This window comes from Parambassis ranga, chromosome 15, assembly GCF_900634625.1.
Source record: "Parambassis ranga chromosome 15, fParRan2.1, whole genome shotgun sequence".
Lineage (NCBI taxonomy): Eukaryota > Metazoa > Chordata > Actinopteri > Ambassidae > Parambassis > Parambassis ranga.
The window spans coordinates 45,575-117,500 of NC_041035.1; the positions used below are offsets into that span (position 1 = coordinate 45,575).

General features: G+C 42.9%; 4 protein-coding genes and 1 pseudogene across 4 annotated transcripts; 3 read left to right on the plus strand and 2 right to left on the minus strand.

Moving 5' to 3' along the window:
- The first annotated feature begins 546 nt into the window (after positions 1 to 546).
- On the plus strand, positions 547 to 5,941 carry LOC114447600 (centrosomal protein of 55 kDa-like; annotated as a pseudogene).
- A 6,011-nt stretch (positions 5,942 to 11,952) lies between these two features.
- fbxo28 (F-box protein 28) lies at positions 11,953 to 33,120 on the plus strand. Its single transcript, XM_028423901.1, has 5 exons — positions 11,953 to 12,143; positions 13,076 to 13,185; positions 26,597 to 26,735; positions 29,713 to 29,908; positions 31,917 to 33,120. The coding sequence occupies exons 1-5, from the start codon at positions 11,964 to 11,966 to the stop codon at positions 32,417 to 32,419; spliced, it is 1,128 nt and encodes a 375-aa protein (XP_028279702.1). The 5' UTR covers positions 11,953 to 11,963; the 3' UTR covers positions 32,420 to 33,120.
- Positions 33,121 to 37,687: 4,567 nt separating this feature from the next.
- On the plus strand, positions 37,688 to 42,335 carry degs1 (delta(4)-desaturase, sphingolipid 1). The gene is made up of 3 exons (XM_028423902.1): positions 37,688 to 38,099; positions 39,896 to 40,638; positions 41,388 to 42,335. Exons 1-3 carry the CDS (start codon positions 38,018 to 38,020, stop codon positions 41,532 to 41,534), a joined length of 972 nt encoding a protein of 323 aa, XP_028279703.1. The 5' UTR covers positions 37,688 to 38,017; the 3' UTR covers positions 41,535 to 42,335.
- A 757-nt stretch (positions 42,336 to 43,092) lies between these two features.
- LOC114447558 (nuclear valosin-containing protein-like) lies at positions 43,093 to 59,476 on the minus strand. The gene is given in 26 exon segments (XM_028423903.1): positions 43,093 to 43,408; positions 44,709 to 44,806; positions 45,342 to 45,430; positions 45,573 to 45,649; positions 46,122 to 46,228; positions 46,667 to 46,766; positions 46,845 to 46,964; positions 47,028 to 47,111; positions 47,453 to 47,557; positions 47,657 to 47,878; positions 49,050 to 49,126; positions 49,129 to 49,319; positions 49,671 to 49,696; positions 49,698 to 49,816; positions 50,055 to 50,173; positions 50,278 to 50,378; positions 52,472 to 52,606; positions 52,992 to 53,068; positions 53,485 to 53,581; positions 54,066 to 54,263; positions 56,281 to 56,341; positions 56,419 to 56,503; positions 57,268 to 57,320; positions 57,714 to 57,784; positions 57,881 to 57,954; positions 59,236 to 59,476. Coding segments are annotated over 25 exon segments (2,514 nt in total). The 5' UTR covers positions 57,938 to 57,954; positions 59,236 to 59,476; the 3' UTR covers positions 43,093 to 43,363.
- Positions 59,477 to 65,963: 6,487 nt separating this feature from the next.
- Positions 65,964 to 66,665, minus strand: LOC114447601 (GRIN2-like protein). Its single transcript, XM_028423993.1, has one exon. It carries the CDS (start codon positions 66,663 to 66,665, stop codon positions 65,964 to 65,966), a length of 702 nt encoding a protein of 233 aa, XP_028279794.1.
- Positions 66,666 to 71,926: the final 5,261 nt, after the last annotated feature.

Genomic DNA, 71,926 nt, shown 5'->3' on the forward strand with positions numbered 1-71,926 from the left:
CTCAAATGATTACTTCCTGCACACCTTATATCTTCACAACACCACGTGCTCCACCTTCTGGTCAAACAGGAAATGGACATATTTTAAACCAGACAGAGGTCAACCACAATGGCTCCAACACCCACCGATGACCTCGGGTAGCCTACCATGACCAGGTTGGAGCTTATATAGACCCCCATCGCCTGCCTTATCACCACGACGACCACGGCCAGGTGTATGTGGACCAAGTGCAGAGCTACTAACCTGCTACAAACATTATAGGCTCAGGTTCTGGTTCTGGAAACATGAGCCTCCAACCAGCCTGCGCTCTTATACCCTCTGTTATCTAGCAGACACAGCTTCTCAGAACACACACACACACATCTTAGAGCAGGCACAAGCATAATCATATTTCACAGTAACATATCATGGATGAGATCATCGGAGTGACATCACATATATGTCCATAGTACGACATATGGACAGACTGTCTCCACAAAGTCCAGCGGGCCATGCTGCTGACACAGGTTATTCCCAGAATTCTTCCAACACAACCTGTGTTCAGAGATGGAAACCAGAGTAAGATTTCTGGTCACCATTATTTATTTAAACATTAAACAATATATCATAAGATTACATGAGGTTTATCCAAAAGAAACCCTTGTGATTCTAGACACAATGTTCATCAGCATCATAAGAGGGAAAGTGATAAATATACTGCAGGAAAAGTCAATGAAAGGAAATGATACAAGATATTAAAAATATCCTCCCCTCTGCAGATCTCCTGGACATGAGTTACTGGCACTGAAATGTATAAACACACAGCTAACACTACACGACCAGTACTAACACAACACAACTGGGGAGATGACGCACACAGGCAGGCTAAGCCTATACGTCTGAAGCTTGAAATTTGCAGGAGATACATTTGGCAGATGACCCTGGTTGAAGGGCTCTCTCATAGACTCCCATGTTAAAAATGACACAGAAACTGCTTAATATGTGAAAAACTATACTCTTTTGAAAAAATAACATTCATTAAGCTTAATGAGGCAGGCAGAGCTGTTACCATATTGGTAACCATATGGCATTTGGCTGCATTTGGCAGCCATATTTGTAGTCTTTATCAGACTTTAAGCATTATATCTGTCATATTGATCATCCTTCAGCTGTATAGTATTCGGCTGCTTCTTTATCAATCGTTACGCATGATATCTGCCATATTCATTGCTATGGAGCTGTTTGCTACATGTCCACATCGCATATACTGTGTTGTAGAGCAACATCTTGTGATTCTGGCTGTGTCCATACTTTTTGTCTGAAGGCTTCGGGTTGGACAAAAGCAGCAGTTGTTTAGAGGGTGTGTTTACATCAGAAATGCATTAGGAGGGGGACAGAGAGAGCTGCAGCTAGGGGCAGTTGAGAAACATTCAGGTTGCCATGGATACAGGCAGGCAGGGCTGTTACCTTGGTGACAGGTGTACCTTTGATGACTCAGAGATCAAAGGCAGACCAAAGGTATATAAGGATACACTTTGTGCAATAAAGGTGTTGGTGGAGAGTTCAAGGGGAGACACAGCAGGAGATTTTGGAGAGTTCGTGGAAACGAAGGAAAATATTTTCAAACTGATTACTGGACTAAACTCGGAGAAGAGAAGGAGCAGTGCAACTTCATGGCGTTTATTCAAAGAGAGAGTGTGTGTGTGTCTGCACTAGGGTTGGGCGGTATCCAAATTCTGACACCGTCAAACGGCCTCCACATTTTACCCCGGTGTGCGTGAATACTGTGCCGTGCACGGCGCGCTGCAGCTACAGCTGCGCTCATAGATCCCACAAGTGCGCAACAATTCGCCATCACTTCTCCCGGCTTGGCTTGAACTTCCATTGAGAGAGAGAGAGAGAGAGAGGGGTGTGTCTGCAGAGCCCCATCAAAACAGCACATATACTCATTGCAAGTTGACACCGCGCACGTCTAACTTGAATTCAGCTGCTGCAGCTACAATGCACGGCAGGTGAAGTGCATTATAAACTGCCTGAACACGACAAGCGATCTTTTTCACTTAATATAGTTTTTATTGAGGCCATTTAAAACGCATATAACGAACGGACTGTGTTTAAATTTCATGCTGGCAGCACACCGCGGTGTTAAACTGGTATGAGCCCGTCCCGATGTGTCTCTGTTTGTTTGTAATCTTTTTGATGGGTTGTTGGCTATAATAACCGATATGAGTCACTATTTGCTGCTTCCAGTCAGAGAACGGGCTGTATGACTTCATGAAATACCAGATTTTTGAAAAGTGGTTGGCATGAAGTGTGCGCTGCCCCTGTGGTTTTATTGAGTTCATTTCAGCAGGTTACTGCAGAGAAACTCATATTCTTTATTGAAACACCTTCTAGTGAATCTGTAGCTGCCTCTTCTCTCACAATTGTAGGATATTATTCATTTAGAGGTAGTACTTTGATGCTTTGATGCGTTGGTTGTTGCCATAGCAACTGGATGTCGTATCAAAGGAATGAACTCCGATCTTTATTTACGGACGCCACAGCAGCATAGGAAACATTACAACAGCAGATATTGAGAGAATTCCACTCGGCCGAGAAACCGCGATATGTTTAGTCATCGTGCTCCTTACGACCAAACTAAGCGCTGGAAGAACGTAACAGGCTGATTTGCACACACACACATTTAAATGTGAAATTGTGGGTTTGTTTGTTAGTTCTTTCTGCTGCTGTTCTACAGTCTGAGTGAAAACATGCTCTAGTGTGGGTTCATTCCACAGACACATTTTTACTTTAATAATCACTGATGGGACTTTTCTGAACTCTTTGTCCTGTTTAATGTTAATGTTGACATGCTGCTCTGTGACCTGAAGATAAGAACATGTGAAGGACAAAGCTACTTAATGTTTGCTTCATTATTATTTTGAAGCAGTGTGCCTCTGGTATCAATACATTTTCAAACATGGCTGGTTGGTGCCTGATCACTACTTTAACCTAATGAAGGGGTTAACTTGACTGATGATCTGTCATCAATGAATGGTCAAATTAATGCTTATCGGCTAAATGCCGAGTCTTTGACTTTGTAAAAGTCTTTGTCTCTGGGTTAATTTGCATGTCAGCTTCTGGGCTGTTTTTGTTTGAATTTTAATGTGCGGTGTCGGTTATTTCAGGTCAGTCTTAACCTTGAGGCGCTGCGAGAGAGGGACAATCAGCAGTTGCTGGTTCAAGAGCAGGAACTGGAAAGTCTGCGACAGCAGCTGTCAGCCAAAGGAGAGGTATGTGCACACATGACAGCTCTCTGCACTAACATAAGGTTACAAAAATCACATATATATTCAACTGTATCCATCAGAAAATGCTCAGTACACACATCCAGTGTTTGGACGCCCTGAGGCAGCACTTGTCTTCTCAGAAACAAATGTTGACACAAACACAATTCAGATTTTAAATATTTTTGTTTCTCCTTTCAGAATGGACAAGAACCTCCTGGAGACTCTGCATCAGTGCAAGAGCAGTTCAGAGATGTAAGCATAATAATTTGATTGATTGTTTATTTAAATAAGTGAAAAAACCTGGACTCAGTTTGTCTTTATTGGCGTGTGTGTCTCACCACCAGGCTCTGGAGAAGAACCAGCAGTTTCTGGTGTATGACCAGCAGAGAGAGGTCCACGTCCAGTCCGTCATTGCCTACGCAGCGGAGCTGGCACAGCAGTTGGCCCAAGCAATGCGGCAACAACCCAAGCAAGGGGCCACTTCAGAGGGTGATACTGCTCTCATATAATTTTCTACAATAATAAAGTACATGGAAAGCTTCTAGGAAAGTGTAGTTAACAAGTACTTAATTTTGTTGGCCATGTAATAGGCTATGAAATATAGTTAGAAAGATTTAGGCATGTAAGTCCTACATACTGGTTGTGCTGTAAAGCTCCTGCATAATATATGTTGGTCAATTGCTTACTAACATTTCTTTTTTTAGCTACTGCAGGTCCAGAAAAGGAACCTCAGCTCAGCTTAGGGGTGCAGAGAGACCTCGAGGGCCAAAACGCTGAGGTTACTAGAACCCAGCAGGAGCTCAGTGCACAGAGGAACCAGGTAAATGCTGCATTATTTCATGTAATTATGAAAGTGAAGTTCTGTTGCCCTTGAATCCATGAATGCATATATTGGCCTCTTCTGCAGCTTTGGTGAGAAAATGTTTACATCTTCACAGATTTAGGGACATTGCCTCTGTTAAAAGATTTTGACCCTGAATCAGAATAGAGCAGCTACAGCTAGAGCACTGAACATGCATATTCTATGGATTCAGTCATCTTTATAACTGACCTGTAGAAGTCTTTTTCAGAACTGAGCTGACAACAAAGAAAACATCATTCTGCAAATTGTGTTTTTTTCGCTCTGCAGACCGTGAAGGCTCAGGCTGAGCTGCAGTCTCAGAAGGAGCAGGTCACCAGGCTCCAGGTGGAGCTGTTAGTGCAACAGAGGAAGTACGAGGACAAGTGCAGCGAGTTGTCATCCTTCCTGAGGAAGTATGAAGAGAAGAGCAAAGAGCTGGAGGAAGCCAAAATGCAGCTCCAGGCAGAGAGACTTGGCAACAGGTAAAGCTGCTGGCTCTGGTTGACGTCGGATCGATAAGGTTTCATGCTGAGCTGCTAACATGTCATCAATCAGCAATTTTACCTCCTCTCATTAATACTAATGCCAAAAACTAATGTTGTACTGACATTTGAATTAACTTGTTAAGGGAAAGTTTAAAGCTGTTAATGAGGGTAACAAAAAAAGCAGAAGTATTATCAATAATTTTGGATTACATATACAAACAATGTGTCCAGGCATGCAGCGGAACTGGAGAGTATGGACGTCAGACTGGAGGAAGAGAGGAAGGGTTGGCTGAACTTCTGCTGCAGGTGAGCATGAATTCACCTGTTTACCTCCACTAACTAAAGTTAATAAGATTAAGAACCCGTTATTTGTCCCACAATGGGGAAATTGCATGTTGCAACAGCGCAGATAGGGTAAATAAAAACTACCTACAAAGACACAATACAGATAGATGGATACAGTTAAGAATGAGAGGAACATATTGCACAGGTGGGTGGAGGTAGGAGTGGTTTGTAGATTAAACCAAAGTCTGCTCAGACTGAATAAAAATACAAATACAGCACTGTAAATGTCAAACAAAATCATCCTTCACTAAATAAAATGAGGATGTCTGCATTTTAGATACAATCTAGTTCCATGTTCTAATATACAGCAGCATTGTAGGCACTATACAAAATTTGCCCTAATATCTGGCCTTCAACAGGTAAATGAACCGAAATGAAGACGAGAGGAGAATCGCTGCCCTGGAACAACAGGTAACACTCTCTTAATTATAGCACACACCTACAAAAAGACCTGTCAAATAGAAGAAGAGGAGATGGCAGCATTCTCTTAAACGTACGCCTGTTCATACTTGTGGTTCTGCCTCTTAAGATCCAGATCTCTGCCAAGGACTTTGCAAATGAAAAAAATGATCGTCAGAGCATGCAGCACCAGTTACATAAAGTGCTGAAGGAGCTTCGCAAGACCCAAGATCAGATTTCTAATCTGGAGTCTGCTGTAAGTGTTATGTGATCTATAGTTTCATCAATATGAAGTCAAACCCTCATGACTCTCATGCCATTTTCTTTGCTTTCTAACAGTAGAGTAGTAGAGTATTCCACTGTCCTCTTGGAATGTGCATATTATGTTGCTCTACAAGTGCATTTGTTTTTTCCTATTTCAGATGCAGCCTAATGCTCGCTCTTCAGAGCCCAGCTCGTACAATAACTTTGAGCGCCTTACTACTGACCCTGGCCCCACATCGCCATGGAAATACGTCAACCTCCTGGAGACGACTTTCTTGGAGTGCCCATATTGTCAGGCCCAGTATCCCGCCAGCCGTCACAGGGAGCTTCTGGATCACATTGACACTGACAAGTGAAAGCATGTTGTTTTCTCACCGGGCGCCTCAGTGCAGATCAGCAGCGCCACCATCACAAACATTTCTTCTATATGTAGCTGTCAGAGTGACTTTATTGAACTTAATTGATAAATGTTAAAAATAAAATTCATATATTTATTAAAAAGCTATTTTCGTTTGTTTTCATTGCACTATAATGTGTTAAAAATAAGAGTCCAAGAGGATCTACCGGTATTTAATTTCCAAACGGACCAACGTTCATTGATAGACAGATTGTTATTACCGATGCACTGAGAATGACACGTGAAAGAAGCGGACCGCCTTAAAACTGATATTTGAAGAAGATGAAGAAATGCTGAGGAATTCTTCACTGTGTTTAGTCAAGACTGTTTTAGAAGATTGGTTGACCTCCCCCAGAGCTACGAGGCCAATGAGGTTCGTAAGTTAGAGGAAAATTCATAATACGTTTGTCACTGTTTGAAGCTACTTAGCATTTGAAGGACAGTAATGTACTCACTCGAATGTGAGGCAGGAGAGCTGCAGTGACTGACTCTGCTGTGTACTACTATGCTCTGCAGCCCACAGTGACAGGAAACAGCTCAACTCTGCACAAAAACCTGTGGAGCAAAGACAACACAATACTCCACAGCGTCCACTAGAGGGACTCACACACTGTCACAGCTCCAGCTGCTTCCTCCTTTGTTCAGTGTGTCCTTCACCTTCTCTCCTCTGTTATATGCAGTCAGTGGAGAACTAAAGACAGACAGTTTTAACACAGTGTGCATTCAAGAAATGAGTTTTAGATACATTCTAGGATCAGTATTTTGAGCAGTAAAACCAACATCATGTCACCAAAACATCCATCCAGAACTTTGAGTCAGAGCTGATCTACACAAAGTGTCCTTGTGTTTCAGTGCAGCCACAGTTGGTCACATCTTTCTTTAAAATCTGATCGGCCTCTGTGGGACTGGACCAGTCTGGTTTCTCTTATATCTGAATCTGAGGGTGTTTTCACACTTGGTCCCCTTCAGCCCTCTAACAAACAGATCCATGACTCAGCATTTTTTCCACATACGTGAATACTCCAACTGTACCCAGGCCCCTTTAAAACAAACCTAAACTACCCAGAATTCAGTGCACTGGGGGTCTGAGAGCTCTAGAGGACCTGGTGTGAACAGAAGGAGGACTGAGGCCCCAACTACCTCGAACTGGACCAGAAGCTGGTCCTCTTTGCAATAAACTCAAAGTGTGAACACAAAAAGAACTGAGACCTGTTTCTGTTGGTCGACTTAAAGAGGATTGAGTTCAGTTCTTTGAAAAGGTACCAGCTGTGAAAAGACAAAAGACATTTCTTTGAGGCCTCAGGAGACCAGGAGTCAGAGTTCACCTGAGGAATCCCACAGGGACCTTTAGTGGGTCCATTTCTCTGTAGACACGTCTCCTGGGGTTCATACTCACACACACATTTCATGGTATGCTGATGATGCACAAATGTACACACCTGAAGAACAAACGTCTTGCATTGGGACACATCTATTGTTGATTCAGAGTAAAAGTAGAAGGGTGTGGATGTGGATTCTCCATCACTGGCTACAAAGACAGGAGCAGAGGTCACCTGGGCCACATGGCATTCCAGGATGGCTCCTCAAAGCACTGACCAGCTCTCAGAGGTCCTCACTGACATCTTCACCCCTCCCTGCTACAGAAGCTGCTCTGCTGCAGACCACAGGTCTCTAACAAGTGCTGAAGACAGTAGAGCACGTCACTGGCTCTCACCTGCCTTCCCTGCAAACCACCTTCATTACTCATCACTCAGGAAAACAAAGAAAACCCTCAGAGACCCCACACACCTCAGCTACACACTCTTTTCACTGCAGGATCTACCAAAGCATCCGCACATGGACTAGACCCAGAAACAGCTTCTTGTCCTCAGCCATCAGACTCTTGAACCAGCAGATCCACCACACACATCTCCCCGTCAGAGGAACACAGAAGCTCACAGAGAACAGGTCCTCCTTCAGTCTGAGCTCCCTGGATGATGATGCTGCAGCATCACTGTCATCTCTACAGCTTCCATCAGCCTGAATGGAAACAGAGCACAGCAAGAGGCGGAGCTACACAGCTGAATATGAAAGTATAACGCACTATGGGGCTAGGGGCCTGACCGCGGCCATAGATGTAATAAAGCAACAAAAGTAGCTTCGGCTATGGAGCCTGAGTGTGTGAATAAGACACCAAACAAAATAATAGAGCTCAAATAAATATATTATTGTTATGTAATAAGCAGATATGCAATAGGACAGTAACAGCAAGTTATGAATGATAATAAATGTATTTGTTACTATGTAATATATATAAACAGGTATTCAGTAATAATATGCACAATAAACAATCCAAACTGTGATGACAGAAGGTCACTCTGCAGTTCTGTCCATATTTCAGTTCATTCAGGAAACAATAGTTCATTCAATGTTCCAAAAAAAAGGTTTTGAGTTCAAGAAAAAAAGGGGGAAACTCAAATAGGTCCGTAGTAGGAGGCCAAAAAAAAAGGTTTTTATAATCCTACAGCGTCACAGGGTGATCGGGCAGCTCGCCATGTTGAACTGGATTCAAGCTAAAGGAAAAACCCTGACCTAAACAAGGTCAAACACACACAATTCAGTATGAATGAAATGATCTTCCATCAAGAAAGTAAATAAATACATCCAAACATAACGATGCATAATGATGAATAAATATACCATTAATGCTATTGGTCATACAGCGTATAACGCTCAGGTTATTTAATGATAACATTATAAATCAATCATTCAACTTTCAGCTTTGGGTAAGGTGAAGCTAATGATGCACTTTACAATACATCAAATTAAATCAGCAATAAGCTAATCACAGGTTCATAACATTTAAATGTTTAGACAAACAAACAATTTGTTTGTGCATGTCGATGGGTCAGTTCAGAAGCCCCATAGGCCGGTTTGGCTTTAACCAGAAAAGCAACAAAAACTATACAAAACGAACAAAACAACCAATAATATAAGAATTCAGTCGATACTTTAACACTATGCCTAACGTTCGGCATAAAAGTAACACAAATAGCACGGTCTATTAAAATAAAGACCGGTATTAACAGCGTAGCTACGCCAGCTTAGCCATTAGCCTAGCGGTTAGCCTATAGGCTTTGTGAATGACCGCGGCACCGCATTCGATTATAAAACAAAGTTCGCAGGGTCAATAAATGACTCGCCGCTGAGTGGATATTTACGGAGATGATGTAGATTCAATCGGCGCGGTTCGTTTGGGTCATGAAGCAGTTTAATCGTTAATTTTGCCAGAATGCTAACCGGAGCACGCCAACCACAGGGACGGCAGCGGCCATGGAGCCAGAGGAAGTGCGGGGTTGTGCCCCGGAAGTTAAAGGGACACACCCCGCCACAATAAAGCGGTTGACCGGAAAGTGAGACGCTGTCTGTGTTATGTGGGTTACAAAAGGCTGCATGATCTCAAGTACACAGGGAGTAGGGAGGACAATGAGACGCAGGTGACACACATTAGGGAGGCAGGTGATCATTGGGAGGAGGGAGCACACAAGGAAGGAGGAAGACAGAATGCTGCTGCACGGCTTTTAACTGGGGCTACGAAATGAGAGCACATTACTCCGATTTTAAAGTCATTGCACTGGCTCTCGATTCCTTTTCGCATTGATTTTAAAATTCTCTTATTTGTTTTTAAATCCCTTCATGGTCTCGCCCCTCAGTACATGTCTGACATGCTCCAGCCCCACTGCCCTGCTCGCTCTCTAAGGTCAGCTGGCCAGTCCTCTCCTGGAGAAAACGCAGGGGGGACCGTTCCTTCTGTCGCAGGTCCGAAACTGTGGAACAAACTGCCTCTGCACTCTGCACCTTAGACAGATGGATTCTTTTATGGTTTTTAAGTCATCACTTAAAACATACCTTTTTACTCTGGCTTTTAACTCTGTTTGAGTTGTTGACTTTTACTTGTTTTATTGTTCTTACCCCTGACTGGTGCTTTTATTGTATGGTTTTATATTCCTATGTTTTATCAAACTTATATGTATTTTATTTCATTTTATTCTATTTTATTAGTCAATTATTCTATGCTTGGTAGGCTGTGTACAGCACTTTGGCTGACCCTGTTGTCTTTTAAAAGGTGCTCTATAAATAAAGATGGATTGGATTGGATTGGAAGACAAGACACCTGAAACGAGCGGAGCGTCAGTGCATACAAAATAAAACCGGAAATGAACGAATTTTCAAAATAAGACCTGGCTCGAAGACGGCCATCATGCACGTACCTCTCTGGTGCACAGAGCAGGAAGAGAGTGACAACCAGCCATACTCCTACAGTTTCCACCCGGAGGACTGGCTGATGTTTTATAGCTTCAGATGATTCATATTCTTCGTTTTAAATCAGAATCAGAATCAGAAATTACTTTATTATCCCTGAGGGGAAATTCTTGTTTGTTACAGACGATAATTGAAGCATGAAATAGAAATATATATAAATATCTAAATACCTAGACAGCATTTAAATCTCTGAGTTGTATCTAAAGAACATATTTACTCTGTATAGAAACCTTTACATAGTAAAGAGCAGGACATGAATGTACAGTGTCTGAGTGACTGTTACAGTTCAGAGTTCAGTAGTTTGACTGAAACGGGCAGGAATGACTTCCTGTGTCTCTCAGTGGTGCATTGTGGGAGTTGGAGTCTGTTGCTGAACGAGCTCCTGAAGCTGGTCAGCACAGTGTGGAGCAGGTGAGATTGACAGTCCAGTATGGTCTTTATTTTGGACCACGTCCTCCTCTGACACACCTCTGTCAGAGAGTCCAGTTCCTCTCCCACAACATGGCCGCCTTCCTGATGGTTCTGTTGAGTCTGTTTGTGACCCTCACCCTCAGACTGCTGCCCCAGCAGACGGCAGCACACATGAAGGCTCCACAGACTCATAGAACATCCTCATCATCGTCCTGCAGATGTTGAAGGACCTCAGCTGCCTCAGAGAGTAGAGGCCACTCTGGCCCTTCCTGTACACAGTGTCCACGTTCTTACTCCAGTCCAGTTTGTGGTTCAAGCACACTCCCAGGTGTTTGTACTCCTCCACCACCTCCACACTGACCCCTTTGATGCTGGTAGGGGTCACTGGAGCCTTGGTCCTCCTCAGATCCACCACTAGTTCCTTTGTCTTTGTCACATTGAGCAGTAGGTGGTTGCTCTCGCTCCAGGTGAAGTTATCCACCACGGACCTCTCATCACCACCAGTGATACATCCAACCACTGCAGTCATCAGAGAGTTTCTGGAGGTGCCAGGTCTCTGTGCGGTAGGTGAAGTCTGTGGTGAAGAGAGTGAAGAGGAAGGGAGAGAGGACGGTCCCCTGTGGAGCCCCGGTGCTGCTGATCAGTCTGTCTGACATACAGCTCTGTAGGCTACATACTGTGGTCTGCCAGTCAGATAGTCCAAAGGGAAACTGCCGAACTAATCGGTTGCTATGGGATTGTAAAGAGAAGTTACACTAATTTAACAAAAAGTGCATCAGAATGAAACCTCCTACCCAACCTTTAAAACAACGTATTAGTGCCAGTCTTTAACCAATATTACAACTTTAGCTATCATTCCAGGTATAAAGTGTTCAACATTTCAGCTTTTTCAGCTTTTAAAAAATGATTTAGCTTACCATGAAAAGCTTCAACTTTTCCAGTTCAACATGTTTCAGCAGATTAAGTTCAGATAGCAGATTCTCCAGCAATTCAGCATTCAATAATGCTTCAGCTGCTGCAATCAAACTTTCGTTTTCTTCAGGAAATGCTTTTGTAGTTATTATTGTTATTATTATTATGTCAACAGTACTACTTTTCATCTCATAATCACCATCGACTCATTAAAAAGCGGTTATTATAGTGACGTACCTGTCTTGTTTACTGTTATTGGCCCTTACTGTTCTGTATGCTTTTAAATGTATTGTAGAGACAAACAGCACGCGCTTCCCAGTGAATCGTCACTTCCGTCTCCTCCTTAGCAAAGCAAGATGGCGACCGTAGTAGAGAGAGTTGATGGATGTGTTGGGTCCTTGGACTCGGACGCGGTGTCACTTAGACAGTCCGCCTCTCCGCCGGACCAGAACAATCCTCTGCTAGGACTGCCCATCGTGGCAATTGAGACTATTCTCAATTTTCTATCTTACGATGAAATCAGCTTGCTGCGGTCGGTAAGAAGAACAAAAACAAGACAGCTACAGGGGGACCGTGATCATGCCAGTCACATACACTGCTCATTGCTATTAAACACTTAGCTCAGTACAATACTGCTAAAAGCGTGTGTTTAAACATCTAATGCATCCTGCATGGCTAACATTATGCTATCAGAATAGAACCTGGAATTCACGATACACCAGAAAGGAGCGATTTGTCTTAATGCAGACTCGGCCCCTCCTGAATGCATATTCTTCATCGTTACATGCTGCCTCTTTATTTCTTGAGGTTACGTAGACAGTTATTAGCATTGTAGTATCCCTTTGTCACCGTTCTGAGTCATTGTTCTGCATTCCGTGACGTTCTTTTTAAACTTTCTTCACTGTTGTAGTCCATGCAGCAAACATTCTGTAGTTTATCCTAGTGATCATTGTACAGGATATTTTTACACACATGAAAACCTGTAACTATGCAACTGGTTCCTAACTTGTTTGGCTGAGGAAAAACTAGACACACAGACTGCACTGTGGCATTATGTAGGGATACAGGCTACAGCTAGCTGGGCAGCATGGGTCATTCAGTAAAGGCTGTGTAACACATACATTACTTGAAGTATGAGTAAAGCTTTGCCAGAGACTCTTGCTGAGCTAGCCACTGGCCACTGCAGAAGTTTTGCCATTGTTTTTTTAAATTTGGCAGTAGAGGATAATGCAATAATAATAATAATTCTTTAGGACCAGGAAACAATTTGTAAAACAACTTCAGTGTTACAATGATGATAGTGCAGACTGGTGCCACTGTCCAATTTATGTGAAAAGAACCAAAGGTAGTGATTTTACAAAAAGATGCTGACAGTAACATACATACTGTCAATTCCCAAAGGAAGTTCTATGTTGGAAGCATAAGTAAAAGACTGTTCTACATGTGTGTGTGTTTCTGTTCTGTTCAGGTGTGCAAGCGCATGGACATGATCTGCCAGCGTGTCCTGAATCAGGGCTTTCTGAAGGTGGAGCGTTACCACAGCCTGTGCCAGAGGCAAGTTAAAGCCCAGCTGCCCAGGTCAGTAACACACTTTCACCTAGTTTGCAGGCAAAATCTGTCAACTGCTGATGTACACATGAAACAACATTATCACACACGGTATCAAACCATTCCAGCTGCCTTCATCTGTTATTGTTTGTGGGTCTTTCTGGCCAGAAAGAGTATGCTAGTGTTTGGTCTTGAAAGACTCCTGGCTAGCTGTGGCTTTATGTTTTGGGTCATCATTCATTTGCAATACGGAGCAGTGTCCTGCAGTGTTTCCCCACAGACCAGTTAGCAATTTTTCACATCGGTCAGTGGAGTCCGTCATCAGGGTTTATACAGATTAAATGTACACCTGTATGCTTATCTAATGACAGTTTTTAAGGCTACAAGAAGCATTTTGAATTAATTCAGTTAAATCTTAATTCTCTCAGTTAGTTCTGAGTGATAAGACAGATAAAGCCCATATGTCAACCTGTTGAAAATGTCTGGTAAAATAAAGGTTAAAATAAATAGTATATTATAACCACATAAATACATTAATAACATAAATACTATAATTAGATAAATGGAACTACTAAAGGTACAACAAGGCAACTAACTCATGTCATTATTCTTTATTTGACTATGGGCATATAACGTATATCTCAACCGTAACCCCGGTTCAGTGTGGTCTATGCTGAATTAGGGTGCGGGATGTTCCATTATCACTAATGTTGAGTGAACTCCAGATATTACCGACGGTCTTCTCTGTGCAAATATCCGCGGATTTAGGTTTTCCTTGAATAGTTTTAGGCATCAGGCATTGCATGGAAAGGATGAGCGGGCGGATCAGCCTCTGTCGGTGTGTGTGCATGCATGTGCGCTTGTGTGTGAACAAGAACGAGAGGGAGAGAGAGACAGAGGGGTGTGTCTGCAGAGCCCCAGCAAAACAGTGCATTTACTCATATCAAGTTGCAGAGACACCACGCACGTTTAATTTTAATTCAGCTGCTGCAGCCTACAATGCACAGCAGGTGAAGTGCATTATAAACTGCCTGACACATGTCAAGTGATCTTTTTCCGTTAATAAAGTTTTTATTGAGGCTTTTTAAAAATGCGAATAGCGAACACACGTTTTTTTAAAATTTCATGCTGGCAGCACACCGCGGTATTAAACTGGTACGAGCCCGTCCCCATGTGTCTCTGTTTGTTTGTAATTTTATCATGTTAAGAGCCTTGTGCAGTATTTATGTTAGAAGTTACGCATGGTAATAAAAACACCACCTGTGTTCACCACAGCCAGTCACATTTTCCGCTGCCAAGTTTCTCTAATGGAAACAATTAGAGTTATAAATGTAGGCTCAGACGGCACCAAACTGTTGGCTTGTGCCTACACCGCTCAGAAACTAAACACCATCTCAGCTCTGGCTCTTCCTCTGAAGCGCAGCAGTGTTCTTCTAAGGGACCCGGTCACAGGTGCGACTATAGCTCTGTCTCTCTCTCTCTTCTCCGTGCTGTCATGTCATGTTCATGAACTTTTTCAAACGTCTATTATACTACTGAAGTAAAACTGCAGATTCAAGCACACAAGGAATCAAGATGCAGAGACATGCAGGAAACTGTATTCCATAACGGACATCACTTGCCAGTGAATGCAGTGTGTGTGTGTGTGTGTGTGTGTGTGTCAGATGCAGACAGAGGCAACAGCTGATGACGTCACCAAAACAATAACAGGCATTTGATGAAGAGGCTCCATGAGGACTCTAGTAAACGGTGGACAGAGCTGGCAGCAGCAGCTCCGTTTGTCCTTAGATATGATTCCCATTAAAGTTTGATCATGTGTTCTAAATCACATTGAACTTTAAGAGTTACTTAAGTCTCAATACTGTATTTATTGTTTAACCGTAGGAGGCACACTTCAGTCTGTTTAAATTCAATTAAGTTTTATTTATATAGCGCATATTACAATCAGACATTGTCTCAAAGCGCTTCACAGGAACCACAGAGAGAGAGAGAGAGGATGAAGGAGAGAGAGAGAGAGGAGAGAGAGAGGATGAAGGAGGAGGAGAGAGAGAGAGAGAGAGGATGAAGGAGAGAGAGAGAGGATGAAGGAGAGAGAGAGAGGATGAAGGAGAGAGAGAGAGGATGAAGGAGAGAGAGAGGATGAAGGAGAGAGAGAGAGAGAGAGAGAGAGGAGAGAGAGAGAGAGAGAGGAGAGAGAGAGAGAGCAAACATGATACAGTACAGAGCAAACATGACAGCAAGATGAAACGGTGATTATATTGTAATAGATATCTATATATATCGTCAGTCCATAAGTAGGAATAGTAATTTGATAGTAATCAAAGCAAAGATGAGCAGCAGGGGCTGATGAAGTCGATGAGCACAGGAGAGATCAGGGGCCAGACTGCAGGTCAGTATGCAGGTCTGAGACCTGCAAAGAGAGAGCGAGAGCGAGGTACAAAACTACGAGGAAGACAGTAAACACAGATTATGAGACGATATTACCCAGTATGATCCAGACTAAGGAGAGTAGAGGAGAGGTCAGAGGGTGCTCAGAGGATCGTGTTTGTGCTCCCCGACAGCGTAGGCATAGAGCAGCATAGCTGTGCTACACACTAGGTCTAAGGCTAACTGTACGCCTTACTAAACAGAAAAGTTTTAAGTCTAGTCTTAAAGGTGGAGGCAGTGTCTCTCGGACCCAGATTGGTAACTGGTTCCATAATAGCGGTGCCTGATAGCTGAAAGCTCGTCCTCCCATTCTACTTTTATGAATCCTAGGAACTACAAGTAAACCTGCACTCAGAGATCTGAGTGTCCTATTAGGAACATATGGTACAATCAGGTCCTGCAGATACAATGGAGCAAGTCCATGAAGAGCCTTGTAGGTTAGAAGAAGGATCTTGAAGTGTATTCTTGAGTCCACTGGGAGCCAGTGAAGAGACGCTAGAACAGGAGAGATGTGATCCCTTTGGCTGCTTCCTGTCAGAACTCTAGCTGCTGCGTTCTGGATCAGCTGCAGACTGTTGATGGAGTAATGTGGACATCCTGACAATAAAGAGTTGCAGTAGTCCAGTCTTGAAGTGACAAAAGCATGGATGAGCTTTTCAGCATCACTCTGAGAGAGGATGCTCCTGATCTTAGTAATATTACGCAGGTGAAAGAAAGCGATCTTGGAGACCTGCTTAATATGAGAGACAAACGACATGTCTTGATCAAAGATGACTCCGAGGTTCCTCACAGTCGTACTGGAGGCCAGAGTAATTCCATCCAGAGAGAAAGTATTATCTGATAAACTAGTTCTGAGATGTTTCGGTCCAAAAACAATGACCTCAGTCTTGTCTGAGTTTAATAGTAAAGAGTTGGAGGACATCCAGTCCTTTATGTCCTTTAGACATGCCTGTAGTCTGACTAGCGGCTCCGTTTCTTCAGGCTTCATGGATAAATACAGCAGGGTATCATCAGCATAACAATGAAAGTTTTATGCCGTGCTTCTGAATGATGTTTCCTAGAGGGAGCATGTAGAGGGTGAACAGGATCGGTCTGAGCACAGAACCCTGCGGAACACCGTGGTTAACCCTTGTACCTGTGGAAGACACATCGTTAGTGTGAACAAAATGAAATCTATCAGATAAATATGATTTAAACCAGCGCAGTGCTGTTCCTGTAATCCTGATCTCATGTTCTAATCTGTGTAGCAGGATGCGATGATCTACTGTGTCGAAGGCAGCACTGAGATCCAGTAGAATGAGTACAGAGACGAGACCCCGGTCCGATGCCATGAGGAGGTCATTGGTGACTTTGAGCAGTGCTGTTTCTGTGCTGTGATGGGCTCTGAATCCAGACTGGAAAGCATCGAACAGACTGTTCCTACGCAGGTGGTCATTTAGCTGACCTACAACAGCTCTTTCGAGTATTTTGGAGATAAAGGTGAGGTTGGAGATCGGTCTGTAGTTTCCTAAGACGTCCGGGTCCAGTGAAGGTTTTTTAAGTATCGGAATGATCACAGCAGTTTTAAAAGCCTGTGGTACATATCCTGTTTCCAGAGGCAAGTTGATCTCTCCTAATATAGACTCTTCGATCAGAGGAATAGGATCCTTGAGGAGCCAAGATGGGATCGGATCCAGAAGACAGGTAGTAGGTTTAGACTTGCTGATGCTGGTGGTCAGCTCCGGGAGGCTGATGGGCACGAAGCAGTCCAGAGTTAGATCAGGATCTATTTCCAGAAGTGGCGGTGTATCCTCAGCGGTCACAGAGAGATTGTGGTTGATTTGTCCTCTAATAGTGGTGATTTTATCGGTGAAAAAGCTCATGAAGTCTTCACTACTAAGAGCTGCAGGAATGCGAGGCTCCACAGAGCTGTGGCTCTTTGTCAGCCTGGCTACAGCGTTAAAGACAAAGCGCGGGTTGTTCTTGTTTTCTTCTATTAGTGATGAATAGTAGGCTGTCCTGGCTTTGCGAAGGGCCTTCTTATACGTCAGCAGACTGTCTCTCCAGGCCCTCTGGGAGTCATCTGATTTAGAGGACTGCCACTTCCTCTCCATCCTTCGGGTAATCCGTTTCAGTGATCGGATATTTGAGTTGTACCACGGAGCTAGCCTCTTCTGATTTGTACCGTACTTTCACGACTATAAGGCGCACCTAAAAGTCTAGGATTTCTCAAAAGTCGGCCCTGTGCCTTATAATACGGTGCGCCTTGTGTATGGGTTGAGTACCAGACACGGGGACATGGTACGTAAACTACGTACGCTGGCAGCAATTCACCAATCAGCTGAACGCTACGGTACTGGCGCAGCAACTTCCAGCGGATTGCAGCTCGCAAGCTGTTTTTGCTGGCAATGTTGCCAACATTGCCAGCAAAAACATCCAGCCCAGCCACATCACCAACATGGATGAAGTCCACCTCACTTTCGACATCCCCGTGAACCAAACTGTGGAGAGAATGGGGACCAGCATGGTATCAATACGGACTGTAGTGGTGGACTGGATGGTAATGGACAGAAACTTCCGCCTATGGAAGAGAAAGACTCTGCCTAAAGAAATGTTTCCAGCAGGAGTCTTCGTTAAGGAGAAATGAGGAGACGAGGAGAAAATGGGAGAGTGGCTCAGGGAAGTTTATGTAAAGAGACCGGATGGTTTTTTTTCACGCATCACCCTCGCTGCTGATCTGTGACTCCGCGTAGGCCCGTCTTACCGCTGGTGTAAAAATACAGTCGAAGCAGATGAATTCAGAGCTTGCCGTAATCCCGGGAGAGTTAACAAAGAACTCCAACCGCTGGACATCGGCGTAAACAGGGCGTTCAAAGTAAAGTTGCGAGCGGCGTGGGAGCGATGGATGGCAGACAGCGAGCACAGCTTTACTGGGAGGGAGCGCCGGGCGAGTTACGTCAGTTATGTGAATGGATCGTGGATGATGCGTGGACTCATGTTTCTGCAGTGACTGTTGCCCGAGCTTTTGTGAAAGCCGGCATCATTTCCGAACAATAATAATAATAATTTCCGAACAGCCAGCCGGCCACGTGTGTGGCTGTGACTCTGACAGCGATGAGAGGGAAGCTGGCAGGTTTGAACTCGCGCAGTTGTTTCCTGTTTATTGTTGTAATAAATATTCTGCAGAGTCAGCCACTGGTAAGGATGAATTAGGAATCACTGTGGTGCAATTTATATCCGAAGATAGTCTTTATTTGTTAATGAAGTGTAAAGATAAAGTTGGAATCACAACAGGCATTCAGCATATGGGCATTCTGCCCATAGAAACACACACGCTGTTTCTCTGTCGCTGCCACCATCGAGAGAGAGGCTGCACCGGCTCCTCACTGATATCCAGCCGGTTTTTACTGAATTTACATACTGGTATGTTTTAGCGTAACCTGCGCCTTATAGTACTGTGCACCTTGTGTATGCGCTGAGGACAGAAATAGACCATGTAACTGACACTGCGCCTTATAATGCGGTGCGCCTCATGGTCACGAAAATACGGTAGTTTTCTTCTTCTTCAGTGGAGCAATCCTGTTTAAGACTGAGTGTAGTGTGTCTGCAGTGTTGTTGACAAAGCGGTCCAGTTCTGCAGGAGTAATTTTTAAGTTAGTACCCCCATCAGTACTTGGGACTGTGGGGAGTACTGGTAGGATTGCTGTCCTAAACTGCTTTACGGTGTCTTCAGACAGACGTCTGCTGTAGTAGACCTTGTAGACCTTTTCCTCAGGTGCTGGTAGGTCTGAAAGAGAGAAGTCAAAGGTTATTAATGAGTGATCTGAAAGAACAGGATGACTGTTGAATAATACTTTACAGAATTACATTAGTCTTCTTTTAAAGAAGACTAATTTGAAATCTAATTTGAAATCATCAGTCATTTACACAGAAACATGCAAATTAGTGTCAATGTAAAAACAAATCGTGATAAAATCGAGATCGTGATTTTATCATTAAAGAATCGTGATATAGAATTTTTGCCATATCGCCCACCCCTATTGGAAACTGAAACAGTGGCGCTTGAACCTGGTTCCTCTGTAATGCCCATCTTGCACCGTGAAATAAGCATCTCAACATGTGTGACCCCCATTTTATTCCAGTGTCAACACAAGCACACCTCCTTCTACTCAATTAGTTATCTTCTGTTTCTGTAGTGTATACTACAGTGTGTGCGTTAAAAGAGGCGGAGTTAAAAAAACACGATACCTGTAAGTTCATAGAACACTCATCTGCATTCCCTTCAGTTTGATTATTTATACAGTGCTGCTTGAAAGTTTGGGAACCCTTCAAAATTGTCTATACTTTGGCATAACTATGACCCAAAACTTCAGCCAAGTCCTAAACAAAGAAAAAGGAGAACCCAGTCAAACAAAAGAAAAATATTTCACTGTCTTAATTATTTATTTAGGAGACTAATCAAATATTACAGATGAAGGATTAGCAGGACAGATATGTGAAGCGATAATTCAATTCAATTCAATTCAGTTTTATTTATATAGCGCATATTACAATCAGACATTGTCTCAAAGCGCTTCACAGGAACCCCCCTAAGAGCACTGTGGCAAGGAAAAACTCCCTTTAAGAGGAAGAAACCTTGAGCAGGACCCGTCAACTTAAGGGGGAACCAGTCCTGCTGCTAGTCAGAGAGGATGAGGGAGAGAGAGAGAGAGAGAGAGAGAGAGGATGAAGGAGAAAGAGAGAGAGAGAGAGAGAGAGAGGAGCAAACATGATACAAACATGATACAGTACAGAGCAAACATGACAGCAAGATGAAACAGTGATATATTGTAATGATATCTATATATATCGTCGGTCCATAAGTAGGAATAGTAATTTGATAGTAAAGATGAGCAGCAGGGGCTAGTGAAGTCGATGAGCACAGGAGAGACTGCAGGTCAGTATGCAGGTCTTGAGACCTGCAAAGAGAGAGAGCGAGAGCGAGGCACAGAACTACAAGGAAGACAGTTAACACAGATTATGAGACGATATTACCCAGTATGATCCAGACTAAGGAGAGTGGAGGAGAGGTCAGAGGGTGTTCAGAGGATCGTGTTTGTGCCCCCCGACAACGTAGAGCAAGAGAGACTTCACGGGCCGGACTGCAGGTCATCATCCAGGTCTTGAGACCAGTGTGAGCCAGACTAAGGAGAGAAAAGGAGAGGTTAGAGGGTGAGAGGGTAACTGCTCAGTGGATCATGTTTGTGCCCCCCGACAACGTAAAGCAAGAGAGACTTCACGGGCCGGACTGCAGGTCATCATCCAGGTCTTGAGACCAGTGTGAGCCAGACTAAGGAGAGAAAAGGAGAGGTTAGAGGGTGAGAGGGAAACTGCTCAGTGGATCATGTTTGTGCCCCCCGACAACGTAGGCCTAGAGCAGCATAGCTGTGCTACACACTAGGTCTAAGGCTAACCGTACGCCTTACTAAACAGAAAAGTTTTAAGTCTAGTCTTAAAGGTGGAGGCAGTGTCTGCCTCTCGGACCCAGATTGGTAACTGGTTCCATAATAGCGGTGCCTGATAGCTGAAAGCTCGTCCTCCCATTCTACTTCTATGAATCCTAGGAACTACTAGTAAACCTGCACTCAGAGATCTGAGTGTCCTATTAGGAACATATGGTACAATCAGGTCCTGCAGATACAATGGAGCAAGTCCATGAAGAGCCTTGTAGGTTAGAAGAAGGATCTTGAAGTGTATTCTTGAGTCCACTGGGAGCCAGTGAAGAGACGCTAGGACAGGAGAGATATGATCCCTTTGGCTGCTTCCTGTCAGAACTCTAGCTGCTGCGTTCTGGATCAGCTGCAGACTGTTGATGGAGTAATGTGGACATCCTGACAATAAAGAGTTGCAGTAGTCCAGTCTTGAAGTGACAAAAGCATGGATGAGCTTTTCAGCATCACTCTGAGAGAGGATGCTCCTGATCTTAGTAATATTACGCAGGTGAAAGAAAGCGGTCCTGGAGACCTGCTTAATATGAGAAACAAACGACATGTCTTGATCAAAGATAACTCCAAGGTTCCTCACAGTCGTACTGGAGGCCAGAGTAATTCCATCCAGGGAGAAAGTATTATCTGATAAACTAGTTCTGAGATGTTTCGGTCCAAAAACAATGACCTCAGTCTTGTCCGAGTTTAATAGTAAAAAGTTGGAGGACATCCAGTCCTTTATGTCCTTTAGACACGCCTGTAGTCTGACTAGCGGCTCCGTTTCTTCAGGCTTCATGGATAAATACAGCTGGGTATCATCAGCATAACAATGAAAGTTTATGCCGTGCTTCTGGATGATGTATCCTAGAGGGAGCATGTAGAGGGTGAACAGGATCGGTCCGAGCACAGAACCCTGTGGAACACCGTGGTTAACCCTTGTACCTGTGGAAGACACATCGTTAGTGTGAACAAAATGAAATCTGTCAGATAAATATGATTTAAACCAGCGCAGTGCTGTTCCTGTAATCCTGATCTCGTGTTCCAATCTGTGTAGCAGGATGCGATGGTCTACGGTGTCGAAGGCAGCACTGAGATCCAGTAGAACGAGTACAGAGACGAGACCCCGGTCCGATGCCATGAGGAGGTCATTGGTGACTTTAAGCAGTGCTGTTTCTGTGCTGTGATGGGCTCTGAAACCAGACTGGAAAGCATCAAACAGACTGTTACTACACAGGTGGTCGTTTAGCTGACTTACAACAGCTCTTTCAAGTAGTTTGGAGATAAAGGTGAGGTTGGAGATCGGTCTGTAGTTTCCTAGGACGTCCGGGTCCAGTGAAGGTTTTTTAAGTATCGGAATGATCACAGCAGTTTTAAAAGCCTGTGGTACATATCCTGTTTCCAGAGACAAGTTGATCTGTCCTAATATAGAGTCTCCGATCAGAGGAATAGCATCCTTGAGGAGCTGTGAAGGGATCGGATCCAGAAGACAGGTAGTAGGTTTAGACTTGCTGATGCTGGTGGTCAGCTCAGGGAGGCCGATGGGCGCGAAGCAGTCCAGAGTTAGATCAGGATCCGTTTCCAGAAGTGGCGGTGTATCCTCAGCAGTCACAGAGAGATTGTGGTTGATTTGTCCTCTAATAGTGGTGATTTTATCAGTGAAGAAGCTCATGAAGTCTTCACTACTAAGAGCTGCAGGAATGCGAGGCTCCACAGAGCTGTGGCTCTTTGTCAGCCTGGCCACGGCGTTAAAGAGAAAGCGCGGGTTGTTCTTGTTTTCTTCTATTAGTGATGAATAGTAGGCTGTCCTGGCTTTACGAAGGGCCTTCTTATACGTCAGCAGACTGTCTCTCCAGGCCCTCCGGGAGTCATCTGATTTAGAGGACTGCCACATCCTCTCCATCCTACGTGTAATCCGTTTCAGTGATCGGATGTTTGAGTTGTACCACGGAGCTAGCCTCTTCTGGTTTGTAGTTTTCTTCTTCTTCAGTGGAGCAATCCTGTTTAAGACTGAGTGTAGTGTGTCTGCAGTGTTGTTGACAAAGCGGTCCAGCTCTGCAGGAGTAACATTTAAGTTGGTACCCCCATCAGTACTTGGGACTGTGGGGAGTACTGGTAGGATTGCTGTCCTAAACTGCTTTACGGCGTCTTCAGACAGACATCTGCTGTAGTAGACCTTTTCCTCAGGTGCTGGTAGGTCTGAAAGAGAGAAGTCAAAAGTTATTAATGAGTGATCTGAAAGAACAGGATTTTGAGACCACACTAGCAGGTTCTCAGCTTCCAGGCCGTAGGTGAGAACCAGGTCGAGGGTGTGACTGTGACAGTGTGTGGGTTCATTTACTAACTGAGAGAACCCAACTGAATCCAAGAGTGAGTTGAAGGCAATCTTCAGACTGTCGGAGTCGACGTCCATATGAATGTTAAAGTCACCCACTATAATGACTTTATCTGTGCTAAGCACTAAACTTGATAAGAAGTCTGAAAACTCCAGCAGGAACTCTGAATAAGCAGCAGCAGGTGGACGATACACTACGACGAGTAGAACAAATTCTGACTTCTTCCAGCTTCCGTGAGACAGGCTGAGAGTGAGACTCTCAAAAGAAGTATGAGTAGACTTAGGTTTAGGATTCATCTGAAGACTGGAGCGGTAGATTGCTGCCACTCCTCCTCCGCGACCTGTAACTCTAGGAACATGACAGTTAGTATAACAGGACGGAGTTGATTCATTTAAAGCAACATATTCTTCACCCTGTAACCAAGTCTCAGTGAGACAAAGTATATCAGTGTGATGATCAATAATTAGATCATTAACTAAGAGCGACTTAGAGTGTAGGGATCGTATGTTAAACAATCCACACCTGAGTGTTCTGTTACCTTGTTCTATGTGTTTGTGTGTGTTAGTGTGTATTTTTATGAGGTTATTATGATTAATATATCTTAACTTGTGTGCTTGATGAACTGTGGGAGGACGTGTGACCGTCACCACTTCAATAACATTATTAAGCTTAGTGTTTCTATGTGTATTTGTGTTTAATGTGTTTCTAACTGAGGGCGGCAGTCCTCCAGAAGCAGCAGAGAGGTGTGTAGGACAGCGACTCTGCCTCCTGGCCTCGACCCTGGGTTGTCAGGTTGGTCTAATAAACTTGGCTATGTTGCTAGAAATCAGAGCTGCACCACCCTGGGTGGGATGGATGCCGTCTCTCCTAATAAGGCCAGGTTTCCCCCAGAAAGTTTCCCAGTTATCTATAAAGGCCACGTTATTTTCTGGACACCACCATGACAGCCAGCGACGGAGCGAGGACATGCGGCTAAACATGTCATCACTGGTCAGATTCGGGAGGGGACCAGAGAACGCTACGGAGTCCGACATGGTTTTAGCTAAATTACACACCGACTCAATATTAACTTTAGTGACCTCTGACTGGCGAAGCCGGGTGTCATTAACACCGACGTGAATTATAATCCTACTGTATTTATGCTTATCTCTCGCCAGCAGCTTCAGGCTACCCTCTATGTCGCCCGCTCTGGCCCCCGGGATGCACTTAACTATAGCCGCTGGTGTCGGCTTTACATGCCGCAGAACAGAGTCGCCAATAACCAGGGTCGGCTTCTCAGCGGGTGTGTCGCCGAGTGGGGAAAAACGGTTCGATATGTCAAGCGGCTGGTGGTGAACCACGGGCCTTTGTTTCGGGCTACGCTTCCTTCGAACCGCCACCCAACCTCTCTGACTTCCCGGCTGCTCAGGGGCTGCCGGGGTGCGGATAACATCAGCTAAGGCAGGCTGGTCCGCACAGGCTAACTGCTGCTGGCTAGCTGCTGTGGCTACAGGTCTATTATCTAACATTTTGATAAAATCAAAAAACAGCATTAATTGTAGTAGATTGACAGATTCTAAAATGTTAAGTGGTGAACACAGGTGGTGTAGACATGTGACGTGCCTGTAGTAGTTATCTGTAATATTAGCGATCCGTGTTAATGTTTAAACTCTGGATTAATAAGTAGGGTTGGGCGATATTGGCAAAAAAATTAATCACGATTAATTGTGGCATTTAGCCGATAACGATTAATTTGACGATTAATTGATGACAATTGCACTGACATGTTTTTGACTCTAAATTGGCACAGTGTTCTAGCATGATACCGACAAATCATCAGTCAAGTTAACTACTTCATTCTAACAGGTTAAGCTGGTGAGTAGTGATTAGGCACCAACCAGCCATGGAAATATGTATTGATAACAGATGCACAAACTGCTTCAAAATAATAATGAAGCAAACATTTAAAGTAACTGTCCTTCAAATGTTTTTATCTTCAGGTCACAGAGCAGTGCATATCAACATTAACATTAAACAGGACAAATAAGTTCAGAAAAGTGATTATTAAAGTTAAAAATGTGTCTGTGCAAATGAACCTGTGACTGGAATATGTCCCACACTAGTGCATGTTTTCACTCAGACTGTAGAACAGCAGCAGAAAAAACAAACAAACAAACAAACTAACCGGACAATTTCACATTTAAATGTGTGTGTGTGCGAATCAACCTGCGTTACGTTCTTCCAGCGCTTAGTTTGGTCGTAAGCAGCACGATGACTAAACGTATCGCGGATTCTCGGCTGAGTGGAATTCTTTCCAATATCTGCTGGAGGAGACTTCGCTGTGGAGTCCGTAAATGAAGATCGGAGTTCATTCTTTTAATACAAGCAAAAATCCAGTTACTATGGCAACAACCAATGCTCCACGCTTCACCTAATGCATGTCACAGCACTATATACAGCTGTAGCCGGCGTTGTGTCCTTGTTGCGCTTTCTTCGTGCTCCGGCTTATGGTGACAGACGTTGAACCTCCGTTAGGATCGTGCTGCTCCGCATCTTTTAACTGAACACCACTGCCTTCCACCTATTGTTATTGTGCGCGGGTCATGGTGAGAGTAAGTTGTAACGCCGCACACAAAAATGCGTCATCTATCGAGGCACTAATCGCACACGATACGATTTTGCACAAGCCTATTAATAAGGTCAAGGGCTATTAACGGATGACATGTTTCTCTCTCTCTGGGATTAGGTTCTTTGTTTCTTATTAGTTTTAATGTAAAAAAAATCTTGTCATGTCTTTCTACTGTGCCAATAAGGAAAAACTTCCCTAGACACATCCACATCTCCAACTTGGAGATTTGAAGACAATATAATTTAAAGCCTAAAATATTCTACCTATAGTAGATATGATAATCCTGTAGTCAGTGTTATTCATTTAATCTGTAAATGGTCAGAATATATAATGATTTGGAATAAAAAGTAGCATTTGATTCATCTTAACCCTGTACTCTGCCTTTAAAAGTCACCTCCCTCGCTATCAGAATAATAAATAAAAAAACAGGTAAACTAGCTGTAGTGTTGCATCCCTACTCAAGTGATTAAAAACAGCACATCGGCAGCAAACCAGCAGCAACAGTCCTCAGGGACCCCTATTCCATTTTATTTGGTAAATCATGTCTATTTCCTTTTTAAATCTCAAGAAAATGTTTCTAAAAACTCTGTAAAGTTACAGCTTTTTTGTTCATTCCAAACTGTCTCCAGACGAGAGTCAGAGAGGAGAAACCATTCACTGGCCCGTCATGCCGACATCCTGGCTGCTGTGGAGACACGCCTCTCCCTGCTCAACATGACCTTCATGAAATACGTGGATTCCAACCTCTGCTGCTTCATCCCTGGAAAGGTTTGCTCAACTGCTGTTTTTCCTCGAAACGGCAGGATAGTAGTCATAAAGACAGATTGTCACTCTTGAGTGTTTGTGTGTGCAAGTGTCCACTGATGCCAGAGCACCAGCTATGCATGTACCAAAAGACCAAAAACAAAGCCACAACTTTCAGAAAAGAGAATTTTTGTACAATAACACAATAGTAATGTAGGTACTGATCAGTGTGCATGATCAGAACATGGACACCAGCACCCTGTTACACGAAGCAGAATTAGGGAAAAATGCTTATGCTCAGCATGAAATGAAGGCAAACCCAAGAGAGAGGTGTGAGTCAATCCCAGTGTAGAAATCAAGATAACTTATACTTGGAATCTGTTACCAAAAGCCTTACATTGAAAGAGTCACTTGGTAAGGAGTAATATGTAACAACAGTAACAGTAACGCTTCTGGAGAACAATTTAGCAAGTTTCCAGATTTAGCGAGAGAGTCGCTATGTTGGTTACACTTGTCTCTTGTGTCAGTGGGGAAAAAATGCCTGCATTACTTAATGTGCATGCCTATCTAGTTCCAATCTTTAAGAACAAGGGTGCAGAGCAACAATAGAGGTGTAAAGGTCATGAGCCACACAATGAAGTTATGGAAAACAGCAGTGGAAGCTAGGCTAAGAAGACAGTGGATATTTGTGAGGAGTGCTATTGCTTCAGGTCCAGAAAGTGCACTACTGATGCAATTATTGCTCTTGAGAATGTTAATGGAGCAGTACAGAGAAGGTTAGAAAGAGCATCTTTGTGTCTTTGTAGATTTAGAGAAAGCATGTGGCAGGGTGCTGAGAGAGGAGCTATGGTACTGTATGTAAGCTGTGGGTGTTGCCCCGGTGTTGCTAATCAATCTGTCTGACATACAGCACTGTAGACATACATACTGTGGTCTGCCAGTCAAATAGTCCACCATCCAGGACATCAGTGGGGCATCCACCTGCATCACTGTCAAATTCTCAGCCAACAGAGTGCCAAACACACTTGAAATCAAAGAACATGATTCTCACAGTGCTTGGTGCAAGGTGGTGTAGACTCTGTTGAGCGAAGAGATGATGGCATCCTCCACTCCTAGGCAGGGCTGGTAGACAAACTAGAGGGGATCCAGAAGTGGTTGGACCATGGGCTGGAGCTGTCTAGAGGCTGAAGGTTGAGTCTTTCTAGGGTCTTTATTATGTGTGATGTTAGAGCCACGGGCCTGTTGTCCTTCGGGTCACTGGGATGTGCCGTCTTTAGCAGGATGTCTTCCATACCACAGAGACTCAGGCTCAGGTTGTAGACATGGTGAAGTACCTCCCGATAGCTGGGGGGCACAGGCTTTCAGGACCCTTTGGCTTACATCGTCTGTGCCTGCAGCTTTGTCTACATGGGGTACAGGTAACTCCAAGGTGATAGCGGCCAGCCAGGGGGTCTGGGGACGAGTGTGAGCGAGGCCGCGCAGCTGAATAAGAGTCATTTGCAGGCTGAATTGGGCTTGCTGTGTCAAACCTGTTAAAAAAAACGATTCACCTCATTGCCCGTTACAGACCGCTATTAACTCCTCCACTGTTTGGCCTGTAACCAGTGATAGTTCTCATGCTACTCCACACCTCTCTCATGTTGTTTTGCTAGTTTTCACTTAAGCTTCTTCCTGTACTTTTCCTTGGCCTCCCTGATTTTTCTTCTCAGGTTCCTCTGTATAGCTAGTGCCCCCTAAAATGAGATCTGGGTCACGTTTGACCTATATACACGGTACACAGATGTATCGCCTATATGAGAAAAAAGTCCCCTGGAGGTGTCCTCTAAAACGTACAGAAAGTCTGCCCTTTTGAAAAAAACTGCATTTTGTGTTTCACACCATCATACTTTTACAGACTCCTCTTAGGGCACTTTTCCAATTGGGCTGAAAATTGGTGAGCTCAATCTTAAGCCCATAAGGACCAAAAGCGCAGAACTTTATTAGACACTCTGCCTGTGACGCCACCACAAAGAAAATTGATGTGTTTTGGCCTGTATCTCCAACATACTTCCTCCTATGTGGATGAAACTTTACAGACATTGTGAACATCTGACTCTGCACAGACTGAAATGTTGATATGATACAGTCACTGGCCCACCTGCTGGAAGGATGATCTGTCTTTTGTATCGGTGTATTTTCGTGTACTTCCCTTGCCAGTAGACAAGGCCCAGGACATTAAGGGGTGAGAGAATATACGTGACGCCAGGGGAGGTGACAGCAAGTCCCGCAGACCGCAAGGAGTGCGAGGGCCCATAACGCTGCTTGCAGATTTAATTCTGTCTTTTTTATTATTTCATATTTCCCTGCTCTTATTGTACAGTGCACATATGCATATGTATATGTATGTATATACTGTATATATATATATATATATATATATATATATATATATATATATATATATATATATAGTCAGAGGCCAGATTGAGATGGTTTAGACATGTGCAGAGGAGGGATGGTGGATATTGGTAGAAGGATGTTGGAAATGGAACTGCAAGGCAAGAGGTCACGAAGAAGGTTAAAGAAAGAGATCCAACGAAGGGCATGAGGTCAGTTGGTGTGAGAGAAGAGGACGCTGAGGATAGAGTTAGGTGGAAACAGATGATTTGCTGTGGTAAACCCCTGCCAGGAACAGCCAAAAGTAGATGATCCCTTAACCAGTAAATGGTCAGCAAAGTGATGTTGCTTATACTGTAACAAATGAAATCTAGCCATCTTTAAACAGGGACTCAAATCACAACTCTGGCTGGTAACTGTTAGCAACTATTTACATAATAAATATCTACCTAATTTGATCGCCCAATATAATGTGAAATCTCTACAGTGAAGTCTATAAAAATGTGATGAGTTGTAAATGTAAAACCAAACTAGGCTTTTGCAAAAGATGTTCTGCTGTCATGTGATGAAAGAACAACTGAAATTGTTGTCTTCTGTGTGGTCATGTGCTATTGTGTGTGACAAGGTGATAGATGAGATCTACCGCGTGCTTCGTTATGTGAACTCCACACGAGCCCCACAGCGAGCACATGAGGTACTGCAGGAGCTAAGGGACATATCCTCCATGGCCATGGAGTACTTTGACGAGAAGATTGTCCCCATTTTGAAGAAAAAGCTTCCAGGAGCTGACCTCTCAGGCCGTCTTATTGGCTCTGCACCAGGTAACAGACATGTATTTCTTCTGTATAATAACCTGAAATAATAACGGGAAATGCATGGAGCAGAAATCTCAATATTTCTATGAAAATCCTGGCTGTGTAATTAAAGTGCATGCTTTGTAGTTCGGACCTTGGCTCACCCAGAAATGCAGCACATTGTAGCTGACAGTGGAAACAAGTCTTCTTAATTGATAAATTGATTGATGGATTGATTAATTCATTTGAGATCTATCTAAGGCAACTGGGGTTGTGGTTTTCTTGAAGACGTTTTGCTGCTCCTCCAAGCAACTTCATTAGTTCTGATTGGTGGGGAAACAGGTTTATATGTGGTTATATGATGTTATCTATCCACAGTGGGTGGGTCTGTGTGATGTCTTAATTAACTTACCTTTGTTGGTTTTTCTGATTGTCTGTTGAAGCTCAGGTCTGTCTTAACAACTGGCTAAGGACTATGAAGCTGGATCAATACTCCAGAGAACAGAGAACTCCCTCCCCCCTGCAGACGTTACACCCACAAAATGACGTCATTTTTTCTCTCGGACCGCCCGTTGTGCAGCGCTCTCGGACACATGGCCCGGGCAGAACTTTTTCTCTCAAAGCTGTGCGTCAATTTATTGTGGGCGTGATGAATGTGTTGAAGCCAAGAGCTTCTTCAGGTGAGAACACACAGACAGAAGGAGGAAGCACAGCGACCATGGACAGTTTAGATGAGCAGCTGGCAAACAGCTGCTGGAAGGAGAAACACGGCACACAGAGAGAGTCTGTCCACAAGGTGGCGATAAAAAGACAGACAGTCATCCACACGTTCACAGAGTTAAACTCTCACAGACCAGAGGTCTGCTACAGTCAGCTGCACTGATCTTCTATCTGTTGTCAGCTGTGCGTCCTCTGCCCTGAACATGATCAGCTCGTTAGGCCAGGTAACCACGACTGTGTCACAGTTTACAACACAACTGCATTGTCAACCTTTAGTGTGTGATGTGCGCTCTGTAGGAGGCCGTATGAGGAGTTCTCCACACACACGTCTCGTGGAGTATGGTACCTCCGTGCCGAAAAGAACTTTTTTACTCTTACCACCCGTGGAGCGAGTTCTCTGTTCTCTGTTCTCTGTTCTCTGTTCTCGTGGAGTATGGAACAGCCTTGAGACTACAGGAAAGCTGTTGTGGTGTTGATTGGTGAGAAGCTTATGGGGAATGGATGGAAGCAGAAAGATGATATCTGATATGATAATGTCCACTACCTCCATTCATTTTTTTTCAAGTTTAACATAGATGGCTTCCCTGACTCCTCTTTAAAACCACCTGTCCTGTGGACATCATTGTCCTCGAAAGAGTGTCATTTTCATAAAATATCATCATATATACAGTTCAGTGCAGCCAGGAATGCTCAGGACCTGTACACTGCACAGAAGAATAGCACACAGAAAATCCACCTCTACAGGGCAGGACTCAGCAGTCCTCAAAAAACACTGCCCACATTTGTGACAGAGAGGACAGGTGGTTTGAAAGAGAAGTCAATGAAGCAATCTTTGTTAAGTTGGAAAATCCTTCTCTCGTATGGGTCGTCAGCCAGTCTTCACTAGTCCCATAGTAGTAACTCGGTTATTAACAGACCTGAGCTTTAACAGTCAGAATGACCAGCACATGTAAATATTGATACAGAGCTCTTGACATGTCACTTTGACACAAATCCACCCACTGTGGATATATAACCTCATAGGGTCAATCTATTGAAATGTCTGATTACCTGCAAGTTGAGAAGTTGTAATCCAATATAAAAAACATCAAGAAAGTCAAAAGTTTCACATTTCACTGTCATGCCTTACACAGACGTGACATGACTGTTCTTTTTTATACAGTAAATGGAAAACTATAAACCCAGGATTTTAAAGAATATTAAAGTCACATTTTTCTGACTGAATAATTTATTTTGTTCTTGTGTTTCTCCCTTTTGTCTAGCAAGAGCCTATGTTTATTGCGTTGACCTCTAATTGCCTGTCCTGTCCCCTTAGTGGCAGGTCCATCTACTTCTTTGACCACCATGTCCCTGCTTGCTAAGAACACACCGTCACGCTCTGAGATGACCAAGGTGCAGCAGCAGGTTAAGGTGAACGGTGCATCGATGACAGTATTACGGAGGGAGATGCAGGAAATCCGTGTCAAACAGTTAGAGCAGCAGAAGCAGCTGCAAGACCAGGAACAGAAGCTTCTGGAACAGACGCAGGTGATCGGTGAGCAGAATGCCCGGCTTGCTGAGCTGGAACACAAGCTCCGTGAACTGATGGACAGTAGTGCTGCTGCTATGGGAGGACCGCGGCCCACCACAGCTGTCCCCTCAACATCCAGCAGTTCTATTGCATCTTCCTCGGTGGCCAGCACATCTGCTACCGTCTTAGCAAGTGGTAGCGTGGCTGTAGCCTTGCCCAGGGTGCCAGAGGGTGAGTCGACGCTCAAACGTAACAGAAAGAGCACAGACCTGCCACGACAATCCAAGCGGCTGCGCAGCAAGAAATGAGAGACTCTGTCATTTAGTTTATGTTTTCTTTTTGGTTTTGGGGTCTGACTCGTCAGCTTACGCCCAAAGTCATTCCACACCAACAAGTATCACGTGTTTTCTAACACTGAGCTCAGATCGTCATCCAGGACTTTGCACAGACAGGGTCAACATTTGATTATTTAAGGACTGCTAAAGCATAATGTTTCTTATTCAACAAAACACAATGAAAACACCCTAACATACTGTGTTACTACTGAAAGCACACATTTTTCTAGCACAAATATATTATTTCACTTTTAAAAAGGCTAAATTCTGAAGCAGCATGACATAATTTTTATGAGGAAATTTTCTGTATTTGTTTGGTTTCAGTTAAAAATCCACATTTGTTGTCTGAGGGTCAAAGTACAGAGTGTAAATGCAGTGACAGAACACATTTCTGATGCATTTTATTGTTTTTTTTCACAATAATGGAGCTCTCACACAAGATATCACCTCGTTCTTGGTTTGGCTCTGCACCAGACATGAAAATAATATAGGTTGTCACCAGTCCTCTCTTTTTAGGCTGTTTTTAGATAGGACACAATGGTGGGGGCAGCATCGGTGTGTGCTGCTTGCCTGGTGAGGGTCTGCCACATTCAGGTTCAACAAATTTAAAGATCGCTGCTGGAATGTATGGAATGCATTCCAGAAAGGCAGCTAGTGAAGCACAGAAGATAAAATGAGAGAAAGTTGATTCTGTGTCTAAAAGTCTTTTCTTTTGGTATTTATTATGCATTTCTTCAACAATAACTGTCGTTATCTAGTTTAAAGAAGTATAGTTTCTACATGAAGTATTTTATAATGACAGAAAACATCTTTGTCCATTATTTTAACTATGTGCTGAAGTACACTACACACCAGGTCCTATCTGAAAGAAGCCTCAAGATCATAACTTACTCTACAGAGAGGCACATTAAATATTTTATTTCCACAACACATGCTACTAAACAAACCACAGAATCCACACAGTTCCAGGTTTACACGTTAAAAACCTTTAGTGCGTGTTGTTGGGTTTTCACATGGGTCCTTTTATTCACTCAATTAAATTACATACATTTTTCTAAGTGCAATATGAATCCCCAAAATTTGATCCAGGCTGATATTTTTATATTTTCTAATATCTAGATGTTTTTCCCCACCATTGCTGCTCTGTTTTATTTCTTCAATATTCCCAAAAAGAAGCAAGGATGAGGTCTTATGGAGGGAAAGGTTCAATGTTCAGGCTGCATTAGTATCTTTCCATTTCAGCTGGGCCATGAATGCGACATGTGCCACTGACATATGTTCTGACCCCTAGAGCCAATCGCTTTGATCTGTGTGAAGTAATCATGTAATTTAAAAGGCTTTATCTGAGATGTATCGAAAGCAGGTGCTGACGTACTATGGAGGACAAAATAACTAATCCGTACCCTTTGGATTACAAACCTCTTTGGTATCAATTCTATTCAGAACAAATGGTATGTAACTGCTAATGTCACCCCTCATCAGCTGGAGGTGCTTGTTCCTTATTTTTTCTTTATTGAACATAGTTTGAAGACAAAAGTTTTTACTATTCGTCTTCTGCTTCCTGAATCCTGTGCTGATATAAAAAGAATGAAATGAAATGTTGACGTAGATCTGAAAACACTGAAGAAACATGGACCTGGATGGATATTTTCAACTAAAAAATGTAACACTTAATGTCCCAGGTGTATTTGTAGCCTTCAGTGATTTGAAGTTATTCAGTGGAAACTGTATGGTCCTAAAAAGCAAAAGAAACAAAACCGATTGACATCAGGGCATGAAATAAGGTTTGTCATTCTGTCTCTGCTGTGCATTTTGTGCGTGTAGGCACACAGACTCCACAAACTGGCACGAAATGGCAGCGACACCAGTATGAAATCATAATATATCATTTTTCTAAACTTGTCATTACGGCAACTTACCTTTTGAAATATAACCCCATTGCTATCAGTGTAGGGTAATTACCTGACAGTATGGCGGATTTGCAGTGACAGAATAGGGCTGCTGTTCAGCTCCTGCCCCTGCCTGTACAGAAGTGTGTCCTGCCTCATAATGCTAGGTTAGTTGTGGCGGCGCTTTTTTCTTCGACACATTTCTGTTTGTTGGATTAGCAGAACCACATGGCATGTTTTTTTAACACTAGTGTTCACAACTTTGTGAACACTAGTGTTTATTGTATTGACACTGGGCAGCAAAACACAAGAAGATATTATCTAGTTGCTTAATTTGAGACTGCGTCTCAGTTTAGAAAAAAATGTACTCTATTCATTATGTACTTTAAAGTGTAGATGTGAATTATTTCATGTATGTATAGCAAGAAAACTCTTTCAGATGGCCAACTTGGGGCTAACTGTATGGTTGTTGCACATTACTGTTACAAATGTACAAATCAAACTTATTAAATCTCACTATAAAGTACCCCGTATCGAAATTTGTATTTTTTTGCAGCAATGTTGTGAGTAATGCATTACAAAAGTAACAGTAATATATTATGTTTTTGCTGTACGGCAGTAATATAACACATTACTAATAAGGTTTTGGTAATATGCTCGTTACAACGGTGCGTTTCATTCTGAAAGTAAGTGGTTTTTAAGAAATCACAAACATTGCAAGATTCCAACACCACAAAAAAAACTTCAAGTTAAATAGGTCTACTTCCTGTTTCTGGAATTTGATGGTTGCTGGTGCCAACACTTACAGAGGTAGCTGCAGAGTCGGAAGAGAAAGAAAGAAAAAGTGTAAGCAGTGTCCACTCATGTCAGGTTTGTGCTGTGAATATGACATAAAGAACAGAAAAGAAATGGATCGTCTGTCTTGTCACATCAATAGGCTTTAGGCTGCATTATAGTGGGCCCTAGTTCAACTGAGTTTCATATTAATCTGGCTTGGCTTTACATATGTTTATGGTAACTATCATAATTCGCCAGAATTTCTATGCTGTTTGTGATCCTGCAGTTACTGTTACTTGTCATATTTCTGTGGTTATGTTGGTGAAAGTAACTTAAAAAGTAATGCAACAACGAAGAGCAGCATGGAACGCCACAGGAGGTCCTTCCTGCCAGTGGCCATCAGACCTCTAACTCCTCCCCTTTGTGTAGGAGAGGAGCTGGATGATCATGCCAGGCATCACTTTGTGTTGTATCTGTATTCATTTAGCACCTCATCTCATAACAGCCATACTCAGTCATACTGCTTACTGTACTTCTGAGTTGGATTTTTGACACTTATATTGTACTTTAATTGTATTTAATGTAACTTGAAACCTTGAATTTACTTTGGGATGAATAAAGTTTATCTTATCTTAAAACATTACATTTCAGAGCCAGTAATTCTGTATTTACTTTCAAATAATTTCAGAATAAGCATGACTGTACTAGACTTACAGGGCTGTGCCTATACTTATAGAACCTGGGGTGCAGTCTCAGTGGGAGGCTTCGGGACATTCTGATTGTCGCCATGTTGGCAGCGTCACAATCCGCCAAAACTCCAAATATAGGCAAAGACGAGTTGTCGTGGCCGGGCAGTCGTGGAAGCAGAAAGCTTGCACTGTGATACTGCTCAAAGCGGTCAGCCCATGTGATTTTAAGTCATAATGTAACTAAACGAGTGAGTTATTCATTAATAAAAATCACCCCTGCACAGCTGGAATGGGGACGACAAATAAGATTAGGATTAAAAAACCCTTTATCTGTCTCAGCACAGACAAAACAAAAACAGGATAAGATAAAATATACAGTATACAATAAAACTACCAATAAGGAGTTAAAATAATATCACATATTAACAGATACTGCAGAGATGAGTGGTTTGTAGATGTAACTGATGCAAGAACTAAATAAATAAGCATTGTCCTGTAGAATGTGGTGTAGGAACAAGGAGTGTTGCCTGTAAAGTCCACCACCATCTCCTTGGTTTTCTCTGCGTTGATCAGGAGCTGAGGTTCACTGACAGCAGTCCACCAAGTTCTGCATCCACCCTCTGTACTCTGTGTTGTCATCGTCACTGATGAGACCAGTCGCCGTGTCGTCAGAGAACACAGCCGTCAGTGTTGTGCCTGAAGTCCACGGTGTAGAGGGTGAGGAGGAAGGGGGCCAGGACAGCCCCCTGAGGCAAGGGCGTAGTTTTAGCATGGACGAAGGTGACGCATCCCCACCAATAAGATTCTCATTGAGTGCAGGAAGGGTTAAGGGTCCATTGGAATCTTAGGTCCCCGTTGGAATCTTAGGTCCCCACCAATGTCAAAAGCAAATCTACACTCTTGCCCTGAGGAGCACCTGCTGGCGAGCAGGTCAGACACACAGTTCCAGGCTCTCACAAACTGTGGTCGATTTGTGAGGTAGTCCCTGATCCATGGTGGATCACCGAGTAAACTATCAATAGCTATTACTGAGAATATAATAACTAATAATAACCACAATACAATAACTCCTTATTCACTTTAGGCAATGATGACAAATACAAAACAAACCGAAAATGAAACAGTTCTGTCATCAAGATTATTGTAACAAACCAGGTTTACTGTTACTTTCTACCTCTGTGCCACCATGACTATAGGACTAACCACAAAAAGCACAAAGGGAGGATCGATACAGAAGGAAACCCGCTCCCTGTCACTCCTGGCCTGCCCTATAGGCCATAACATCTGCTGCGCGGTGTGCTGCAGCTGAACCTCAGACCTCACCTGGCAACAAGAAGTTCTTTTTTCTGATTGGCTGACAGGTCGCTAATTGCTACAGCTGTGAGCAGTGCTGTCGGTTGTCTGGTTAACTTGTTAGAGGTGTGTGCAGTCTGACGTCACACCGGACGTTTTCTAACATCTACTGATCTCCGCCCCATAACTCGCTCAGCCACTGGTTCACTCTTCATCAGCCTATCAGCAGAGAAGAGGCCGCACTGACCCAGCACAGACCTCCTTCGCTGTATGTACGTCAGAGGGGGCACGTGGTGGATCATGTGACCGACAAACGTAGATCTAAGTTATTATTATATCTTACATTAATAAGATATAATAATATATGATTATACTATTATTTTGGTCCACACACAATAACGATATAAAACAAAATAAAAAGGGCACCCTGGACATCAAAGGTAAAGGCCACCCCACCCCCCGCACGCGCCTGTTGGTTGCCACAGTGACAGGTCGCTTTTCTGCCCACCTGACAAGAAGCACTTTCTTCATCGGTCTCCTCCAACAGCTCCTCTTCCTCTCTGCCAGCTCCGAGACACTAGCTGCACCTTCAGCCAATCAGGAGCCCCGTCTGCTCCGGCAGTGGCGCAGGAGGCGCGGAGTGCGCCTGCGCACTGAGCAGAGCGAGAGGAACGCTGTTTGCACCGCGAGGAAATACGAGTAAAGTTTGTGAAGGTAGAAGACTTCCACAGAAACAAAGAGCTCATCACTAGCACCGAGTGGATCCGGATCCCAGCTGTGTATCAACACCATCGATATTCACATCGACTCGCCCACCTAGTTGGGCAGGCCCACACCCAGGAGGGAAGAGAGGAGTCACGTAGCTCCCTAAAACACGACCGGCAGTTCTTTGTCTTCCTAAATCCACCACAGAAACCAGACAGATGGGGAATCGAGTCGTTCGCGAGGACTATGAATGGGTCTATACCGACCAGCCGCACGCCGACCGAAGAAGGGAGATTCTGGGTAAGCTAGCTGATTATTAGCAATTTACGAGTCTGTTAACTTCCTGCGGGGACTTCACGTGATCTGTTTGGGACTACCCTCGGCTGCATTAAACCGTAGAGCTGCATTAACCCGTAGAGCTGCATTAAACCGTAGAGCTGCATTAAACCGTAGAGCTGCATTAACCCGTAGAGCTGCATTAAACCGTAGAGCTGCATTAACCCGTAGAGCTGCATTAAACCGTAGAGCTGCATTAAACCGTAGAGCTGCATTAAACTGTAGAGCTGCATTGACCTGTAGTGGCTTTATGTGTCTCGATAGAGTTCAGTCGCTGTGCTAACTAAGCTAACGGTTCGCAGTCAGCTGAGGACTGAGCCGCTGAAGGGTTTACGCCCTTTGTGATGTGACGGATACAGAACGGTACATGTCACTGCTGTTAAAAGGAAGGTTCGATAACTTAAGAATCAGTTATGGCAGATAAGTGTTTGCAGCCACATTAGTCAGTTCATCCCTGGTGTGAGGACACCGACTGTTTCTGGGTTTTAAGGCCTTGTTTCACAGGGAGTGGTCCACGCAGCTTTTAAGTAACTAGTTAAACCCATGATCATATTATTGTGTAACCTGCAGGTTCAATGGCATTTAAAGTTGCACAACATAAACTCAAGCCTAAAACGGAACAGTTTAAAATCAGAATAGGAACAGACGGACATTACTACAAAGACAACATGTTGATAAATGTTATTTTTGAGTTGGATACCTCAAATACAGTCAGAAATAGGGGCCAGTTTTATCTGTAACACGTTAAAGAAAGTCTGTAAAAAGGTAAGGTGTTTATATCCAATTCATCAACTACTCGAGCCAAACATACAGAGTTCTGCTCAGTACATGGGTTGGTTCTGGCTGAAATGGACTCAACTAAAAACTAAAAAGACAGTTTCCCACAGACCAGCTGGTGGCCTCTTGGTGGTGTCACATTGGTCGCTGGAGTCGGGCTTATATTCAATTCAATACAATTTATATAGCACATTTTACAATTAGTGTTGTCTCAAAGCGCTTCACAGAAGCCCAGAGCCTGAACCCCCTTCAGAGCAACGGTGGCAAGAAAAACTCCCTTTGAACAGGAAGAGACCTGGAACAGGACCCGACTCACAAGGAGACACAGTTTATGACATGAATCACTAGTATGAAGCACACTGATAAGAATAGAGGAGGGGGGGTTTGAGGGAACTGCTCAGTGGATTGTGTTTGTGTCCCTGACAGCGTAGGCCTACAGCAGCATAGCTGTGCTGAAAGCTGAGAATTTATCAGCCCTATAATACCTGTGACTGAGGCCATGTCAACAAGTGACTGTATCTATGCCTAAACCCTGCACACTATGTTTAAGGCTAACTGTACACTTCACTAAACAGGAAGGTAACTAGTTCCATAGTAGCAGCTGATAGCTAAAGGCTTGTCCTCCTATTCTACGTTTATGAATCCTAGGAGCTACAAGGAAACCTGCACTCTGAGATCTGAGTGTCCTATTAGGAACATACAGTACTGTGAGGTCCTGCAGATCTAATGGAGCTAGTCCATGTAGAGCTTTGTAGGTTAGGAGAAGGATTTCTAGTAAAAATGTATTTATTTGTCTTATCAGTCAGAACTGAGAGAATTAAAATGTAACTGAATCAATTCAAAATGGTTCTTGTAGCTTTGAAAGTTTCATTAGATAAGCATACAGGTGTGTATTTAATCTGTATAAACCCTGATGACCGAGTATTGTAATGTTTTGTTATCAGCATCTTCTCACATAAGTCTTTCTTGTGTTTGTCCTACAGCCAAATATCCAGAAATCAAGTCACTGATGGGTCCTGATCCTAGGCTGAAGTGGATTGTGTGCATGATGGTGGCGATACAATTTTTAGCTTTTTACCTGGTCAAAGACTTGGACTGGAAATGGGTTTTGTTTTGGACTTATGCATTTGGCAGTTGTATCAATCATTCAATGACCCTTGCTATTCACGAAATCTCCCACAATACTGCCTTTGGAAACAACAAAGCTGTGTGGAATCGCTACTTTGCAATGTTTGCCAACCTGCCCATTGGTTTGCCCTACTCTGCCTCCTTCAAGCGCTACCACCTGGATCACCACCGCTACCTGGGTGGGGATGGTGTTGACGTAGACATCCCCACGGAATTTGAAGGCTGGTTCTTCTGTACACGCTGCCGCAAGTTCATCTGGATTATCCTACAACCACTGTTCTATGCTGTCCGGCCCCTCTGCATCAACCCTAAACCCATCTCTCGGCTTGAGTTGACGAACGTGGCCTTCCAGCTCACTTTTGACATGCTTCTGTACTGGCTGTGTGGGGCCAAACCAGTGGTCTACATGCTAGCTGGCTCCATGCTGGGAATGGGCCTCCACCCCATCTCCGGACACTTCATAGCTGAGCACTACATGTTCTTAAAGGGTCACGAGACATATTCCTACTATGGCTCCCTCAACCTGCTTACCTTCAACGTGGGCTATCACAATGAACACCATGACTTCCCCAGCATACCAGGACGAAGACTCCCCATGGTCAGTACAGCAGGATCATACACTTTATTCGATCAGTCTGTGTGGGCATGCAGCTAAGATTCACCATCTAAACCTGTGATAAACACTGTATGGTACACCCATGGCTACATTGAAGTGAGGGTACCTCTGTGTATCTGCAAGTATGCTGAGGTGGGCTGGTGCACAAATATGAAAACCTTAGATGCTGCTGCTTAATCAGAGTAACACTTTACAGCCCTGACCCGTGACAGGTTAAACAGTAAAAACTGGGTGGTCAGAGGGTTGGACTGCAGGTCAACATACAGCTCTAGAGGTGAAAAATACAGAGGGAGAGAGGAAACACAACAAATATGGGAGTTGACCTGAAGAGAGCAGAGTGGAGGACGAAGGAGTGGAATGGGACTGCTCAGTAAATCTTGTTGCCCCCACAGTAGCATAACTAAGTGGATACACTCTCAAATGAACTAGAACAGATGATAGTACTCAGTTTGACAATATAATATATAGAACCGTTTTAGAAAAATTAAAATAGATATATTTATATATCTATTTTATTATTATTATATATTACAGCACCTTTAAGTGCCACTAGTAAGACATAAGTCATTCATTTGTTATTTAAAATATTGAACCTACTATATATGTTTTTGTCTGTAGCATGTTGGCAGCTGGGTTCCCCCTGGGAAGACTCGCCTACATTAATGTTTTCACTGTGAAGTGCTGTACATTGCATGTTAGCAGTGTCTAATCTGTTTCCTCTTTGTTTCAAGGTTAAGAAAATAGCAGCAGAATATTATGATGACCTGCCTCAGTACACATCGTGGGTGAAGGTCCTCTATGACTTCATCATGGACGACACACTCAGCCCATACTCTCGAATCAAGAGAAAGCTGAAGGGAGACGTCAAACAGGAGTAACACTATTAAATGAAAGCAGCCATTTAAGTAATTAACAGCTTTTGCATATCAAGACACCAAAGTCCTGGTGATATTAAGGAGTTTGCATGAGTCTGCTAGTATGCTTCTCTTGTTCAGTTGTTACCCTGAAAGTCAAAGTAAAGTGTGAGATTAAGTGTCCTAAGTTTGTAGTATGGTGGAATGCGTTATGTAGGACTGGTTGTACAAAGACTGGTTACTTAACATAAAAGCCCTAAACATTCCATGTAAAGCATGAAGCTTTATGGTGTTCATCAAGAATCGTGTGCCCTCTGCAAAAATTAGGTGGCAACTAAGAGCTTTTACTTAAAATCGGGTACACCAACTGCTCTCATTAAAACAGCCGAGCTTCTGTCTGCACCAAATGTGCCTTAACTGTTTCATTTTAAATAGAACAAACAAATATTTAGTACTTTTGTTCTGGTTGCAGTTTGTCCAAAGACTGAGTAAGAACCCCATACACACCAGTATGTTGACTGAACCCACATCCAATGACTTTCTGGTTTGTATGCTGCCTCAGAGATGATTGGTGTACAACTGTAAGAACCATCGTAACTTCTGGAGTCACAGTACATTTGAGTGACTGAATGTGTGTGGAAGTGAATCGGTTTAATTCTAAGATCATGTACAATATCATCCAACCTGTGACTGTAGCATTCAGAAGAGAGCTAATGAGGTTGTGTTGTATTGGACATACATGTTACAGTTTTAATTGGATGTTTTAATTTACTTACAAATAATATGCCGATATAAAGAAATAAAGAATGTTTAATGTTATGTCTTCATTGCCGACTTCTTCCAGCAGGTCCAGCTGGTTTGATGTCCTCTGTGTTGGCTGCAGGTTGTTTCTGAATATTATCATCTTTAGTGACATTAACTGTGACAATCATTTTTTGGAGTATTTGAATAAATTAGCTAAAGATTGCATCAAGTAAGATCAGACTTTAAATAAAATATCCCAACAGCTAAACTGATATTTAGTGGAAGAGTCAAGTCCTTTCTGTTGGGCCATGTCTGGAACAAGTTATTGTGGCTAATATATTACACCAGAAAATCACATCCTAGACATTTCAAACCTAGCTCTACTTTGAGACAAACTGGTTCATCCCTAAGACAAAACACCCAGAGGAATATAATCAATGCAGATCAGTGCTCTGAACTGTACATTGGATGAATGACACAACACAGAAGAGCTAGTTTCTCAGGCCAGGACCTTAAAAGGAAATGGACACTTTCTAGAGGACCAATAATAATTAATTAATTATAAGGCCACCTTAAAGAAGTCATTAAATCCAATTTGAATTTCATTTGTAGTGGACTTTTTACAATCCCATCCATGTGAAACCACTGGCAAAAAGTCTTTAGAAAACTATGCTATGGGTCTATTTGCCTGGATTTTAATACCTGTGTATATCAACTGATGATACTTAAGATCATTTCTGAGTGTTGGGCACCTTATTGGAAAAATACGATAAACATGAACGAAACAAAACAGACAAAACAAAAGATAATTATAAATAAAAGAGAAAGTTAAATTATGTGGAGTGTGTGCTCGTCTATTTTTATTTCTATGAAATCATCATGTCCCTTCTAACTAACATACTGCACTGACATGTTCCCTTCATGATTATGGGGATCATGAAGGGAACATATGCATAGAGGTGCAGAACTTGATGAAGAACAGTAATAAAATGAGGAGTGCAGCTATTAGTGAAACAGTAGCTGGCTTAAAAAGTGTTTTTTTTTCTTTATTATCAAAAAAGGATTCAGGGTGACATGACAGCAAAAGTGACAGCTGTGATGACGATTGGTCATTGGCTGAGGGACTCTCTGAGTTGTTCGTACACTGCCTGGTCCTGCAGAGAAAACATAGTTATAGAAGCAGAATTTTAAAAGCACCTTTCCCTGTAAACAAGTGCCCCGAATAAGAAAGAGAAGACACTGCATGTGTCAACATCCCACAGTCTGGTGGTACAAATGTCCTTGATATTTTGTCAGTGTTTAATGAGGAATGAGTCAGACTGGCTTTCCTCTGATCTGATACCCTTTGAGTAACACTATAATTACACAATTATGGTGATTTTTCTGTTTTGTGTCTATATTCATTACCAGGAACCTGGTCTCGCAATATTCATTTCACTGTACATGTGTTCTGGTAGTGTGTGACTCGGATGTGGCAGCCACAAGTAGCCCTGAAGTCTGTCCTTAAGCTCTAAAGTCCAGAATGAGCATATGAAAATGTGGTGGTCAGGCACATGCAGGGAGGGAGTGCACCGCCCCTTTACCTTTGATGCCCAGAGTGCCCTTTTGTCAAAGTGAATTTTATGTGTTCTGTGTGGTCCAAAAGAACAGTAAATGGACCGATATAATGATAACTTAGATCTACGTTGGTCGGTCACATGATCCACGACGTGCCCTGTAGCTGAGTGCTGCCAAGCTGGGAGACGGTCGGCCACTGCTGGTGGCGACACCGAGGGAGGAAACTGCTGTACCTCCACCCCTCCTTTATCCCCTCTACGAATATGGGTTGGTTCCATTCAACCAGTTACATTGTACGCGGTTTTTCAAACTCATGCTCAATGTGCCCCTTTTTCACTTTGAGCACCTGCCCGTCCAAAGGTCCCTGCACGTCCCTGGTGGTAGTTTGTGTGTCTGTAGTTTGAGCAGCAGCTCTAGAGTTTACTAGACTACACAGAACTTTGTGCTCTTGTATCTCGTACTTTGTTCGAGAGCTCTGGGAGATGAACGTTAAGTTCTAAGCATTATTTTGAGGTTACTATGACCTATGAAGGTTTTCACCAGCAAAATCTTATCAGGTCATTAAAGCCAAGTAAGCACGTGTGCCTCATTTCTAAATGATCTGTGAGGACATTTACATGACCTGGATGGCTGATAACAGCCAATGTCATTCCTTTGTCAATGGGTGTGTGGAGGACAAAACAATTACTGCGGTTAAACACGCTGTTGGCCTCTGGGCATATCCCGCATTGTTTACATACTAGCTCTGAAACACTTTGACCTACAACAGTAAATATGAGCCTTCTACCAGTTGAACAAGAACACATCTGTTGCTGTGATCTACAGTAGGACAGCTTCTCTTCACACGTCTGACAGGCATATTGTCTGTGCCACAAAGTACTGTTTATCCCTTCTTACCTTTTTAGATACAGATGGACGAACCTTTTGGAAGGCAACCTCAAAGTTATGTTTGCTCACTCTGATGTCAGTGGCAGAGCCAAAAAGCTGTGTGTGACCTGTGTGTAGCAAAAAGCACAGCGTACAACAGAACTTTAACTTAGACATGCTGGACAGTACAAATAAGGAGCAGAGGATACATTGATATAGGCAATTTGACCTTTAACCCCTTCATCAACTCATGAATTTGTATTTTTAAACGTTTATGGGAAGTTTGATCATAATTAGTGTATGAATTCTCTAATTTCTGATAATAATATGTTAACAATCGATGTATCATGAGTCCATGTATAGACACTAAATGTGAGGAAACCCTATCAAACCGATCCTACGATTTATGACGCTTGTCATAAATTCTGGTCTCTGCAGTAAGTTTCAATCCAAATGGAAACCAGAATTCTAAAAAGGAAGCAATAGCCCTAATACATGTAGAATAATCATCAGCAGCATGATTAGAATGCAGTATGATACTGAAAAATAAAATCCATCATCACTTATGGCTTACTGGAACTAACTGTTTTATAAATACAATATATTGCATATATGCAGTTCTTTCTAAATACTGAGCAGGTAGAAGGGCAAGATTCAAATTACCACATGAAGCAGCTGAATGCTGGGCCTTCAGGTGAGCACTCAGAGCACTCACAGATGCCTCCCTCACTAATGCAGTCAGGTCAGCTCCACTGCATCAAACACAGCATCACATTTATTGGCTTTATCACTGACTTCACCAGATCTATATAAACCAAACAGTCTGAGGACTGGAAAGAACTTCCCTCTGGCATAAATACAGGAATTCTGATTCTGACAGCTGCTGGGACTTACGTGAAGCAATCACAGCGCTTATCGAAGGCAATCTCTTTAAGACAGACATCCTGCTCCAGCTGAGGTATGGTACCCCCCTACAACATATGAATCTGGTGTCAGTAGAGAAGATCAACAGCATTACTGCACAATCAGATGTGTTTTTAACCCCTTACAAATAAAAGAGCCCAAGAACCCAAGAAAATATAAAGAACTGATGCCATCGCACATCGCACAGCTGTGCACAGCTGTGATCACCTAAAGTATGACTTGGATGACTGAGAATTTTCATCAACTAGCCCGTATGTGTTACCAGTTACCCCGAGATATGTAATGGAGAGATAGAGAATGTTCTGGTCACAGTGTAACCCAGGTTCTCCGAGTGAAGAGACTCTCCAGCTCAGATACAAGTGTCGATCAAACACTGACTGTGTGGGTCCTTTGTACCCACGGGGTGTGGAGGAAGAATAAAAATAACAGTAATAACAATAAAAACCACACCAGTACAAATGAACATTCTGATTTTCCTGTGCTGTGTTCTTCCAATCAAAACAAAAAACAAAACCATACCTTGGTAATGGTGAGCAGGATAGCATGGCGGTCTGCTGGAGGGGGGAGACCCACATACAAGGTTTTATCGAGACGACCTGGCCTCAGTATGGCCGGGTCAATGATATCTAAAGACCAGGCAGAGACAGTTACTTACTGCTTACTTAGTAGCTTGTTTAGTGAAATACAAGTGAGAAGTCTAAAAGTCACAGAACTTTCCTCATAATGTATTGGACTAATCTGTCCAATTATATTTTATGTGTTGATTTTAAACAGTTTATGACAACACATCAATGCAGTTGACAGAAACATCAATCAGGAGAACATCGTGGACCCTGTGTGGCCTTATAATGCAATCCTAACTTCTTGTCTGAGGTTTTAACTCCCACCAGACACACGACAATGGATTGTTACTTGATTTCACCAAGACAGCCAACGACTCAGGTAAATATTAGGCCATCAATAGCAGCAAAACCGCTTGTCCAGTTGTCTTGCTTTAAAATCGTGCTTAAAATCCTGAAACATATTTAGTTACAGTTTGGTCCACTGTGTCTGCAGATCTGTACCTGGTCTGTTGGTTGCCGCCATGATGAAGACTTGCCGTCGAGTCTGTAGACCGTCCATCTCTGTGAGCAGCTGGTTAACCACCCGCACACTGGCTCCTGACTGAACAGTAACACATTCTAATATGTATACTCTGCATGTGTAAAAACAAAACCAGGAGTTTATATCAATGCTTCTTACTTCATGGCCTGAGCGGCGGGGACACAGCGCGTCAATCTCATCAAAAAAGATAACACAAGGAGCCGAGTTGCAAGCTCTCTGGAACACCTGTCTGACAGCCCGCTCACTCTCTCCCACATACTACACACAGACACACAGTAAACAGGCTGACATCAGGTTCACAGTGTGGAGAACAGGGACAACAAAACTCAATGACAAGTCTCACCATGTGAGCAGTTCTGGACCCTTGACAGAGATGAAGTTGAGGCCCGACTCATTGGCCACTGCCTGCAGGAGCACAGTAACAGAGAGAACGAGAGCAGCTTTGTTTTCATCACACAGCAGAAATGTTTGCAGTGTTTTTGCTCTACGCTTAGCACAGCAACAACATATGGATTTGATTTTCTACCAAAATCTTAATGGGCTACAAGTGTAGGATTCAGAAAACAGTGACAGCTGTAGTGGTTCAAAAAACTGAAGCCATTATCTGGCTGCGTGCTACACTCCATAGTGAGTGCAACCAAACAGCCTAGCTATCACCTTTTTAGCTATCTATATTGACATTTTAGAACCATTCCTAGAAGTTAAAACAATATGACCAACAGTCATGTATCAGTTCAGTGGGGAACCTTGGCCAGCAGCGTTTTCCCACATCCTGGAGGCCCAGCTAGCAACACCTCCAGAGGGAGCGATGAGCCCAGAGCACTGAACTGCTCCGGAGAACGCACCGGCGCCTGCAAATGACACACGCTGTGTTACTCAGTGTTAACAACAACAAGTCTATATGAAGGATTGTATCTTTCCATTAAATATGTGAGAAAGCTAGTGTTTACCAGTATGGCCATGGTAAGCTCTTCTCTGATGTCCTGCAAGGCGCCCACATCCTCCCAGGTGACATCAGGTACTGTGGCGAAGCCCTCCCTCTTCGCAGAGGGCTGGACAGTAGCCAGAGAGCTCTGGAAGTCTGACATCAGAATGGACAGGCCAGCAAGATCATTCTCTGCCAGTGTCTGATCGCTCTTCAGTATGTGCAGCAACTGGCATAATTCCTCCTGCTAGACCCAGCACATGAATCGTCAGAACAACAGAGCAACAGGCAGAAATACAGATCTAGCTAAGAGTATTCATTTTAAATTATGCCGCAGTACAGTGGTCCCTCGTTTATCGTGGGGGTTACCTTCCAAAACTATCCCGCAAAGTAGTCAGCTTTATTTTTCACAATTTTTTAGATGTTTAGGCTGTAAAACCCCCTCACCTACACACTTTATACACTTTTCTCATGCATTACCATGTTTACATTTTTCTCTCTGGCTTAACCACTCTCAAGTCCAAACTGAGTCAGTATTATAGAACAGAAACCAAGATCAAACACTGTCTTCAGTGCACATTCTGCACTGTACAGAGCTGCCACTGTCATGGAGGAAATTTGGCTGCAGACCATTGTCAATCAATCTGAATGCAGAACACAACGCGCTAATCACACAGGACACTACGCGCTGTTAAAAAAGCAGAATGTACTAAAAAAATCTGCGAAACATCTAGGTCACAAAAGGCGAAACACAGAGGGACCACTTTAATTTAAAATGATACACCTTGAACCAAGCCATGCAACATCTCCTCAAAATAGTATATATATATAATAGATATATATATATATTAATATATATATATATATATCTATATGTATATTATATATATAATATGGATATATATATATATATATATATATATATATATATAGTATATATATATATACTATAACTATATATATATATATAATTTGTATTGGTGACCAGACAGTGAATGTTGCGACCAGGTTTTGCAGTATGCCACCCACCCGTTTAGAACTGATGGTATTATCCTGCTGACAATTAAGAACCTTAAGAAACATTTTATCTAGTCCCACAATGGGAACTTGCATAAATTGCAATCTGTGTCTTTTATCATATAAATTTTAATGACTATATTTAAACTAACTAAAATCACGTTTTACATGTTTTTTTATAATAATAATTTAATTCTAATAATAATCTAATATAATTTATCAATAATTATTAAAATAATCCAGCCTTCAACAAGTGTGAATAATCCAATATTTCAGAGGTCTAGTATAAGAACACCTCAGTTTACTTTATTTCAGATGAAGATGCAGATGATCAGAAATAACATATGATTTCAAATTCACAATGCCAGAACAGCCCATAGTTTGTGATCTCTGTCTCCTACCTGCACGTGACTCGGTCCAGATTGTTCTTGAAGTACGGGGTTGATATCTGTTACTGGTTGTTCTTCACCCAGAGCTGCTCGGTCTGGATTTTTCTTTGAGTCTGTGGAGGTTCCCTTATTTTAAGCAGAACCCTATTAACAGCACTCATGGCAGCTTCACGGCATAAAGCCATGAGGTCTGCACCCACATAGCCGGGGGTAAGTCTGGCCAGCTGCTGGTAGTCAAAGTCCTCCGGAAGCTTTATTTTTCGGCACAGTGTCTTCAAGATTCTGACAAAGCACAAAGCATTCTGTTTATGTACTGAAACTAAATATGAACTGTGATTCCAGTGTTGATGCCTACATTGACAAGCATAGATGTCCATGCTCACCTCAAGGAAAGAACACTCTACCTGGTTTGGACACAGTTCAAATAAAGAAGAGGCACCAGCAGTGTTTTGTTCCACAAACGTTCATTGTAGCCTTGAAATGGTGAATAATTATGCCACTAAGATATTAATGACTGCTTGACCTTTCATCTAATATCACATATTAGCCACAACAAAACAAACAGAGAGCAGACTTCATTATGACTTTCCATTCAGCTCATTGGTTCATTAAAGTCCAGCTATGTGACCAGACCTTAGACGAGATGCTTCATCAGGGACTTCCCAAGCAGATCTCTCTGTCAAAGCGCCCAGCTCTGCGGAGGGCAGGGTCCAGGGAGTCTAGTCTGTTGGTTTGCACCAATGACCAATACTGAGCTGGTACTGTCAGACTGTTCAGGTCTATAAGAGGGCAACAGAGAAGCTTCATAACATGTAATCATATTTAACACGTTTCCTTCTACACACACTGCTAACTGTGCTACAAATCTCTGGGGGTACAGTTAAAGCTGCGTTCTACAATGATGAAGGTGGAGAAGCTACTGTATTGGTTCAGTGGTGTGGTCGAGTCCGTCTCAGGTACTGAGATACTTGTACAGGTAAAACGTAATAAAATCACATGTCTATCTGAAGGCAGTACCATCCATGCAGGTTAGCATCTGTGCTACAATCCTCCTCTCCATGTCTTTGGAAGCCATCTCTCTTTTAGGGGTGATTGCATCTATCTCATCTATGAACAAGACACATGGGGCAGAGCGTCTATGAGGAGAGAAAAGAATTACCATACAGATAAGATGGTCATTTTACAGAGTTTACATGCCAAAGTCAATGAATGATGACAAAAGAATTAAAGTGATACAGACACTGCCAGATCAAACAGGTCCCTGAGCTTCTGTTCAGATTCCCCAGACACTCCAGACACCAGCTCAGGAGCAGATACCTTCAACATGGGCAGCTGCAACTCCTGAAATATACACATTCACCTTTAACTCCTGCAGTTTCTATATGGAAGCATAGTGTAGCCCAAACTGTCTGGTTTTTCAGGTTGTTTATAGGCACATAAACCCGATTCTGTTCACACTAGTTATTGAGCCATTAGCAATGGCTATAAGGAGAGAGGCATGACTCAAGGGGTGGAGGCAGGAGGAAGAGATAATAAACCTTTCTTTAGGGATATACTTGTTGTCTGGTCTCTGATGCAGAGTCCTCTGTCCAGGCGCTTCTTGATACAACTCAACTGTTTGTTTCCCCCTTACTGATAAACTCCTGCATGTTGTGTTACCTGTATTATATCTGTCCAATATTTAAGTTTGATCTCAAACATTTATGTTTGACAAACAAAAAATAAGAAATCACAAAGAGGGGCGAACCTTTTCACATCACTGTAGCTGATCTGGTAAATCATACCACACATTGTTTAACTGGAAAATAAATCTGAAAACATATATAATAAGCAGTTTGAGCAGGTAATTAGCTGCCTGGGAAGGATAATGTGGTACAAATTATTTATATACTACAAACTGTCAGCCTTGATGGGTTTACAGTTGAGATAAGAGCATATGGCTGCAATGGAGCCACAGGCTAATTTGGCTCTGAAATCTAGAACTCGACTCATGGCTAACAATAATTGTGTGGGCTGTTTATTAAGAAACTTACACCCTCTCTCTTGGCAGACAGGTCATGTTTACCTAACATTTTGAACCCCGCACATACTCTGGCTCATCCTTCCTAAATGGAAAAGCTGAGATAGGCCTGCATGCTGGGAGTGGCTTCAGTTAAAGACAGAGATGCATCTTACTGACTTGTGTCTTTGTGAACTTGTCTGTGTCAATGTTTCGGACTTTCATTAAAGCAGAGAGTGTTTCATAGTGGCCAGACATTTCTGAGGTCTCTGTTTTGAATACACATTATGCATATTCAGTTTCTAATGTAACCCAAGGTGGTGGGAGGGCTTCGTCTCCGTTGTGTACAGGGTGCACAGCAGGACCTTTCAGCTTGTTCTGCAATGTTATGTGGATTGGATCATTTTGGCAATTCGTGCTGCGCGCTTCTGGATTTTTTGAATGGTGCTGTTTTGGTTTGGTCTGGGATGTTTGATTTGTATATGCTTTTAGATATTTGTAAAACTTGAATAAACACTTTATAAACAGCACAAGGTTTAAGTAGCAGACACAGCATTAAATGTTGGGGACACATGAATGATGCCTTCATTATTGTTGCAACAAAGCCACTACTAAGGCTTTAGATTTGCATTTTCATCACAGCCACTCTCTGATCTGTTGTTGCAAGCTTGTGACATTAGCAGTGACTTGAATGCCTCCATTATTTTTACTGCAGCTGACCCTCCAGAAACAAGACCCTGATATTTCCAGAGTGACCTTTTATCAAGGCATAAGCTTTGCTATGAGAGAGCTTTTGAGGCAGTGGGGTAAACTCACACTTCTGGATTCTCTCTAAGGATCCAAACAAACTAATAATAAGGTTTCCATCTGTTGTCCCTGAATCCATGAAGTCCGTGGTGTCGTCCGGTGTACATGACGCAGGTCATCAGGGTCAGCCATGCACACTCTTGGGCTAGTCAGCGCCAAACCCAATCTCCTTTGTTTTGTGTGGCCATATTGTTCTTAAAGGTGTAAAAGGCATCTCTATTGTCTGTATAAATACTGTTGTTTGGTGCTGCGCAAGCCTTTGGTTCTTAAACGTTTTATGATCAGATGCCTTGCTGATGTATTATGTTATTTGATGCCAGTATTGGTCATTTACAGCAGTAAGGCATAACATTATGACCACCTGCCCCTGTATTGCTGCCAAAGCAGCCCTGAAATGTGGAGGAATGGACCCCACTAGACCCTGAAGGTGTGCTGTGGTATGTGGCCCAGGAGCTGGAGCAGACTGCTAACATCACTTTATACTGCCAGGCCTTGAATTACAAGAAAGGCCTTCACACCGGCGCTGCTCCCTAATAATCGTTCAATTTCAACAGGCTCTGTGACAAAACGTCAATGCCATAGAATAATATTTGCTCATGTTCCTGCTACATAATAAGGTAGTACTCACTCCCGCCACAGCCTGTGCCAGCAGTGTTTTTCCGCAGCCTGGAGGTCCATGGAGAAGAAAGCCCCTAGGAGGAACCATTCCCAGTTGCTGGTACACTTCTGGGTGACGCATGTGAATCAACAGCTTGCACAACTCCTAAAGGAATGAAGGAAAGTGTGAATTACACTGAAATGTACTTTAGTGACACGAGTCATCAAGCATCCCTCCAGCAAACCTATCACGTCTGCCACAACATCAACATAGCAACCATAGATCTGTAAAGTAGAACTGTAACAAAACTTTATTTTGCACTTCCATATGTTGAACTGTTTGCTGTGAACAACCTCTCACATATGCAGTTATTAAACAAGACTAGACTTCCCCACCCAGAATATCTGCCCAAAACCTCTAGCTTTGTTTGTTTTATCTTTACATTTTGTAACACCTCGGACCCTTTCTTTTTGTCTTCAAACCAGATTAACGTCTTCCTAATGTTAAGCAATCATTATACCCACTGTCAGCTACAGATAGAAGCACTAACCGTTAACGTTTCTTCATTACTTCCCACATCTTCAAACTTCAGGGTGGAATATTGGAGCTCTGGTGAGTTTCCCTTTGCTACAAAAACACAAACATAAAAAATAACGCATACAATAAGGACACACTGTGGCAACAACACAGTGGGCTGTGGTTCCCAGTGACAGATATCAGTCTATATACATGTCAGATTTCACTGCACACAGCATGTATTAAGTTCTTACTAGAATGTTTATTATTGTTTAGAATTTGATTTTTAATGTAAGCAGTTTCCCCCGGGAATTAATAAAGTATTTCTGATTTTAAAATATATTGTTTAAATCAATTATACTGTACAATAGAAATAAATACACCTTATATAATAAACCAAATCACAGTGGTTACCTTTATGACAACTACTGGGTTTAAACTGACCAGCATGGAAATGATCCACTGCATCTCCGTATGTATGTAACATTTAGAATAAAGCACACTGTCAAACTACAACAAAATAATACCTTTCAGGGAGTGAGCCTCAGAGGTTTCAGAAATGAAGCCTTTTGCCCTTTTCTTGGACTTTTTGCGAGACTTTGGCTCTAACATGGGTGTGTCCGTCTGCTGAACACAAAAATACATGGCAAGAGGTGCATGAGATGTGGTATGCAGCATCTTATCGATGAAATAAAAAACATAACATCTACATTTATGGAAAAAATGTCTAACCGAAGTCAACAGTTTGTTTTGTTGTACCTTTTCTTTCATGGCAGAACTGGGCTTCTGCAGAATGGTTACCATGTGATAAACTGTCTGGGACATTTACAGCTCTGCAACATGACTAAAGCGTAAAGACATCCCAGCGAGTCTTTCAGCAGTAAAGATGAGGCTGGCCCCAATAATGTTTCCCTGGAAGCAGCATAGGATTGCGGGCGCAGCGGCCAGGTCACTCGTCACATTTATTAGCTGTATTAACTGAAGAACCAGCTGTCACTTGCAGCGATGAATAAAAAAACACTGACATGCTTTACAGACAGGGTGAATGAACTGGAAACCCCTTAGTTAAAACTACACACTCTACATTTAAGCAAACACAGGTACATACATCTGTTGCTGTGATAGCAGGCTCATCTTCACACAGGTCAATGAGGATGCTGCTTTTTTCTGGGCCTCCACCACTAACAAACCAGCCTCCTGTGGAAACCTGTGTCCCTACAGTGGGAGGAGGGTTGATGGTGCTGGTGGTAGCTGGGTTTCCTTTCTGGTACAAAGATGTAAGTGAGGTGTTGATGTGCTTGGTAGGCTGTATATGGCAAAAAATAGTAATAATATGACAATGAAAAGGACAGCATGAAACTGTTGTCATTCTTTTATGGATCTTACTTGCAATTTATCAATTACCAAATAGAAAAATCATAAAAGATCCGCAGTGATCTAAACAATATATTTATTATATTTATGATCAAAATGTTGAGATGTACAGTGGGGAAAAAAAGTATTTAGTCAGCCACCAATTGTGCAAGTTCTCCTATTTAAAAAGATGAGAGAGCCCTGTAATTTTCATCACAGGTATACCTCAACTATGAGAGACAAAATGAGAAACAAAAATCCAGAAAATCACATTGTAGGATTTTTAAAGAATTTATTTGCAAATTATGGTGGAAAATAAGTATTTGGTCAATAACAAAATGTCATCTCAATACTTTGTTATATACCCTTTGTTGGCAATGACAGGTCAAACGTTTTCTGTAAGTCTTCACAAGGTTTTCACACACTTTTGCTGGTATTTTGGCCCATTCCTCCATGCAGATCTCCTCTAGAGCAGTAATGTTTTGGGGCTGACGCTGGGTAACACGGACTTTCAACTCCCTCCAGATTTTCTATGGGGTTGAGATCTGGAGACTGGCTAGGCCACTCCAGGACCTTGAAATGCTTCTTACGAAGCCACTCCTTTGTTGCCCGGGCGGTGTGTTTGGGATCATTGTCATGTTGAAAGACCCAGCCACGTTTCATCTTCAATGCCCTTGCTGATGGAAGGAGGTTTTCACTCAAAATCTCACGATACATGGCCCCATTCATTCTTTCATTTACACGGATCAGTCGTCCAGGTCCCTTTGCAGAAAAACAGCCCCAAAGCATGATGTTTCCACCCCCATGCTTCACAGTAGGTATGGTGTTCTTCGGATGCAACTCAGCATTCTTTCTCCTCCAAACACGACAAGTTGAGTTTTTACCAAAAAGTTCTATTTTGGTTTCATCTGACCATATGACATTCTCCCAATCCTCTTCTGGATCATCCAAATGCTCTCTAGCAAACTTCAAACGGGCCTGGATATGTACTGGTTTAAGCAGGGGGACACGTCTGACACTGCAGGATTTGAGTCCCTGGCGGCGCAGTGTGTTAATGATGGTAGCTTTTGTTACTTTGGTCCCAGCTCTCCGGAGGTCATTCACTAGGTCCCCCCGTGTGGTTCTGGGATTTTTGCTCACAGTTCTGGTGATCATTTTGACCCCACGGGGTGAGATCTTGCGTGGAGCCCCAGATCGAGGGAGATTATCAGTGGTCTTGTATGTCTTCCATTTTCTAATAATTGCTCCCACAGTTGATTTCTTCACACCAAGCTGCTTACCTATTGCAGATTCAGTCTTCCCAGCCTGGTGCAGGTCTACAATTTTGTTTCTGGTGTCCTTTGACAGCTCTTTTGTCTTGGCCATAGTGGAGTTTGGAGTGTGACTGTTTGAGGTTGTGGACAGGTGTCTTTTATACTGATAACGACTCCAAACAGATGCCATTAATACAGGTAACGAGTGGAGGACAGAGGAGCCTCTTAAAGAAAAAGTTACAGGTCTGTGAGAGCCAGAAATCTTGCTTGTTTGTAGGTGACCAAATACTTCTTTTACTGAGGAATTTACCAATTAATTCATTAAAAATCCTACAATGTGATTTTCTACATTTTCTTTTCTTATTTTGTCTCTCATAGTTCAGGTATACATATGATGAAAATTACAGGCCTCTCTCATCTTTTTAAGTGGGAGAACTTGCACAATTGGTGGCTGACTAAATACTTTTTTTCCCCACTGTAGATTGATGTTTACTGACACTGAAGATACTGATGAAAACTGAATGCATGCCAAGCTCCCACTAATTCTCCTTTTTTAACTCCTTGTAAGGTAAAGGTTACATTTTCTAAAAATTTAACCATGTTGCAGAATTTTCCCAAGTGAATCTAGGGGATTAGTAGAGTGTCATTAATCTTTTTTTATCTCTTTCTAAAACTATGTCAAAGTTTGATTGAGTCATAACGTACGTCATTCCTTACAGAGTTGTCCAAAACGTGGTGATCACTTTCAGAGGACTCTTCTGAATCACTGGTGTCATCACTGTGAACATGTTTGAAAAAAGAGAGCCTCAGTACAGCAGAGAGAAGAGTGCCGTAGAGAAAGCAGAGTGTCCTTACCCAGTGTCATTGAATTTGGCTCTCTTAGCCAAGTGTTTACTCTCCAGGTCATCTAGCTCACACTTCTTTATGATAGCATCATACACTAAAACACAAGGCAGTATCAACAATTAAAGCTTGGAAGCAATCCTGAAGAGATGGTCTCAAGGCTGGTCCATACTTCACGAGAACAGAGAACAGAGAACTCGCTCCACGGGTGGTAAGAGTAAAAAAGTTTTCAGCACGGAGGTACCATACTCTGCGAGACATGTGTGTGCAGAACTCCTCATACGGCCTCCTACGCAGTTGTGTTGTAAAATGTGACACAGTCGTGGTTACCTGGTCTAACGAGCCGATCATGTTCAGGGCAGAGGGCGCACAGCTGACAACAGATAGAAGATCAGTGCAGCTGACTGCAGCAGACCTCTGGTCTGTGAGAGTTTAACTCTGTGAACGTGTGGATGACCGTCTGCAATAACACATCCCGTCTCCGGGTGTTTAAGGTGCGTCCAGCCGCTGTAACACCGTGTACATCGTTGCTAAAAACCTGTGCTTCCTCCTTCTGTCTGTGTGTTCTCACCTGAAGAAGCTCTTGGCTTCAACACATTCATCACGCCCACAATAAATTGACGCACAGCTTTGAGAGAAAAAGTTCTGCCCGGGCCATGTGTCCGAGAGCGCTGCACAACGGGCGGTCCGAGAGAAAAATGACGTCATTTTGTGGGCGTAACGTCTGCAGGGGGGAGGGAGTTCTCTGTTCTCTGGAGTATGGATCCAGCTTTAGAGTCAAAGTCTGTACAGTCAGAAGTGTTTAGGGGATTTTAATCACTAAAGTAGAGGTGAGAGGTCATTAGCATGAAGACACTTTACCTTTCTCTACTTGAATCCTGAAAGCGGTCTTGTTTCGCCTGCCATACTCCATTCTAAGACACAATGGATTCTTTTGAAAACAAACTACGTTGGTATCTGTGTCAGCTTATACTTGGTGCCCCGTCGAGTCAGTGCCCAGACTTTTAAAGAGACACTGCCCAAGGCATTTCTATAACATACTGGTGTAACAGGGCTGAAGTGGAATATTGTTTAAATCCTGCTGTACATTTTAATCACATTTACATATATAGGAGATGTCAAAGAAAATGATGGCTGGGTGATAAAAGCCATGTTTCCCAGCCTGCATCTGGCAACTCAACTAATACAGTATGTCAAAATATCTAAATCAGTTTCCATAACAATTTCACCATCTTCCTTTTTCCCAGGAAGGACTGAGAGACAAAAAACAACACTGGGTTATCATGAGCTTTGTTTGAGTCACTCGCCTGTGTAGTTTTTGAAGGTCCAGAGCCATGGCTGAAATGTCCACATATTCATTGTTTTGGGACACCAGATACTGAAACATGAAGCTTTATTAGGATGACTGCCAGTTATCAGGTGTTCAGACCTCATTTCCAGAGACAAATTAAAGACGAATTAAAGAGAATCATACCTGCTCCACTCTTTCTCTGAGCCGTCGGTCCAGACAACCACCACCTTTGTTCTTCATGTGTGCACCTCTATGAGCTTGAAGCAGAACAGGTCAGATAAAAACAATATCCTTGGAGGAGTACTGTAAGAATATGTTCAGACCCTTTTCCAAATCTGGCACACAGGTGTCTACGCTCAATCTGGTTTAACCCAGGGTCTTGTCTTACAACCACTAGAGTTTCCGGCCCAAATCCACTTAAGAGAGATTAATTACACAAGAACCTTTTTTAGTCTTCCAGCTTCCTTCTTGTTCATTCATCCAACCACCACATGTCACTGTGTCTCCTCCCATTCAGGAAGCTGCAGTTATCCTTATTTAAAATATCAGGTGCAGAGCAGGGTGATGATCGGGCTCTGGTACCCCTATGTACCTCTACGTTCTCCTCCTCTCTCTCCTTCATCCTCTCTGTCCTGTCTCCCTCTTCTTCTCCTCTCTCTCTCCTTCATCCTCTCTGTCCTGTCTCCCTCTTCTCCTCTCTCTCTCCTTCATCCTCTCTGTCCTGTCTCCCTCTTCTTCTCCTCTCTCTCTCCTTCATCCTCTCTGTCCTGTCTCCCTCTTCTCCTCTCTCCTTCATCCTCTCTGTCCTGTCTCCCTCTTCTCCTCTCTCCTTCATCCTCTCTGTCCTGTCTCCCTCTTCTTCTCCTCTCTCTCTCCTTCATCCTCTCTGTCCTGTCTCCCTCTTCTTCTCCCTCTCTCTCTCCTTCATCCTCTCTGTCCTGTCTCCCTCTTCTTCTCTCTCTCTCCTTCATCCTCTCTGTCCTGTCTCCCTCTTCTTCTCCTCTCTCTCCTTCATCCTCTCTGTCCTGTCTCCCTCTTCTTCTCCTCTCTCTCTCCTTCATCCTCTCTGTCCTGTCTCCCTCTCTTCTCCTCTCTCTCTCTCCTTCATCCTCTCTGTCCTGTCTCCCTCTTCTTCTCTCTCGCTATATAAATAAAATGGAATTCCAGGGAGGAGAGTGGATAAGACTGCAGGAGCAGGTGATGACCTCATGGAGCATCAGAGAACATTAAGAGTGTCTAAAGTTGTGAAGTAATGTCAATCAATGAAAGGTGTATTGTGCAAATGAAGGGACCTGACTTACGAAGAATCAGGAAACTGCTACAAGTGGTCTAACAGTCCCTGTTCATACAGTATGCTGAGCATTTAGAGCATCGGGACCTCGGTCACATCTGTGTATAATCGTATCCTTCATTACCGCTGTACAACATAACTGATGCTAGCTAGCTTGTTACATCGGACAGACACCGTAGCACGCTCGGTGAGTTATAGAAACAGGGAGAGCATCTGACATGATGTGACTGTTTTAATGTTCACTTACCTCAACATAAACCCCTCGATACAACAGATGAAGGCACCACGACAAACACACTGCAGCCAGCGTGGGACGGGACGAAGACAACCCGGAAGCTACAAATCACTTCCGGTGTGAGTTCCTTAAGACTGTCCGTGTAAATGAGATGTTAGCTTACATTTCGGTAGCTGTGTCTCATTTCAGGGTCTGCATCCTTCGGAGTGCGCATTTTAAGGCCGCTTACGTCACAAAGCTGCGCGAAGGCTGTCCCAATTCGCCAAAAGTCGAAGGGTCCTTCAAATGCGTCCTCCAAATGCGTCCTCCTTTTGCCTGAATTTGGAGGACGCATCGCTACCATCCTTCGTGGCCTTAAATATCCCACAATGCTTTGTCCTACTTTTTGTCCAATAGTACAACGACGGACCAAGCGAGCGGCACCGGCATGAGTGCCGAATTCACATTTAAATGTAAGTAAAGATACGAGGCGCTGTAAACTAAACGCTTTGATTGAATGTTGTTTCTTGTTGTTTACTGTAGTACAGTATAAAGTATAGTTCACGTGAGGAGCAATATTATCGTTATTATATCAAACGGTCATTCTGCCTGTTGTCATTTTGTTGTAGGAGGAGCAGAGAGAAACAGAAGAAACCTGACAACTGATAATGGAGGAGATGAGACTGGAGAGGGAGGGAGAGAGAGAGAGAGAGAGAGAGAGAGAGGGAGGAAGGGAGGGAGGGGGGAGAGAGAGAGAGGGGGAGGAGAGAGAGAGAGGGAGAGAGAGAGGGAGAGAGGAGGAGAGAGAGAGAGGAGGGAGAGAGAGAGAGAGAGAGAGAGAGGAGAGAGGAGAGAGAGAGAGAGAGAGAGAGAGAGAGAGAGAGGAGAGATGAGGGAGAGAGAGAGAGGGAGGGAGAGAGAGGGAGGGAGAGAGAGAGAGAGAGAGCGAGCAGAGAAAGAACAGACAGACCTCAGCTCATACAGAGGATGTGGACAGCAGTGATTTTATGTTCTGTGTTATTTAAATGTTACTTATTAAATTGTGTATTAAATCGTTCTTGTCTCTGTGTTCTTAAACTCTTCTAACCTTGTTACATTATGTGTTTCATTACCTATTTATAATTGAAGTAAACTTTTGAACAACTTCTCAGTAAATCATTTATTGTTCTGTTATGTACAATATTTACAAAGACACAGTTTGAACATTTCTAACTATTTACCAGTGGGCATTATGAAAATGTACAGTTTATTATTTATAAAAGATCAGCAGAAAATACTATTCACAAAGAACATGTATATAAATGTTTGGCTGAGCAGGAGTCCTTGGTGCTTCTGGACTGGATGATGCCACGGTGAAGACCTTGGAGTCCTCTGGCTGTGAGTGGGACATCATCTGGGGGAGGGGGGGTGTCTGTCTCCTCTGTCCACCACATCGTCCATCAGGGTTTGCAGAGCTGACGATCGGCGGCTGCCATGTTACTAAAGATGTTTTTAAAAAGGGCAAAAATAAAAATAATAACTTCAACAGAGCGGCTTCCAAAGCAGCTTAAAATATGAAAAGCTATAAAATATGTATCCTCACCCTCCAAAGGTGATGATGGTCAGTACACCTCCTCCAGGACAGACAGCTGGTCCTGCAGGGAGCCCCACTCTCCTCCACCCAGCAGTAATTCTCTGGTGCAGTGACAGACCTGATGCTTAATGACACATTAAAGCAGTGGTTTCAGGGTTATTTGCAGGGTTCTTACACATGTAGCTATTTATTTAAAGTATTAAAATTACAAACAGACCCTGTATCAAGTCTTACAATTGAATCAAATATAAATTACATTTAATCATATTTGTCTATCTACTGGTTATATATAGCGTTTGCTCAGTAGCTGGTATATTAATTATGATCAATAATATGGTTAAACAGCAGCTTACCGTCACCTCCCCACTGCGCTCTCCCAGCCTGAAGAAAATGAGCCGTCACCGGTTTTGCTGCCGCTGGAGCCGCCTCTCCTCTTCCTCCAACAACAAATAAATATATTAAAATATTCCAAATGTCTAAATCCACACTGTTGTCCCGTTTGTTGTGTAGTCCGTGTTGTGTCGCTGTCGCTGCTTTTGTTTTTCCCGGGGCAAAATTTATGACGTCGCGCCACAATCAGGAAGTGCTTTGAAGGCCAGACCATCCCATTTACCAAAGGTTGAGGATCCTCCGGAGGATCCGCAGGAGGACGCGGCCTCCTGAGACCGCGTAGGCTGCGTCCTCCGAAGGATGCAGACCCTGAAATGAGACACAGCTAATGTGTCAACGATTATTAAGGTTAGGGGTGTGTCGTGTCAAAGCGCATATTTAAACCCTTCTAAATAAAATCGTATAAAACTTTATTGAACACATGAACAAGCACAACACACACAAAGCACACGGTAACATGCACAGCTGGAGTAAAAACCAACATATTTCACAACACATTTTATTGTTTGGTATACATTTACAACAACCAACTGCTTCCAAATTATGAAATAACATTCCATCATATCTTTGTGTTGGATTATGTTGGGCTTGTTCCGGTCCACTCACAGCATTTCATATGATATTTCACACATAATATAAGGAGGCTTGTTCATATGATATTTCACACATAATATAAGGAGGCTTGTTCATATGATATTTCACACATAATATAAGGAGGCTTGTTCATATGATATTTCACACATAATATAAGGAGGCTTGTTCATATGATATTTCACACATAATATAAGGAGGCTTGATATTTCACACATAATATAAGGAGGCTTGTTCATATGATATTTCACATATAATTTAATTTAATTTAATTTAATTTAATTTAATTGCTTGAAATGCAAGCGTTTATTATACTTGATTGTTGGTCCGGCTCCGGTGTCGCGATTTTGACCCCCTGAACGTGCTCAAAAACTCACCAGATTTGGCACAAAATTGTCCCCCGACGAAAATCGCGTCTTGACACTGTCGCCATTGGCGGGCATGGCTGCATGGCTCTGGGTGAAGGGTGAAAATATTCACCGCAACTGCTACAGACTTCAGACTCGGTACAATGATGTATCGCCTCGTGACAAGAAAAAAAGCCTCTTGGACGAAAATTCCACGACATACAAGAAGTTGCCCATTTGAAAAAAACACGCCATTTTGCTTACCCCACACTTTTGTGAACTCCTCCTAGCGGAATTGCTTGACATGGCTAAAAATTGGTGCCCTTGCCCTTAAGGGGTCAAGGACCAAAAGTTATCAAAAACGCAGCACTTTGTCATACCGTCTGGCTGTGGCGCCACCACGAAGTTGACCCTTCGCCAACGCATAGGAAATGGATGTATTTGTGGCTGTATCTCCCACATACTTTATCCTATGTGGATGAAAAAAATCAGGCATGCTGGGCCTGTCATTCTGAACAGATTGATATGCTAATGAGCTGATGCACTCATAGCGCCACCTACTGGCAGTATGAATTGTGTTCAGGCTGATTTTCCATGTTCCAGACCTCGTATTTGAACGAACTCCTCCTAGGGAATACTCTGACAGACCTGAGATTTTGTCACATGGTTCTGAAGACATGGCTGAGCAAAAGTTATCAAAAACGCAGCTCGATGTTACACCGTGTGGGCGGGGCATCGCCACAAAGTGTGTGTCTTGATTTCTTCATCCTACCTGCCTCTTACTCTATCATGACATCAGCCCCTGTACACCTTTTCATATCACCTTATCGTCATATGTGAGCTCAAACCAGAGCAGAGGACCCTCCAGGGTCCGGACAGGAAACCAGAGCAGAGGGCCCTCCAGGGTCCGGACAGGGAGCCATGGTTGGGGGTCCCACAGTGACCGGACCAGTCACTGGGGCTGAAGGTCCCTCTGGGTCAGGGCATGTACCCAGAGCTGAGGACCCTCCAGGGTCAAGGCTGGATGCTCTCCCAGGTTCCATAATCTCCCCAGCTGCTGAAGAAAAAGAAATTCGGCGATCAGTCAACTGCTGCACCTCTTCCCTGTCCCCACTGGTTTACCTGGCTCCAGAGGATCACTCAAAAGGTATCCTCTCTGGGCTATGGCTAGAAGCAGCCGATTTAACCTCTCCTGCATCTGCTGTGTCCATGTTTTGGCCAGTTTGTACTGTCAAGGTTTGTGCAGGTGAGTGGACACAGGTGCAGAACGCAGAGCGGTTTAAAATCAAAAAGGCTTTATTTTGTGCCAGGAGGGCAAAGTCCAAAGTACAAAACACAAAATCACACTTGACATGGCAAAAACTCAGAAAAGCAAAAACTAGGTTACTTAGCAAGGAATCTAGGCAGGTTTCAAAAAAAGGCAAGACAAGTAACCTGGAGGATCGCGAGGTCAAGGCTGGCAAAAGCATGGACACATCCCCCTGAGACACACAAACTCCTTGAACGACGAGACAAACTGGCACCGAGTGTAGGGAGGACACAGACTAAATACACAGGGAGCAGGGTAGACAACTAGACACAGGTGAGACACATGAGGGAGGGTCAGGTAATCACCGGGGGGGGGGAGGAGGGAGAACACAAGGAGGGGGAGGTCAAGACACCTGAAACGAGAGTCAGTGATGCAGATCTAAACAGGAAACACCAAAATAAAACAGGAAGTAACACAAATAAACACAAACCAATTTCAAAACAAAAGCTGTGGCTCAAACCTGAAACCCTGACACTTTAAGGGTGTATGTTTATATAAAAATAGGAAAATTACTTAGTAAACACATAACAAATTAAATAAATGATAAATTATTTCCAATGGTACAATCAAATAACTGTAGGGGTCAGCGTTTTTTTTTTTTTTAAATTGACAGACCTTCTGAGTCATTTAGCCAGGCTTAGTTGTGGCAATATTGACAAATGCACATTTTCATAGGTACTGAATTTTGTAATGTAAAGTTTGATCCAGACAAGTTTGCAAGTTTGCAGCATACTGTGTAACTTTGACTAAAGCTGTAAATACATTTTGCTCAGTAATGTCTTCATAGCAATGTGCCAATCAGATATTTTCCCTAGGAGAAAAAAATACTGTGTGAACAAAATGGAATTTCCAAAATGATGGACTTCTTGTTGGTTTTATTATGTCACGTTGTGCTTCTGATGCTTCTGTTTAGGGTTGTTGTTTTTCTTGTTTTTTTGTCAGCATTTCCTGTTTCATTTTGAAAATCACTCATGTGTTTCTCTTTTCAGACACTTTCACTTCCTGCCATTCCAGCCTTTGTTTACTATTTTTTTTAGTGCTTAGAAGTTTTTGACATTTTCTGCCTGACTTGTTTTCCACTTGTTTTCCTACTATGGCCGAAGTTTCCAGTACAGACTTTAAATCATCTGCCTGCGCCTTGAGTTGTGCTTTTGTGTCCTCCTCTGTCCTTGTCACATAGAGGATTTGTCCACATTAAATAAAAATGTGGGATACTGCAAAAAAGCAAAAAATAAAAATAAAATAAGGAGCATCTGTACACCAACTTTCAAGCACATAGGTCAAACTGGGACCCAGATCTCATTTAAGGGGTTGCTACTGAATCATTTGTACAAACACCCTAATGCAGCAGGGTCTTTGTAACAGTCATTGCTCGGGTCCTAATATTGGTGAATGATTATATTTTAAAATACAATAAAATAGGGCTTTACGCTGCTATATGTGCTTGGGCCATAATAAAATTTTTTTTCCAAGAGTTTCAATCGAGGCAACTGGATAAGCCATATTAAGTTAATTTTCATTGTAGAGTTGACAGAGAAAACAAGAATACATCTATAAAAAAAGAAAGATATAGTTCATTTGATTTTCAATTATTTCTTTATTTCCTTTCTATTTTCAGTCTTTTCTTATTTCCTTTTTTCAAGCCACCAAGCTAGTGGACAACCACTCAGGAATGTTTAGTCTTAAAACATACAATGTGTACACACTTGTTTTGCAATGTGTTAAGTTCTCCAAAGAACAATATGTAAATATTAAAAGAGTCCATTACCTTTATTGTTCATGGAGAATTATGTAGATACTCATTTCTTTTCACATTGTACATGAATATGTTTTTATTGGGATTGTGCAGGAAATGAGTCTATTTGTTTTTGCACTCATACACAAGGATGCAAGAGATTGGAGTTGGGCTCATTCACTGTATTTCAATCACAATCACACATTCCCAGCTTGGGATGAATAAAGTACTTCTGTTTTATTCCACCCATATCATTGAGCTTTGCAAGAACAGTATAGTTTGTCCAAGAGTTTAAATTTAGCAACAACCTTAGTCATGTGAGTTTCACCAAGACCCACCCATAGAGGTCCTAAGCACGTAAAAGATGGAGTCCCCACCACAACAGCAGCAGAACTAATGAAGCCACTTGGGGGGAGTGGCAAAACGTCTTTAGAAAACAATCCATGATTCCTGTAGCCTCAATCTAAACTCTTGGACATAACATGACCTGGATGAAGGAGAGCATCCACAGCAGTAGAGTTTGTATTGGCAGTGATCCTAGCATTTATGGGTCTGAAAAAGCAGCAGTGCTATGGGAACCACATTTTCATTTTGAATATTCATGTGATTACCTGTCACATTGATCTCTAGCCTCAATAATGATCAATTCATTTATGTAATGTTTGCTTGTTTTATTCTGATATTTAGGCCGGTCTTATTCTGTTGTCAGTAAAACCTCTGATCAGATCGGTGATATGTGAGGCTAAAGCTATGAGTCATCCTGGCATCCTCAGTACAGTGTTCAGGTCCTGCCCATTCCATCTGTTAGCTTGTTATTTAATCAACAGCTCCACTGTTACAACTGCAGCAGGCAGGAGTTTGGATGCATATCATCCTGCTCCTCTTTTTCTGACAGCTGGTGTTCTTGCTCTGTTGGGAGGTGCTGGTGTTTTGCCGTGACAGCTTGGCAGCATGGTGTGCTGTCTCCTTGATCTGCAGCTCTAGATGTCTCTGGATGGCTAGACCTAGCTCCTCAGGGTCAACAGAGGCTCCGTAGACCTCCCATGTCATGCCTTCAGCATCCCACTTAACTTCCTTTACTGGGGACTTGACAGGATCACCCAGTTTCTTTCCACCAGGACTGTCAATGTTTGGAGTCTGGCTGAAGGAGGTCTTGCCCCTGTTGTCATCTGCCAGACAGATTTGAGGGAAGACATGACAACTTGTGGTTTGACCTGTCTGCACTCCCACATCTATCATGACTTTGCAAGCTGTCATAGTCCCGATGTCACGATATGTAGATCTGACTTGTCCACGTGGGCTGTTACTGTAGTCCTCCCTGCTGAAGTGCTTTTGTGGTTGTCCACCAGGTCCAGGCGGCAGTGAGTTGATCTTTGAACAGCTGAGGTTGCAGCAGTGCAGTAGATGTTTGGCATCCAGGCCTGTCTCACTGACAGAGGAGATGAGCCGGGGCAGGGTTAGATGGTTAGCTCCTGAGGCAGGCAGTGCTGTATGCTGTATGTTGCAGCTTGGCTCCATGCCTGCTAGACATGGTAGCAGCTGGGATGCTGCTGGAGTGTGTTGTGAATGGCAGTAAGTAGCCAATGGTTCTTCAAAGTTTGCATGGTGATTATAAGAACCATAACAGAGTGTAGATGAAATACAAACACAGTTGCTATTTGGCTGCTGTACACCACCTTCACCGCTGCTGCCCCCTTTGCAAATAGTGGTGACAGCATTGCACTGCAGCAGCTGCATGGCTTGTTTGCAAGCTAACATGGAGTGAGCCTCTTGGATATCTTCTCCATGATCAGAGTTTCCACTGTCTGGGTCCTGGGAGGGCATTATTTGTGTCACCTGAGGTGAAGTGTCTGAGTGACTCCTCTGAACAGGCAAAGAGGCTGGCTTTAATCTCTGCACTACCTTGGCTGTGTCAGGGCTGGTAGCAGCAACAACTTTCTTGTGGTGGTGTGAAGGTTTGTGTATCTCATGTTTGGGAAGTCCATGGTTCTCAGATGAGCTGTTGAGCATCAGGCTACTGCAGTTAGTGTCTATGGTATGGGAAGTTGCAGAATGTTCTTTACAGATTTCATTGGCAGTTAATTCCTGACAGGTGTATCCTGGTCCTCCAGCCAGTCTGCAGTGTGTTGCTGTCTTTCTAGAACTCTTGGGGGTGTCAATGAGAGGTTGACTATTGAGGCTAGATTCCAGGGGAATAGCTGCCCCCAGTGGGTAAAGCTTTGACACAGGATGCCCGGGCTCTGCCATGGAAGACCTTAAAGAAGCAGAACACATAGTAAGATAGATGGAGAAGTTGTATCTATTAGAAATGTGTTGACTTGAATAGGAGCTCTGACTGTCCAAAAAGAACATCAGAGCAGACCTAAATTCAGCATCATAATAAATAATACCTTTAGTAGCAGCCCATCTATCTGACAGCTTGAACTTAAAATGAATCTTTTACCAGACCCTTAACCAATTTACCATCAGCACTTTAAGAGAAACCTGTAAGGTTCACAGGTCAGCAGCAGCAGTGTAGGTTCTATAATATGTTTAAGTCAGAATGCACAATATTTTCATCAAAACATCTGTATTGAAATACATATTGACTTTTCCAATCAGATCATCTTATTATACCTTCATTTTTCCCATCTTTTTCGGGCGAATAAATATAATCAGGTTTGGTGATGCAAAAATGCAATTTAGGAGGAAAAGGGGGAAAAAGAATCCAGTCCATAATATATAATATATATATAATAATATATAGTAATCCAATCTTCAGTCCTCGGGCCCTAACTAAGATGCAGGAAAGTCAAAATCCCACAATGAAACCCTGACTTAATATGATTAATTAGCTATAAAAGCATGTGTTATTATTAAATGTCAGGCTGGATGTTATATTATATAAATACCAGAAACTTCTACACACTATAACTTTTCTGGTCTGCTTGTAGTCAGTGTCCTGCATGTCCTGCATGGACTACTACTACTTATGGACCGACGATATATATAGATATCTATTACAATATAATCACTGTTTCATCTTGCTGTCATGTTTGCTCTGTACTGTATCATGTTTGTATCATGTTTGCTCCTCTCTCTCTCTCTCTCTCTCTCTCTCCTCTCCTTCATCCTCTCTCTCTCTCTCTCCTCTCCTTCATCCTCTCTCTCTCTTTCTCCTCTCCTTCATCCTCTCTCTCTCTCTCTCCTCTCCTCTCCTTCATCCTCTCTCTCTCTCTCTCCTCTCTCTCTCCTTCATCCTCTCTCTCACTCTCCCTCTCCTTCATCCTCTCTCTCTCTCTCTCTCTCTCTCCCTCTCCTTCATCCTCTCTCTCTCTCTCTCTCTCTCTCTCTCTCCTCATCCTCTCTCTCTCTCTCTCTCTCTCCCCTTTCCTTCCTCTCTCTCTCTCTCTCCTTCCTTCCTCTCTCTCTCTCTCTCTCTCCTTTCCTTCCTCTCTCTCTCTCTCCCTTCATCCTCTCTCTCTCTCTCTCCTTCATCCTCTCTCTCCTTCATCCTCTCCTTCATCCTCTCTCTCTCTCTCCCTCTCCTCTCTCCTCTCTCTCTCTCTCTCCTTCATCCTCTCCTTCATCTCTCTCTCTCTCTCCTTCATCCTCTCTCTCTCTCTCTCTCTCTCTCCTTCATCCCCTCTCTCTCTCTCTCTCCCTCTCCTTCATCCTCTCTCTCTCTTTCTCTCCTCTCCTTCATCCTCTCTCTCTCTCTCTCTCCTTCATCCTCTCTCTCTCCCTCTCCTTCATCCTCTCTCTCTCTCTCCTTCATCCTCTCTCTCTCTCTCTCCTTCATCTCTCTCTCTCTCTCTCTCTCTCTCTCTCCTTCATCCTCTCTCTCTTTCTCTTTCTCCTTCATCCTCTCTCTCTATCTCCTTCATCCTCTCTCTCTCTCTCTTTCTCTCTCTCTCCTTCATCCTCTCTGACTAGCAGCAGGACTGGTTCCCCCTTAAGTTTGACGGGTCCTGCTCAAGGTTTCTTCCTCTTAAAGGGAGTTTTTCCTTGCCACAGTGCTCTTAGGGGGGTTCCTGTGAAGTGCTTTGAGACAATGTCTGATTGTAATATGCGCTATATAAATAAAACTGAATTGAATTGAATTGAATTGATGAAATGTATCTGTAGTCTGTTATAGATCACTGCCACAGCTGATCCTAAATAGGCTATAATGATCCAGGCCCATGGTAACTGCCTGTTTGTGTTACCAGCTTGTGAGGATGAAGCCAGGTGCATTTGTTAGATTTACAGCAACCTCTGGTTGTTCTCATTGGTCATTTGATCTGAGTCTAATTACTTTGGAATTTGGCAAATCCATCACTTATGAGCCACATCATCTATTACCTTATCACTGAGTAGCACAAGGCAGAACCCGTAGTAAGGGAATGACACACAGACCCCCTGGGTCAGGAGCTGAGCTGAAGCATTCTTTACTGTTCAACCAAGTAAAACTTTGAACAATAATATTATTCAAACAGACGAGTTTCTGAGACAAGGCCGTGACATGTTTCTACTGTAAAGTATTAAGTAAGTATAAGTACTTGGATGGGTCTGCTTCTGCAAACAGCCTGGAATGCTGATGTTGTGGGTGATTTAAAGAGAAAAACAGAGAGAGCAGAAGCAAGGACACTACTCTGGGCCTTAAGATGTATATCTGATTCATAAAATAGCCCATAGAATGTTTAACAGGTCAAAGACTGACATCACGCCATAATGTACGTAGCAGTATGAAAGATCTGACACATGGACATTTTGATAAATGACCATTTCACTACAGACACACAGCCTACCACCCAGACACCAAAGAAGTCAGATCAACTCTTATATAATGATGTCTGACCAACACCATAAATACCATATATGAGTAGATTATTGCATACATCCTCAGCAACCACATGTTGCCAAGATTATGTCGCACTAGATAAAATCACCCACTCTGAGCTCTAACATGTTCAGAGTGGGTGAGGTCATCTGCCCCACAGAGACCCACCGTAAAGTCAGTCAACATCAACATGAGACTGTTAAAATACAATGTTGCATACATGTTAAAAGTCCGTTTTTTTTGTTAAAAGATTGCATTTTTTTGCTTCATAAGGAGACCGTATAAGGAGATTTCAAATACACAGTTTCTCTCTGTACGAGATGCTGATGTGATTCTAATTCATGGCTCTTTGAACAAAACAGCTATTTGTGAATTTACTGCAATGAAACACACATTCCCATCATTTGAACAGGTTATTTTTTCCTTTGGAGTTTTAAAGCTTTACGAAGCACATTCAATTTAATAAAGAAATTTAACATTTTAGCAGAGATTTTATAGCAATTTTCAGAGATTAACAAATTTGAACTTGCGGTTTCTCAAGGTGCATAACAGACCTCCCCCTGAACACCATTTCTAACATCACATCCTTTCACACACCATTTTCATAGAAGCATAAATGAAGCCTAAGCTCTTGAGAAAGAACACATGATCTGGAGAATCCCCCAGCTTACCTTTGACAATAATCCTTTCTGCTAAACCTTTCTCCCTGCCCTCTCCTTTTTGTAGATTTTGGGTGATGGGTGCAGCTCCTTAGAAAGCCTTCATCCTCCTCCTCATATCTACAGGTGACCGCTCCTGCTCTCGCTGTCTTTGACTCCACTCCATTCACTGAGCTGTCCCTGTCTCCACAGCCTCCTTTTGTCTCAGCAGCCAACTGTGCACAAGATGGAGGAGACCTTGTGATAATCCTCTCTCACATCTGATTATGTGAGGATGCAATCTTCAAATCCCTGCTGTGTAAGGGAGAGTCGAGCTGTTTAGTGGTTGGCTTATCCAGTTGTAGTGGGAGACAGATGAAGAGGAGGGAGAACAGGGAGATAATGAGATACTGTAGTCAGGCAGGCAGCATCATCCCCCTCCACCTGGGAAGAAGGAAGCAGAGCCGATGAGTGAATGAGTGTACACTAGAGAGAAAACTCTATTTTTCCTTTCTCACATCTCCGTCCTCCCTTCGGCTTCTCTTCTTCACTCATGCACACTCCAGGGTTTTAATCCCACACATTTTTTTGCACCCTGCCGCTCTTCCACCCACACCACCATCACACTCTCTATCGCTATCCTTGTTGCTATGGAAACTGCAATACTCAGTGGTGTACATGCATGCATGTGTGTTTTTTTCCAGGCAGGACTGAAACAACAACTAGCCTAGACAAATATGCCAGGGGACTGGTCTTCTTAGTGACTCAGCTTCAGACAGTTCTCACAAATCCCTGATTTTCAATTTACTGTCATAGCATACATGTCATGATCACATGACTAATATATGAAGGGACTGTAATACCTGTAATGTCTTCTGTGTGATTGTGATGATGCAGTAAGGTGTTATTTGAATAGAATAGGTAATAAAAAGATCAAATATATTACATACTAAAACACTATATGGGACGTGCACGTATAAAGGCACCGAATGCTGTATGTCAATATATGTAACACAGACAAGATCTCAACTGAATGTGCTTAATAATTAGTATCAGACAGATTCAGTAGCAGCATAGGTCTGACTGATATATATTGCCTTTGGTAAGATGGACATGCGACCAAGTTAAGCTTGTGTTTGTAAAGGACATGTAGTCCATGCATCAAACATGAAATCATTGCATAGGAAAAGTACAATGGTGGAGGTGTGGTGCGCCGTATCATCGCCATCTGTTGGCCATCTATGTTTATGTTCTGGCTCGTTCTGGCTCTGCCTCTCTTTTCCTTTTCAGGTGCCTGGTGAGGTGGCAGTGCTGGCTGGGCAGAGCACCGGGGAACTGGG

Coding starts and splice junctions, on each gene's coding strand:
- LOC114447601 (XM_028423993.1), bottom strand. CDS start 66,665: ATGGAGCCAAGCTGCAACATACAGCATACAGCACTGCCTGCCTCAGGA.
- fbxo28 (XM_028423901.1), top strand. CDS start 11,964: ATGGCGACCGTAGTAGAGAGAGTTGATGGATGTGTTGGGTCCTTGGAC. Junction 12,144..13,075: donor AAATCAGCTTGCTGCGGTCG/GTAAGAAGAACA, acceptor TGTTCTGTTCAG/GTGTGCAAGCGCATGGACAT. Junction 29,909..31,916: donor TCTTATTGGCTCTGCACCAG/GTAACAGACATG, acceptor CTGTCCCCTTAG/TGGCAGGTCCATCTACTTCT.
- degs1 (XM_028423902.1), top strand. CDS start 38,018: ATGGGGAATCGAGTCGTTCGCGAGGACTATGAATGGGTCTATACCGAC. Junction 38,100..39,895: donor CCGAAGAAGGGAGATTCTGG/GTAAGCTAGCTG, acceptor TTTGTCCTACAG/CCAAATATCCAGAAATCAAG. Junction 40,639..41,387: donor CAGGACGAAGACTCCCCATG/GTCAGTACAGCA, acceptor CTTTGTTTCAAG/GTTAAGAAAATAGCAGCAGA.